General features: G+C 45.1%; 1 protein-coding gene across 5 annotated transcripts; it reads right to left on the bottom strand.

The window, feature by feature from the left end:
* Window positions 1–13,649: 13,649 nt before the first annotated feature.
* Window positions 13,650–69,536, bottom strand: Katnal1 (katanin catalytic subunit A1 like 1). Of its 5 annotated transcripts, none has more exons than XM_076923888.1 (11): window positions 69,404–69,536; window positions 61,177–61,352; window positions 59,375–59,535; window positions 44,259–44,421; window positions 32,961–33,088; window positions 32,300–32,405; window positions 31,202–31,360; window positions 30,332–30,458; window positions 27,646–27,780; window positions 17,891–18,017; window positions 13,650–15,819 (listed from the first exon to the last, which is right to left on the bottom strand). In XM_076923888.1, exons 2-11 carry the CDS (start codon window positions 61,336–61,338, stop codon window positions 15,621–15,623), a joined length of 1,467 nt encoding a protein of 488 aa, XP_076780003.1. In that variant the 5' UTR covers window positions 61,339–61,352; window positions 69,404–69,536; the 3' UTR covers window positions 13,650–15,620. The 5 variants fall into 5 exon arrangements, with proteins under 5 accessions (XP_076780003.1, XP_076780005.1, XP_076780002.1 ...); XM_076923890.1 differs by having other exon boundaries at window positions 69,353–69,465; XM_076923887.1 differs by having other exon boundaries at window positions 69,042–69,443.
* Between the last annotated feature and the right edge of the window lie 2,553 nt (window positions 69,537–72,089).

The raw sequence follows: 72,089 nt of genomic DNA, 5'->3' as shown, positions 1-72,089 counted from the left end.
GATGTCCTCCAATAACCAACAGCTGGCTCTGGCCTAGTCCACACCAGGACTAGCACAACATAGCCGCGGACTCTTATTAGAGGTCAGTGTGGCATCAGAGCTGACAGACTCCTGAGTGGCAGAGATATCAGACATGCATGGTTATGGGTATCTCTGTTTTTAGGTGAAATAAAAGGCAGAGAGAGGGTAAGCCACTTCCCCAAAGCCTCACAGCTTGGAAGCTGTGGAGCTGCTAGAATCCAGGTCTGGTTCCAGAGCTGAAGCACTCACAATGCCAGTGCCTCTCACGACCCGATGAGCAGCTTACAGGTGAGCAGGGGGGATGGCTCTTGGGCCAGGGAAGGCAGTCTGCAAAAGACCAAGCATCCATGGGTCCCTTCTGCTGTTCTCACCCAGTCACAGGATGCACCCCACACTCTTCCTTTGAAGACTCCCTTTCCTCTGTGTAGCCATCACCCCTCACATTTTTCTATTACTGAGGGTCTCTGTTGTCATCCTGTTCGTGATCAGCAATGGCCAGCAAGCAGCTATCTAAATGTTCCACACTTACATGAGAGTCCTGGTGACCTGGCACCTTCCTCAAAGGACAATCCCACAATATGGGGAAACATAGACATTAACACAAGGATCACTGATTGCTGACAGATTTCTGAAAAATGAAACAACCTTCATAATGGTATCTTCATGCCCCATCCAGATGTCAGGACTGTATGAGTCAGGAGAAATGAACCATCAATCAGAAATCAAACTTGTCTTTGGTCTAGGCTGGAGAGAGAGATGGCTCGGAGGTTAGGAGCACTTGATGCTTTTGCAGAAGATCCAGGTTTAACTCCAAGAACCCACATGGCAGCTCACAATCATCTGCGACTGCAGTGCTAGAGGATTTGACAACCTCTCCTGCCTTCTGTGGGCACCAGGCATGTGTACGCTGCACGCGTGCGCGCACACACACACACACACACACACACACACACACACACACACAGGTAAGCATCCATGCACACAAAAAATAGAACAACAAAAAGCTTGTCCAGGTCATCCAAGGACTACACTATACAGACCAATCGAAACCAAGAAACCAGTGACTGCACTGAAGAAGTAGAAATCTCCAGCATAAAGTGAATGAGGAGGAAACAGATGCCCAGGGTGTCACCTTGAGAATGAGAAGGCACTTAAAGGATAAATTTGTTCCTGACAACCAATCAGGAGCACCATGGGAGCATGCAGACAGGGGCATGAGTTTCTGCTACTCCCCAGCCCACTTCTAGAAAGGGCCACAGACGCACTGTGGGGCCAGGGGTGGGTGGGGTGGGGGTGCATGCAGGGGCCAGCTGGAGGGGACCTAGTCTCCTGCCTCAGATCTAGCAGTTCTACAGAAGGAATTCAATGGAGAACATTGCAGTGCCTCACACACAGAAAGGGTAGGGATTGGTTTTTATTAAACATTTGCTATATATAGCATAGCAAGTACATATGCATATACATACAGCATGGCAAGTACATATGCATATACACATAGCATGGCAAGTACATGTGCATATATGCATAGCATAGCAAGTACATATGCATATACACATAGCATGGCAAGTACATATACATATATGCATAGCATGGCAAGTACATGTGCATATACGCATAGCATGGCAAGTACATGTGCATATACATATAGCATGGCAAGTACATATTCATATACACATAGCATGGCAAGTACATGTGCATATATGCATAGCATAGCAAATACATATGCATATACACATAGCATGGCAAGTACATATGCATATACGCATAACATAGCAAGTACATATGCATATACACATAGCATGGCAAGTACATATGCATATACACATAGCATGGCAAGTACATATGCATATACACATAGCATGGCAAGTACATATGCATATACGCATAACATAGCAAGTACATATGCATATACACATAGCATGGCAAGTACATATGCATATACACATAGCATGGCAAGTACATATGCATATACGCATAGCATGGCAAGTACATATGCATATACGCATAGCATGGCAAGTACATATGCATATCCGTATAGCATGGCAAGTACATATGCATATACACATAGCATGGCAAGTACATATGCATATACGCATAGCATGGCAAGTACATATGCATATACACATAGCATGGCAAGTACATATGCATATACGCATAGCATGGCAAGTACATATGCATATCCGTATAGCATGGCAAGTACATATGCATATACGCATAGCATGGCAAGTACATATGCATATACGCATAGCATGGCAAGTACATATGCATATCCGTATAGCATGGCAAGTACATATGCATATACGCATAGCATGGCAAGTACATATGTATATACGCATAGCATGGCAAGTACATATGCATATCCGTATAGCATGGCAAGTACATATGCATATACACATAGCATAGCAAGTACATGTGCACATATGCATAGCATAGCAAGTACATATGCATATACGCATAGCATGGCAAGTACATATGCATATCCGTATAGCATGGCAAGTACATATGCATATACACATAGCATAGCAAGTACATGTGCACATATGCATAGCATAGCAAGCATAGTATGTATTCACACACAATGAAATGCTTATCTCAATTATGTCTAATTTAATTCTCTCTTAAAATGAGGGAACAATGATCATTTAAAAAAAGGAATCTGTCAGATGGAGACTGATGTGGAGAAATGCTCCCACTGTTACAGGGTTTTGTTGCCAAAAACATAGTCTCTTATTAAAACTCTTAATATGGCAACTTACGGTTGAAGCAATTTTCCTATTCGTTGAAAAAAAAAAAAAAAAAAAAAAAAAACCTTTAAAGGAAGAGGTTTGGTGGATTTTGCACTGTTAATACAAAACTTCGACCTTCCAATTAATGTGAAGTGGAACAGAGGAGCATCAAGGAAAACTTGAAAGTTAAACAAAAAATTCCTGCATAATTAGTGGGCATGGTTCACAATGAAGCTCATTAAAAAATTGATCTCACCCTGCAGCAAGGAATAAAACTGGCTTTCCAGAGTTGAGCAAAGATGCAGGGGCAGGGAGGCTGCAGAGAAGACGGCTGATGAGTAGGGCCCGGGGCTCACAGAACGCCCTAAAGCCCACAAGTACAACTCCAGGCAATAACAGGTGACGTCACTTCCCAGTGACTGGCAGAGAGGATTCCTAGTGTTCCTGGCCCAAAGAAATGCTTGAAAATGATGCTCAGGACTGAGAATTGCAGCCAGTGATTTCTGTCTGGACCTCGACACTTGTAAAGTTAACTCTGTGAGCAGTAACAATCACTGAGATTAAGTGTTGGAATAAACAACATCAGTGTCCCCAAATTGTTACCCACCCACCCCCCAAGCAAATGAAACACATTCAACCCCATGGCTTTTAGCACAAACTATTCACCATTTTTTGTAAAGGTTTTGTGCCAATAAGGTTTTCAGTGTTCACCAGTCTAATTGTTAACATGCCTGTGTTGTGTTCTTAGAAATGATATACAAATGCTGTCAGTTACAAAAGTCCTATAAGCCATCAATAGGTTAATGGGGGTGCGGGGAGGGGTAGATGTTTGTGTATGTTGGGGTGGTGCTGTGAGTCAAACCAGGGCCTCGCACACACAGAGGCATCTAGCGCTGGGCTGCACCTCTGGCTCCCTGCTCTTCCACGAGGTCTCACTGTGCAGTGTTGTCTTCTTTCCTGGGTCTCCCTAACTAGCCCGGACAGGCCTTGAACCCATGATTCTCTACCTGAGTGCTGACATTGGGAGGATATACCAGCACATACCTGGCTGCATTTCACTCACGTTATTCCTGGTTGGAAGCACTGTCAAAGCTGGAGCAGACTGTCCTAGGCTAGGGAAGAGGGCTGGCAAGCTCCAGCCCCATAGTCACGGGGAAGGGGATTGACAGCCAGGGCTGAGAGGAAGTAGTTTCTACAAATACTGCTCTCTGTACACCTTGAAATCTGTGTGTTTCTTTTGTAAAATTATCACCTAGGGAAGTACAAAGTAAGTAAAGTTGTTCTTGTTTTAATTTCAACCAAGTCTAAGGGCTAACTCTTAAATTAACCTCTCAGTATAGTCTCACTAAAACATTACGAGAGTCCTTTGTGGCACAAACCAGTGAGTCTCTGCGAAGCTGAGTTACTCTGAAAGGCACCCAAAAGATGTATCTGTTAAATAAGTCCTAGGAAAAAAGTAGCTATTAAAGGTAGGGGTGCCAAGGTGCATTCTGTGGTTGGTGGAAGCACACTTCTCTACCAGGAACTATTGGAAATGGCGCCATTCTCCGTTGTTCTGAGCGGTGTCTAGCTGCTCAAGCAAGCCCCTTTCTGTTGCTATGCTGCTGCAGCTCTTTCCCGAGTCCCTGTGGCTTATGACAGTCTGTCCAATTAGCTGTCGGCAGGCATGCTTCCTTTAACTCCACTGTAATGACCTTACTTATTCTAAGAAGACTTCATACCATTAACCGGTTTAGTCAGAGCTAAACAGAAAGCTGGTCTCAAAACCCCACTGCTAGGCAACTCGGAACCTGCTGAGCTAAATCTCTGGTGGAGAATATTTCTGAAATAGACACGTGGACAATTACTGTAACTTCACAATAAATTATTAATTTGGTTGAGAATAATATCTTGTAAAAAGTTTCAGGAAAAGTTGAGAACTGCAATCTGAAAACCACCAATCTAAAACTTTTGAGAACAGACATGATACTCTTTCCAGATTCTGGACCATTTTGGATTTCAGAGTTTTTGACTGGGTGTGCTCAATTGGTAAGATCTGTGCAAATACCCCCAAATACAAACAACTCCAAAGTCTGAATCACCTTTGGCCCTAAGCATTTTGGATAAGGGGATACACAACCTACACATGGAAAACTAAGTCAACCTGTCAGGATTCATTTCTCATTTCTTTAGAAGGCAGGGTCTCAGGCATCCTGGCCTCAAACTTGTTTGTAGCTCAGGGTGATCCTCCTGCCTCCTCTACCTTCTGTGCCCTGGGATTATAGGCCTGTTTTCTTATAGTACTACAGAATTAAATCAGAGCCTCACGGGTGCTAGGCAAGCGCTCTGCCAACTGTGCTGTCTCCAGCCCCTGCCTGCTGAATTTAAATGAGCGTCTTTTCTGGTATATCTGAATGCTGATGAAGAATGTAACTCCAGCATGCATGATGGGTAACTAGTTTAGTGTACGTGCTTGAACGGTTCCCCTCCACTGAGTGCGAGAGACAGCGAACGCTCTCCTTCAAAGGCACATTTTGCAAGTCCTTTGCTGGTATCTGCTTTTCAAAGCAGAGGGAATCAGTTCTCACCGTGACACCAGACTCATTTATTACCCTGGATCCGGAGCTAGCTTAGACTTCAAGCTCCGTTAGCTTAAACCGAGCTAAAATACTTATCCACATCTATCAAGGGAGAAAAAGTTAAGATTAGGGAAGAAAGCTTTTAAAGGCTAACAGACTTCATGAGAAGGGTTCTTACGACTTTGTAGAAAACAAACTGCTCTTAAAAAACAACTTTGATGAGTTAAGTGCAAAATGAATGAGAAACATATGGGTTGTATTTCCCTTAAGACGGGCGAGGGTTTAAACACTCGAGGGAATGTGTTTGCAAAGTGTGTCTGAGGAGTGTTACAAAACAGATTTCAAAATGCTTGAAAAATACCCCGCGGTAGCTAACCAACCTCAGCTGGGTCACGACAGTTCAGCCACCCTTAACTGCATAATAACTGCAAGCTCCGCCGTCCAAGATTTATGTTATGGAAGGGTAGTCATACTGTGGTTGGCTATTTGTTTAAAAAATTACTGAAGAAGTGCTAACTGAAAGACATCTGGAGTAGTCGGCGTGAAACTAGGCTGTGGAGTGGGGCTTCAATGGTACCCAGTAGCTGAGGACAAACATACACGCAGCCAGGAGAATGAGGCCCAGCCTCTGAGTGTGCAACTCCTGGAGAGCTGGGCCACTTATGGGAGGCTCTAAATGCATTTCTCTGAAGCTCTCCGGATGCTTAGTTTATCCCATCAAGCCTTGCGCTGAAAAATAAGACCCATGCACATGCCCTCCGGCGCAGCAGCAGCAGCAGCAGCGACAGACAGCCCAGGTTACATCTCATGACACTGGAGCACTTGATTCCCCATCCCCATCGCTAGGGTAAAAAGCAGCAGGGTGTGCTATGATGCTCTCTGAAAGCGTCCTGGTAAACATGCCCTGCCCAGAAGGGAAGGTGATTTGCTCAGAAGGCAGAGCAAATCCGGCAACAAACTTTTGTCTATGATTAGCTTTGCTTGGAGCAATCTGGGGTCTAACTGGAGCTAGGCTAGATTGTGATCCTGCATAAAAGCCAGGTCACTCTACAGCCTGTGCCCTCTCCTGCAGAAGGCCAAGTAGAAATCTAATAACAATAAATGTATCTCAAATATACTTGGCATTGCAAATGTTATCTTCATTTCTTCCAGGCTAGTGTCTTGTATTTCTTAACTACTGCCAACTTGAAATAATCAGCTCTGCACCCCCAAGCCAAGATGTTCTAGAATTGGAATTCTAGACAAGATACCGAAAGTGGAGACCACCACTTGCCTACTGACAGGGCACAGTCAAAATAAAGGTCTAGTAAACATACCATGTAAGATTACCTTCATTATAACACCTATAACAGACATACAAAACACAGAGTCTTAGTTTAAACTTTGGTCCCAGACTCAAGATATATACAAATATTCCCAAGTTCCAAAGTGGCCAGACTCTTAAGCACTTCTGGTGGCCAGCATGTTGAATAAGGAATACTCAAGCTGTGCATGTCACAAACATTTTGCTCTCTGACATGTGACCTGGCTTTCGCTTCCCAGTGAGAAATGCACACGTGTTGGTTCCTAGATTAGAAGATCATTGAAAATCGCCAGTCAACTCTTCACCTCAAAGAGAGATGTTTGGACCATCATTGGCTCCTGATTTCAGCTCTGGGTCATGGCGAGTTGGGAGAGGTAAGGTTAGAAAAGAGACTATAAAGGGGACAAAATTTGCTTCCTTTCCCACCTGTTTGCAGGGCAGACGGAGAACCAGCCAGGTGGGACAGGGAAACCCCGTCCCTCTGTTAGGAAGGAAGTAGAGGGTGCAGACAGAGGGATCCGGCAACGCTCACAGCGTTCTCGGTTTCTCGGGGGGAAACACCATAGCAATGAACTCTGCTCTGCCCCAATCCATCTCACAACTTCAAGCTGCACTGGTCCTGGGGCCCAGACAAAGGAGAAAGCACTAGTGGACAGAGTGGGACAACTCGGCCCTTCCTGGCCTCTTCTAGTTTGGTACCACTTACCCAAGTCTTTTCTCGTCTACACTTTGGAAAGGTAAAGCCACATTTGTGGTCACAGGAAGTGAGAACACTGGGGCCACTGTTTCCAGGCACCTTCCAAGCCGCAAATATGACCCAGTTGTGTGGCAATATAGCTATGTGCAAATCCCAACTTCACACTTTGGCACACCCAGAGTCCTTCTGGGATTTGCGTGTCTTTGTTTTTCTTGTGTGGTTTTGATAAGAAGACTCTGCCAAGAGCCACATAAGGGAGAATGGTTTATTCCGGCTTACAATTCCGCCCATCATGGTGGGACAGTCACAGTAGCAGAGGCTTCAAGCATCTGGTCACGTGGCTAACCACGTAGGATCCACAATCAGAAAGCAAGGAGGGACACATGCGTTCTAGTGCCCCATTCACTTTCTCTAGCACAGTCCAGCCCACAGTTAAGATACACTTTCCTACATCAATTGACATAAAGAAGATGACTTCTCAGACATTCTCAGACACTAATATTAATCTAGATACGTCCTCACAGGTGTGCCAGAAGCTTGTCTCCTAGGTGACAGGAGATCCGGTCAGAATGACGACTAACACTAACCATCAGGCAGAATCACAGAGAAACGGGAGAAATGACATACAATTTGCACACCCGGACCTCACCTCTCCCTGCCTCCAAACAGCTTGAACTCATTCTCCACGGATTCCCGCAGCCTAGCAATGGCTTCACCAGCTAGGTGACTGCAGACTGGAAAAGGAAGAAAGGCCATTAACGTCATACAGACTGTTAGGAATACTGAAAAACAAATGCCAACCAAGTAGTTGGTGTCCATAATTCTGCTCCACAAAGAAAAAGATAAATTAAACCTCCCACTTAAGAAGCCAGAGAAAGAGTGTGCTATGGCTAGGCTCTAGTCACAGCTCATTAGACATTAATGGGTAGGGGCTGAAGAGATGGCTTAGCAGGTAAGAGCCCTAGCTGTTCTTCCAGAGGACCCAGCTTTCAGTTCCCAGCACCCACATGGTAGCTCACAACCGTTTGTTGTAACTCTGTTTCCAGAGGACCCAAGACCCTTTTCTGGCCTCCTCAGGCACTGCATGCATGTAGTACACACACATAAATGCTGGCAAAATGCTTGTACACATGAAAGAAGTTTACAAATGAATGGACATATGGAAAGATGCCCAGCATCAGCTGTCATAAGGGACAAGCAAATTAAAACAGTAATTACACACTTACCAAAATGGTGAGAGCCACACATCGACCCCCACCAAACACTGGCAAGGGTTCAGAGCGAGGGGAACTCATAGTCCCTGCTAGTGCAAGTTCAAGGGGCCCTTGACCTTGTAGGAAGACAGCATTGTAGTTTCTTATAAACGTAAAACCAATCTTACCATGCTCCAGGGACCATAGGAAGAAAAGGAAGAAGCTGAAGAACTTAATGCACACCCAGAAACCGTGCAGGAATGTTGTAAATATGCAAGCATGGTTTACAGCCGTTGTATCATAACTGCTGAAGCTCAGAAGCAGCCGAGACGCCTTTCAGGAGGTAGTGAAGAAACAAAGTGTGGTGGTGTATCCATACAGTGGAATAGCATTTGATGAAGCCACAGAGAAATGTGAGAGGTGTCACTGTTTCGTGGATGACTCCCTGCAGTCTGAAAGGCTCTAACTATACTGGATACCTGGAAAAGGCGAAGCTACAGGGACAGAAGAGTATGGCAGGGGGCCCTGCGAGGTGGGGAGAGGGCCCGGGAAGTGTCGGGGAGGACCTGGGAGCTCCAGATGGTCCACAGGATTTTCAGGGCAGTGAAATGATTGTCCATGAAACAGTTCTGTTAGGTACATGCACTATGTTCTTGTTAAAATCTAGAACACTATCCAGACTGAGCCCCATGGCAAGCTATGGACTCTCATACAGGAGCACTTGTACCAAGTCAATGCAATACACTAATGCAGGCGAGGCGGGGGTTCTGGCGAGGGAGTGTGGGAACTGTAAGAACCACTTCTGTTTGTGTTTTCCTTAAAGTTTTCTAAAAAATAAAGTCCGATAATCCAAGAAATGACTTTTGGTAGTATCATAAAATAAGACTCAGGATATGGAAAATTCATCATATGGAATGTTCACTACGTAATAGTACCACATAAATATTTATTAAAATGGTTAATTGGAGAACCACACACATTTACCACTTCAACCTTAAAATTATTCCTAAGTTGCACAGAAAACAAAATTTCATGAGAAAAGTATGAAAAAGTTCATAGCGGCCAGTGAGGGGTCTGTTGTTCACCCTGGGCACAAGAAGCACGCACACATCACTATACACCAGAAGGCTCAAGCATGAAATGTGAGAGAAACACATTTAGCAGATATAACTTAGAAACACCTTTTATTTAAATTGGCTTCAGATACTGGATGGCAAACACTGGAAGTAAAATCTTAGAGGCACACCTACAAGCCATTCTGTCGTGTAAGGGTCCCACCGGACACGGTGTCCACAGAGTGGCCACCGAGGGAGGGTAGTACGTGTGAACACGAGTGTTTTCATGAAATGCCGAGGTTCTCAGGGGGTGGACAGAGGGACTGTTAGGGACCATACGTTTAATACCACCATGTTGGTTTGTATTTCCAGAACCCCGAGGAACCAGTAGACCGTGTGCTATACCGAGAACCTGCTCCTCAGGGTGAAATACATTCAAATAAAGGCTGGCCACACACTTCACAGAGGATCACACCCTTTAAGGCAAGCTGCTCTCTGTGACATCAGCCTGATTTACATATTTATGTCCACACTAGCCAGGGGCTACAAGTAAGACCCTGTCTCAAAATAATACTAATACTACTAATTTTAAAATTCCAGTTTAGAATTGTGAAGTTACCAGGAGGAGGTAAAAACAGCAGGGAGAACAGATCTGAGATCTGTTCTCTGTAGGGAAGAAATGCCTAAAACTACAAGGGACCCTCCTGAGGGCAAGGGTATGTGTGCCTGGGAGGGGGAAGCAGAGAGCAGGGAGAGTACAGTGCAGAGAGAACAGAGAGAAGAGAGAGGAGAGAGAGAGAGAGAGAGAGAGAGAGAGAGAGAGAGAGAGAGAGAGAGAGAGAAGAGGAGAGGAGAAGAGAAGAGAGAGAGAGAGAGAGAGAGAGAGAGAGAGAATAGCAGAGTGAGTTTGAGCGTGCATTCTTTTCCTTCTTCCATACAAGGCTCAAGTCCCTGCATCAACCCCCATACCAATCCCATACCACTACCACTAGTATTACCACTAATATTAAGCCAATATTCAGGTTTTAATTTTGTTTTTAGTTTTCTTAAGGTGCGGGAAAAGCAGAGCAGAAATGATTTCATAGAATCCTCTTAACATGTTTTTATTAACAAGGCACCTGAAATGAAAAATATCATCAAAGCTACAGTTTTCAGAGAGAAAAAAAAAAAAAAACTAGCAAAAATTCAAATTACTACTAAGTAAATACGTAAAAAATATATTACCATACAGACCTAATATTTTAAATACTCAGTTTCCACATTAAGAAACAATATCAAAAGCAAATGACCCAAAAATTAAATAAATCAAAAAAGCCTAAATTAAAAGCATAAATAAGTAAACTTGTAGTAATTACAACGAGGTAAATAAACTGCAGAGATCATCAGTGTGGATGCGCGTCCCAGTGAGGGTTAGTTTACCCTCCCCCACCCCCAGTGAGCGTCCCAGTGAGGGTTAGTTTGCCCCAATGCCTTCTTCAACTTGGACTTCTTTTCTTCAGTTGTGATGGACTCTTAAGATTCACATAAGTATTATGTGCATCACACATTTAAAACACTGTACATTCAAACTCTAAGCAACAAAACAAAGATATGAAAAAGTCAGAGTAGTCCTGATTCTTTCCTCGTTCGTCACAGTTAGATCTTTTCTTAGAAAAGGCCGAGTCCTACCTAACATTTTATCCCCAAGCACGAAGCATACCCTAGCTGTGATCTATATTTAATAAGAGAGCAGAGAAAATGTACTATTATGGGGGGAGGGAGACAAAAGACCACACTAGGGAGGCCAGAGCCACGCCCACTATGCAAATGACGGCCTAGCTCACACCTGCATCTCAAGTGCAGGAGGACATTAACTGGGCAGACTCCTGCGGGGTTGGGATTCTCAGTGTATCCAAGGAAGGAAACCTCATGAACTCAGATACCTAAGAACTAAGAAGATTAATGCTCCCCACAAAGTCACAATACACACAGGGATAAAGAGCGACAATTAATACTGTAAACTGGGCTCACACCTCCTGGGTGGCTGCTCCTTTAAGGACTCTGTGTACCTGCTTGCCTGCTTTTGGGTGCTGGTTTCTCTACTCCACCCCACTTTTTGAACTACCTGAAAGTTAAACAGCTATGTGACTGAACTGTGACCCAGGCTCTCCTGCAACACCCCCCACCCCCCGCAGGATGCTCCCACAATGTCTGGTATTTCTGATGACTATTGTCACTCTGCAGAATGATCAAACTGATTGAGTGAAAGACCTGTGATGTCACCTGTTTCGCAGCTGAATAACTAGGAGGCCACAGCTTCCCTTAAGGAGCCATTTGTCAGGGACATTTTACTAATATTATCTTTCTTTAAAAAAGAAATTATGGAAGTAAAACTTTTGCAGCAAACACATTAGCTGCCTATACACTTATCATAATTACTTGTGTAATTATGGCACAAAAATTATAAAGTGGGTGCATTAAAATAGATCTTTAATCGCTTTATTTTAAATTGTTTGTGTGTTTAAACAATCAATTGTTTAGACAACTGATTGTTTGATTGTTTAAACCAATTGTTTAATTGTTTAAAACTTTTCATTTTAAAGCCAATCAAAGGTTTGTTTATTTTTTTTTAAACAAGCATCTGGGGAAACCCTTTTTGTATATCCTCTTTCCCAAACACATAGATTGTCATCTCCCCATTTATGAGCTAAACTCATGCTTTAGTAGCAGAAGCCAGGAGTGACAGTTACTGGAGAAAATGTCCAGCCAGAGCTTCAGAGTTCAGCACAGCTTGGCAAATCACGCACCTCCATCCACCGTGTACACAGAAGGTGATCAGCACAGTGTGCCCATGACAGGACTATCCACGACGCTCCTGTCACACAACTACGCACACACAGTCCCTGCTGCACGCCAATGCTCCTGTTTCCCAAGGAAGTAGAGTCAACTACTTCTACTGTGATGACACATCTGCTTTACAACCCAGAGCAGCAAAGAAAACAATCCCTACTGTGGGCAAGGTAACACGCCTCTTGCCGCCATGACAGTGTACAGACAGCGCATCTTACAAGAGAGAGACATCTGAGTGGTCTCTTGCAGATCTGTACAGGGGTTTAAGACAAGCAAACTTTGCTGTCCACTGACAGCATATGAAGAGGGAGAAATGGAGGGAGCACATGTGACTTACTTAGTACAGACCACCACCTACCTTGGGATAGACCCAGGGCTGCACTGCGGGTGCATGAGGACTTCAGAAAGAATAGGTTTATGCAAGATAAGTAATGCCAAAGCCAGAAAAGGTCTACCAGCCAGCAGGGTTATAGAGAAGGTCTTTTTGTCTCTCTTCTCTTCTCTTCTCTTCTCTTCTCTTCTCTTCTCTTCTCTTCTCTTCTCTTCTCTTCTCTTCTCTTCTCTCTCTTCCCTTCCTTCCTTCCTTCCTTCCTTCCTTCCTTCCTTCCTTCCTTCCTTCCTTCCTTCCTTCCTTTCTCTTTCTTTTTTAAGCACAAGAGGATTTGAGTGGGGTTGTTTCTTTCTGTTTGACTTTTGAGACAGGGCCTTGCTATTCCATACAGGCTGGCTTCAGACTCTCTCTCTCTCTCTCTCTCTCTCTCTCTCTCTCTCTCTCTCTCTCTCTCTCTCTCTCTCTCTCTGTGTGTGTGTGTGTGTGTGTGTGCGCGTGCGTGTGTGATATTTTCATCATCCTTTCAGCAGTTGGAGGACATCTGGGCTGTTCCTGTTTCCTACTGCTCCTCCTGAATCAGCCTTCCACATTAAATGTTTATTTTAAACGTTTATAAATAAACGTTTGGTGTGGTGTGGTGCCTGGAGTCCCAGCTACTCTGGAAGCTGAAACAGCTGGGCCTAAGAGTTGAAGACCAGCATTGGCAACAAAGAAGACTCTTCCTCAAAATAAATAAATAAAAGCAAGTTTGTTCACGGAAGGAAAAGTCTCTCAGTCTAATTTTTCAAAATTAGTCCCATTACAATAAAATGATGTCTTTTGATTTGAAATTTTATAATCTGTGTGACGGGACCTGTGTTCTGTGGGATGCTCCCCTCTGAACTCCAGGATAGGCACAGACGACACCCAAACACCTACAGCCAAGCACAAGCCAAATGCAAAGAGAACCTTTATTAAGCAAGGCAGAGAGACAAGGTGGCTGAATCTGAATTACACAGAAACAACAGTAAATAGTTTTGTAAGTGTTAATTTTAAGAGGAAAAGGGGTAGTTCTGTCTTAGAATGAGCTATACTGTGCTGGTAAGATCTGATTGGGTGTTTTAGTTAGGTTAGCCAAAATAATGAAGTCTGGTTGCTGGACCTTGGTGTTCAGTCTCAGGAACGAGTCAGTGACCAAGTATGGGCCAGACCTTGATAAGGAGCTTCAGGACCGAGATCTAACAGCTGAGCAGGGGGAAAAGGGTGAAGGGCAAAACCTGTCAGTGCCATGTTTGCCATGCTCAGGCCTGTGTTGGTCATGGTCCAGCCTGCTAGACCCCTTCACTCTGTCTCAGAAGAAAGGGGGCAATTTATAGTAACCAGATGAATCCACGAGTTTAAAGAGTCAGGTTTATGTCTCCTGAAAAGAGCATGATGCATTTATAGGTTTTAGTAAGAAAAAGAGGTCAAATATCTTAAACAACATACTAGGAGTTTTTAAAAGTACCTCTAAGGTGTATATAGTATATGATTTAAAAATAAGCTTGAGAAACAGCCTATTATTAGACAAGCTTTTTTTGTTTGTTTGTTTTTTCAAGACAGGGTTTTTCTGTGTAGCCCTGGCTGTCCTGGCACTCACTCTGTAGATCAGGCTGGCCTGGAACTCAGAAATCCTTCTGCCTCTGCCTCCCAAGTGCTGGGATTAAAGGCGTGCGCCACCACTGCCTGGCTTAGACAAGCTTTTAAAGTCAATGAAAGCACTGCCTGATGATCCAGAAGGGGCAGGCATAAGTTAATTCCAGAGGAGGAACATCAGGGGACAGGGCGTGTGACCACACTCATGTGGCTCCCTTTCTGAGATCCTCCTTCCCGGCTAACTCCATGTCTAATGAGCATGGCAGATGTCTGCTCTAGTCCCACTGCGTGTACAAGTTCATAGATTCTGTGTGTGGGGTTGGAGGGTGACTCAGCCATTATACAGAGAACCTGGCTTTGGTTCCCAGCATCTACATGGTGGCTCACACAGCTATAATTCCAGAACCAGGGGATCCAATGTTCTCTTCTGGCCTCCTCAGGCACTGCAAGCATGTGGTATGCAGACATATGTGCTGGCAAAATACTCACATGTAGAAAAGTGGGAAACGGTTCTTTTGCATTAGCCTAGGAGACTAGTCTTGCTTAGAATCAGATTACTGATCTAAACACCAAAGTCAAACTCTACAAAGCATACAGTGTTAGAGGTGAGAAAAAGCAATAGCCATATTGATTTGGGCATACTGAGTGAAGTGAGAGCTTCAAGGGTGAAGGCTGCAGCTGAAAGTAAGGACTCTTCCCATCGTTCCAAAGGAAGCAAGCACGAGAGGCACCGGCACAATGACTGCAGGCCAGGGAAAAAACACTTGGCAAATGTCTAAGGAGCCATTGGCCACAGACTCTTCCCTGACGGACATAAGGCAGCAGCTAACAGAGGAACTGGTGAGCCAGGAGCAGTAAGTATACTAACTACAGATTAGTCTCTAACAGGAATTATTACATTCTACACATTTAAAGATCATCATTTCCTAAAGAATTCACGATCATTCCACTCAAAGTGACAATTCCAAACAAACAGTCAATGCAAGTGTGCGCAAGAAAACTTTGCCAATGCTTTGTAAACAAGGCCCTCCCTGCATAGAGCCGCTCCCTCAGCCCAAGCCATTGGCTTGCTTCTTCTGTACCACCAGTGTAAGGCTAGGTAACCCAAAGCCAGCAGACTCTATGAGTGTCTCTTGTTTCTCAACTACGTTTCTCTGTACCTTTAGGCATTTTTTGTTTTGTTTTGGCCTTTAAGTGAAGATTTCTCTGATTAAAAATTCCAGATTGTTTTTAATTTCAGAAATTTCTTCATATTTCATAAACAAAACTCCCAGAAATGGATGAGCTGACCAATCACGCAGACCCGAACTCAACCATCCACTTTTCGTACTTCTCCAGATCTGCCGCAGAGACAGACTTGGCGATTTTCTTAAGCGCCAACTCCAAGTCCCCTCTGGTGACAGGCATCTGCAGCTCCTCCTTGGACAGGGCCCGGATCTCTTCTGGACTCAAGCCATTGATGCGTCGCCTCATGGCCATCAAAGAAGCGTCCCTGGAATCACAGGCGGAGGAGTCAGCAGCCATTCCTGCACCTGCTCTCAGCAATGTTACCACAAACGTTGTATTACAATGTTACCACAAACATTCGGAGGACCGAGTTATATGTGCTTTCCTTATACTTCTTAGAAGACTCCAGTCACATCCTGAAGCTTCAGAAGAGATTCAAAACCAAAACCAAGCTGGGGAGATAGCTCAGTTAGAATCCTGCTGGCTATCTAAGCATGAAGACCAAGGGTTCAATTCCCACTCCACCCCCCCCCCCCAAATTCTGGGTATATTGGCACATGCTTGTCATTGTAGGCCTGGGAAGGTGAAAACAGAAATCCCTAGGGCCTGTTGGCCAGCTATCCTAGCCTACTTGACAATCCTAAGGCCACTGAGAGGCCTTGTCTCAAAATCCAGGGTGAGGCCAGGGATAGTGGTACACAGAGTTAGCCCAGTAACCAGAAGGTAGAAATAAGCAGACTTCTATGATTTTGGGTCTAACATTGTTTACATAGCCAGCTAGAGATACACAGTGAGACCCTGCAAAACCAAAAAGAAACCCACCCCTATTTATCATATAGATATCAAAATCAGATAGCCAGCACCTGAGAAACAACATCTAAGATTGATCTCTGATCTCCAAGTGCACACATGCGCACAGGCATCTGCACACATTCATACACCTGCAAAACACACACACACACACACACACACACACACACACAGAAACAGGATAGGAGTTGGGAAGTACACGTTATCACAGAGGCCTGGGGCGAGCTCAGCTAGTACCCAGTTTTCTTCTCTGTGCCTCAAAAACAGCCTAGAAGTTTAGGAAGAGGAAATCAATTTTGGAATACAGAATTGCAGACTTGGAATGAACATTTGGCTAATGTTAAAATGATTCAAGTCTACAGCCAATAAGTCAGTGTACAGCCTGGGCAAATGGAGTAAAGGCAGGGAAGTGAGCGACTCCATACACAGGTTGCCTTGGGGATGTCTGTGGGACGCTTCTCCTGATCAACTGTGTTCTCATCAAGACCTACCAGGGAGGACAAGACAGTCTCACCTTCAGGTCTGCCAGTGTTTTACTACAGAGACTGTGTTACTTATAGTGAGCATGAGGCCTGTAGACTCAAATGCACCCACAGAAAACACAGGAGAGGAGATGCTAAAGCTCTCAGGGAGAGCCAGGAGCCCAGGATGCAGACTTCTCCATGTAAGAGCTAAGTTCTCGGTTTCCAGTGATGTAGCTACAATCATGAAGTCCTTAATGTGGAAGGAAACTGAAAACTGTCTCTTCCATCAATGAAACCGGTCAACTTTGTTCATCCTCATGTGGTCCAAATTTGCCCAATAAAGCTACACGCTATTGCTTCCGTGGCTGGGCTCCACCCTAAAGCCGATTGGCTAGGGGCTGCTCAGCTACTGTTGCCAAGTAAGACACAGTATTTCTGTGGAGCACTTGACCAGCACTCGCAAAACCCTAGCAAAACCCTAAGAGAGTGTCCGTAATCTTAGCATTTCTGAGACAGAGGCAGGAGGAGCATGAATGTACAGACAGTCGGGGCAACAGAGGACCTGGTATCAAGAATTGAGCAAGAGAAAGCAAAAGCCATCATATTATGTATGTGTTTGTCAAACCATCAATCAAGGTGTAGATTACGGGGAAACATCTGTATTATATTACATGTGTATGTCTTTAGAGCTGACCATTTGTGCACTGCATGCAAGAAGACTGTCTCTCTGCTCTCAGCATTCCTTGGCTGTCTGCTTTTCTCTGTCTAGGACTCCTGAGCTTGGCGGCCTGGGTGTTAGCATGGCTGCTCCTGTTTACGTCTAGGCAGTCAGGTCGGCGAAAGGAAAGTGAAGGGAGAACAGTGTGGTAATTATATTATAATGTCAAAAAATAACCTTTTAAAAAGAAAGAAAGCTACTTGAAAAGAAAAAAAATAAGTGCAAGCCTCCAGGAAACAGGGTGCTACCTTCAGGTTTGAGGCTAATGCCACTGATGGTAAGACCAGCTATCCTGCACACATAAAACTGACGTGGGGGCTCAGCCACAGGTCACCGAGACACACCTGCAGATGTTAGTGATGTCAGCGCCCGAGTAGCCCTCAGTCTTGTCTGCGATGTCCTCCAGGCAGATGTCAGGATCCAGCTCCACCTCCCGAAGGCTGATCTTCAGGAGCTCTGCTCTTCCTTGTGCTGTTGGAAGATGAAATGTCTCGTGTAAACTTACGACTCCTGTTGCTGAGGGATCCCATTCTAACATCCAGGAAAGGAAAGCAGAGTAAAGAAGAGACCTAGCCAGCGAGGCCCCCAGCACTTCTCTTTGCCACACAATGCAGCCTCTACTTTCTGTATGTGGTCGCTGAAACCTGGTGGGACTTTATTCTCCTTATAGATGCCAGATGCCTACTGTGAGAACCACAGCTCTGATAAACACTGAAGATAAACACTGTCTTCAAGCACCAGAACCGCTTCTAAATAAAAACATCTGGGGGACGCAGCGGCAGCTCAGCAGTCAAGAACACTGGCTGCTCTTGCAGAGGTCCTGGATTCAATTTCGAGCACCCACAAGCGGCTCACACCATCTCCAGTTCCAGGGGATCTGACGCCCTCTTCTGGCCTCTGTAGGCATTGCAATGCATGTGGTTCTAATATGTGCTGGCTAAATACCTATACACAGAGAATTACTTTTAAAATAGAGAAACTATTTGGCTTAGTTTCTCAAAAGAGACAAAACGGAGTGTAACTTCTCAGAATAACCATGTTCAAATGTTAGAATGACAGATTTAAGAAGCTCTTGTCCATGGTTCAGAAAAGCTTCTAAGGCTTTGCAGTGAGCGCAAACAGCTCCAGGGTGAAGCTTCTACTTAGAGCACTAGTCCAGGGGTACTTGGTGTCAGCACGGTCTCCTTCCCATGCTGGCACAGACATTGTTCTATGCTGAGCCACTTGGTATTCCGTTGCTGTAGTTTGAGGTAGACCTGCTTGAACAAAACACTATGACAGGCCATGACAGGTTTACCTGGGTTTCTCTTTTCTAAGATACAAAATAAAGTTAATTTTCCTCAACTATTATTTTCAGAAATTTTAAATATACAGGAAAAAATTCTTTACATCTCTTCACAATTCACTGGGGACTAACAGTACCACTTGAATTCCTTATATCACACACACACACACACACACACACACACACACACGTGAATTGAGAGCTGGCTGCAGGTACCATTATACCCACTTGCTCATGAGCACACATTTCCTGAGAACAAAGACATATATGCATACTTTTCACTATTATCAGGACATACAACAGCAGGGCCTCGGTAAGTACCTGAAACACAATTCAAAGTGCAGTGTCCCTGTCTGCCCAGTTTCCTGGCATCTACCCCATTACATCCTAGGTTCACACCACACTTCAGAATTGCCTGTTAGAGTCCACCCCTACCTGTTTATCTTTATTAGTTTTATCTTTCATGACACTTACAATTCTTCCCCCAATTCCTAACATCAAAGCATTTCCACAAAATGTCTGAAGAGGCCTGTTTACAGAATGGTTAAGACCGAGACGCTCTGGAAGCGCAGCGCGGTGGGAAGAGTCACTGCTGTCCATTTGCATGACGGTCTGCAGAGCGACAGCATCCTGCCTGCCGTGAGACTCTCTGGAGACGAACAGATCAGTGGGACAAAAATGGGAGCAAGGCAGGTGCTAGGTTCCCAGTGATGGCAGTTGGGTTGGGCAATGAAGAAAAGCAAACCTATCCTCATGGAAAATGAGATCCGGTTTCCCCCATACTATACACAAAAGTCAGTGCCAATGCATTACAAGTAAAATAAATGTAAAATTCTACTATTTCAGGAAATAACTAGGAAGCCAGTTAATGAGCTCGGGGAGCACTCTCACGATACAGGCTTTTACAGAGGAATGCTGGGGCCGCAGAGACAGCTGCTCAGCAGATAAACCATTCACCATGAGAGCACGAGGACCCGAGTCTGGATGCCTAGCACCCACATCAAAGTCTGGGAGGGGCAGCATGAACCGTGGTCCCTGAGCTGCGAGGCAGACACGGGTCCTGAGGGCTCACTTGTCAGCTGGCCTAGTCAGTCAATGAGCTCCAAGCCAGTGAGAGACCCTGTCTCAAAAACTGAGGAGGGGGACAGAGGAAGACACCCAACACTGACCTCTGGCCTCCAGAGGCCTGTGCACAGCACTCATGCTCACGTGATCACACGCATGTGGCTATGCACACACACCACACACACACACACAATGGAAGCACAAGGGAAGCTACCGTGTAGAACACGCTTGAATTGGGGACTTCTATTATATGCCCCCAAATATTCTTATGCTGAAGTTCTAACTCCAAGTCCTTTGGAGTTTGACTGCACTTGGTGACAGGTTTTTTAAAAGACCTCAAAAGAGGTCATGTGACTGTGCCCTAACCCAATGTAACCGGTGTTCTTACAGAGACGTTAGAGCACAGACACACTCAGGAGGGAGGTCACATGTGGATACCAGAGGAAGATGGCATCTACTAAGAGAAGCGTCTTGGAGTGAAAGATGTCTACACAGCCTTGATCCTAAGGAAAGCTGAATAATCCTTTGCTTGCTCAGGTGACTAAACAGCAGTAATTGTGAGGGACATACGCTAGTCTACACTATTGGTGATTTCCCCCACAGCCTTGGAGAAGACCTGTACCACAGCATTACTGTAAACAGCAGCTTCAGCTCCTTTCCTTGAGCCTGGACAGCCACTTTAGAAGGAAACACGGTCTTCCCCTGGGTCTACAGATGTCCCACGACCAGGATAGGATGAGAAGGCCTGGCATCTGTCCCTTCATCCTATGTCTGTCCTCCTGGCTAGCTTATCCTCTGGGCAGATTCTACTCACCTTGCACGTAGACAGAGGCTAAGTACTAGAGAACTGTCTTGTCCTCTAATTCAGAATTAATCTGACAGAGATGTGCCTAGTCTCTCATTCCCCTTCACCGTAAAGTTCCCTACCAGCCACAATGACCACCAAAGGAATGAGGAGAGGTGGCGCCTGCAGGACCTCTGCCCAGGACTGCCACGTTCCTCCCTGGGTTCCTCTCTCCTTTGTCACTCCTCCCCTGCATGTAGAACCAGCTCTGTGGTAGAGAAGCTGGCTTTAAGCAGAGTTTCCTCTTCTCTATTATCCCATTGCTAAATAACAGGTTTTTTTTGTATCTCTGACACTCAACGTGTGAGAGAGATCTACCACGGCATGCACCCCACACCTTCCATGACACCTTTGTCTTGGACTTGTGACTTCGAGAACCGTGAACAAGTGGATTTCTGTTCTTTGATGTAACTATGCTATAGTACTTGCCATAGCACACTAAGAATGAACACAATAGAACAGCACACGGTTCCAGAACGGAACGACATCTGCATGTGGAAACGTGCTGAGCAAAAGCAGCAGACGAACTGAACTCGTGTAAAATTGCAAAAGAAATAAGACTGTTTGGAAATATATTATTAAGTGATACAATTACGAGAAAAAACAATAAATCATTTTTATAAAAGGAACGACGGTGGTTAGCAGCGGGCCTGGAAGGGAGTGTGCTTGGGAGGACACTCTGGGGACTGCTGAGTTCTGAGGATGTCCTGTCTCTTTCCTAGAAGTGGGGACAAGAGCATTTGACTTGCCAGTTACTGAATAAACAGAGAAAGCTAATAAACGATTCGGCCCCAAGTTCACGCACACACAGCCGAGAGAGACAAGCCAGCGTGAATCGTCACAGTGGGGAGATAACAGGCAAGCATTTTCCATTGCTTGGAAGAAGAAAAGAAAGGGCACAACTCGGAACTCTTTGCTCCCAGGTACTGGTTCTGGACATGGAAATGAGCCTGGGGGCCTTTGGGACAAACACGCTCAGGTCACTGGCACAGAGTTGTGACACAGTCAGACAGTCATGATGGCTGAATCTCTAAGTGAAGTCACTTCAGCTACTGCTCTAAGTAAGATCATCTCATAAGCTCAACCAGTAATTAAGCACTACTATAAGAAAAGGAAATGTGTTTAAGTAATAAGATTATCAAAAGTAGAAGAATAAAAGTGACAGTCGAGGCAAGTGACATATGGCAGGGCCTGTGAGATGAAATTCTACCAACTAATTACATCAGCCAGCCTGGAGGCCAAGTCACAGGAGAGATCAAATAATATGTTATAGAAGTACAGTTTCAAAATTCATAGGCAAGACTTCCCTTTCTACCCATGGAGAAACAACTGACAGGAGACCTGCCCTCCTATGGTGAACAACTATAAACTTAGGCGAAGTCACGGAGGCCTAGTGTTTTCATGTCTCAGGGTTCACCTGCTTGTATGGCTATGACCCTGTGTGTGCAATGCCTGCGGAGGCCAGAAGATAGCTTTGAATCCCCTGGGACTCCAGTTACAGATGGTTGTGAGCTAGCATGTTAGCGCTGGGAATCAAACCAGAGTTCTCTCAAAAAGCAGCCAGTGCTCTTAAAGCACTGGCCATCTTTCCAGCCCCAAGAATTTTAAGATGAGTTTTTTCTTAGTTTTGCCTCTGAGTGCCAGCAGGAACATCCTTTATAGGAAAGTAATACCCAGATGTGCTACAATATAACGTGTATGATATAAAACCCAGATGTGCTACAATATAACGCATATGATATAAATCACACAATGGATTAAGAAACAGAAAAATGCAAATGGATCAAGAAAACTATAAAACAGTGAATAGAAACAGGGTTGTCTAAAGGGCAGAATGGCTAACATAAAGTAGGAAGTGACAGTCTAGTTTTGAGTAAACGTTAAACTGAAGCAAAGAGGCCTGAAATAATGTATTAGTCTTACAGTTTCCGTGAATCAGGAATCTAGAAGCAGCTTATCTAGAATGTCTGGCTTAGGGTCCACAGTGGCTGGGACCAAGTGCCCAAAATGGAGATCAGTATTTAACTTGGTGACTTTGACGATAGCAAAGCACCTGCTCCACAGTGTGGCTGGCCCTCACCCCAGCTGAAGGCTTGGATAGTTAAAACATTGGCCTTGTCCAGAAAATGGGAGCCTGGAGGCAGACAGGCTTCTGGCTTAACTGCCCATGGCATCAGCTCTTCCCGTGGACTTGCCAGCCTCTGTGACTTCATGAGCCATACCCTGAATTATTCTATCCAACAATCTCTCTCTTCCTCTCTCCTCTCTCACTCCTTCCCACAACCCCACCAACAGCCAGACAGAGAAGCAGACAGACAGATACACTCTATTGGTCCTTTTTCTTTGTCTGACCTAGAGCATACCCTAGTTTCCTTCCATTGCTGTGATAAGATATTGGCTCCCATTTCCAGGTCACAGTCTATCACTGAGGGAAGTCACAGTAGGAACTTAAACAGGAGAGCAAAGGCTGGACCGCTCAGTACTCAATACAGTACTGAACATTACCTCCAACCAGGGAACTCACTCACAGCTGAGAGCTACAACAGAAACATGGAGGAAAAACCACTTGCTACCTGCTACCCACAGTAGACTGGTCCCACCTGCATCAACTAATAACCAAAACAACTCCCCACAGACATGTTCACAGCCCAGTCTGATGGAGCCAATCCATTGAGATTCCCTTCTCTAGGCTGTGTCAAATGGACAGCTAAAGCTAAGCAGGACAGAAAGTACTTGTGCGGTGGTACTACAGGCCTGGACTAGTCAGTCTAGAAGCAGCTCATTTCTGTGACTGGCAAGATGGTGGCTGTTAGTAGAAGTCTTCGGTTCCTATGTGGGCTTCCCCATGGCTGCCTGAGTAACCTCATGTCATGGCTGCCTGGTCCTCATGAGAAGGACGTCAGCAGAAACTATCCTTTCTCTGACCCAGATTCAGAAGTCCTTAGCATCACTTCTGTGGCCCTGATCTAATTCACAGGTCACATGAACAATGCAGGGAGAGAACTGCAGGAGTTAAAGGGAGGAGAGACATGTGGACGAGACCACAGGGAGGCAGGCATCCCGGCAAAGCCTCTAGTGGACGAGACAACAGGGAGGAGTCCCAGCAAAGCCATGAACTATTTAAAAACTGGAAATGTGAGGCCTAAAATGGATACTCACAGGACAGATATAAAGCAGCAAAGAGATGGCGGAGGAAAGGGTCAGTGGACAGAGATGGATGGAGCCTATGAGGAAAACAGGCTAGAGGAAATGGCCAGCACCCCAGTGACAGGGGCAGTAAGACCAAAACATCTAACACACATGCAGGATAAAGAAAAGAGAACGGCATGTACCGGTCAACTACTGCAATACGAAGGGCACTGTCTTAAAAACAGTAGAGAGGACAGTGACCAGCCGGCTGCTACAGCCAAACGTGCCGGAGACAGTAGCACATAGGCCACCAAACACCCAACTGTCAGTTCGTTCACAATGACCCTAAGCTAGAAAGACTCTAATATCAACCAACAGGGAATGGAGGGACAGTCTGTGACATGTTCACACAGTGAAACAACAAAAGCAGCAAATCAGCTCAGTGGGGAAGAAGGAAGGCGGACTGGGAAGGGCTCAGGATGCTTTTTCTGGAGAAAAGTGGCAGTGCTTCTTGGTGTGTAGTTTCATGGTGGCTGGCATACAGCTGCCATATCTCAGACTCTTAAGGGGATAAGTTTATTGTGTCTAAGCCAATTCTCAGTAAAACTGATTTTAAAACAAAGAATTAACCAGAGACAGAAAGACACACCTCAACACACAAGGGGACCATGACAGCTGACATCACATTAAAAACAGAGGCTGAGAGTGGCGACAGGACATCAAGTAAGAAACCCTAGCTGCGGTTCCTCTGATGATGGGGAGACAGTGGCTTAACCTCAGCATGGCTTGGAAGCCACATAACAGTTCCAGAAGTAGGCACACTCATTGCATGCACTGTGTGGAAATGGGTAAGAACAGCTGTTGACTACAGCAGTCAGTTCTGACCTGAGCTAACACAGCTCCTGGAGACCAGGAAGAAAGGCCAATTGTAGCTTCCCCGTGGAGGGAATGAGAAGAGGGACGTGTGCACCCCACATTCCAGCTTCCCAGAGCACTGCTGGCTCAGGCTGAACACTGAGGAGGAATCAGCACACTGTGGCCTGAGGGTCACTAACACCAGAACGCCCCGGGTGCTTCAGGAGCTTTGCCTACAGCATTTTGAAAAGAACTTGCACAGCTCCATGGGAGAGTGTCCAGGCTTTTCCCCTGATAGGAAAAAGAAGAGGGGAACTTATGTCTGACTGTGTCTACTATCTGGCATTCAGGACAACTGTCTCTGACTCGCTAGACTGTGGCACAGGTAGAGCTTTCTCTATGAGTTTAACTTCCTCATTTTCTCAAAGTAGAAAAGAGAGGACCAAGTTGAGGCCTGCCTTCTTTTTTAAGTGCAACTGTGAACAGCTGTGACTTTTCACCCACGATGACTTACATGGTCTACACTGCATGCATGTCCAGAGACATGCAATGGAGAAAATGTAGAGAAATTCTACTTTCACTCAGTTGACACAATCTAGTTAGTCTGTAAGATCTGTTGTGGTGACTCCTTATTTCTAACATTGGTAATTTATCTGCTGTTCTTGATTATTCCTCTAGAGATTTTAAAAAAAATTGCCTTGTTAATAATCTATTTTGTATTTCACATAACATTTTTATAATTTATTTTCCCAACATACTGAGCCTAATTTGTTTCACAATCTAAAATAATATCGACTCAAGCGTTCCTTTTTTTTAAAAGATGTATTTATTTTATTTATGAGTACACCGTAGCTGTCTTCAGACACACCAGAAGAGGGCATCAGATCCCATTACAGTTGGTTGTGGTTGCTGGGAACTGAACTCAAGATCTCTGGAAGAGCAGTCTTGAGTTCAATTAACTCTTAACTACTGAGCCATCTCTCCAGCCATCACGCCTTTCTTTTTAATGTACATGTCTATAGACCTTAAATTCACTATGTCACAGCACAATACCTAGTGTGATATATTTTCCTACTAAGATAAAAAATATTTTCTATTTTTCCAAGTTTCATAGGCCCTTTTGTTATTCAGAATTAACTTGTTTAGTAGTAAAATATTTGGGGAATCTAAATAGCTTACTGATTCTTAATTCAATTCCATTACTGTCAAGAATACATTCTGATATATGCCAGTTTTTAAGATTTTTATTAAACTGAGAAAATTCCTTTTAATGGTACTAGAACCAAATATACACATGAAAGAAATAAAAGCCAGCCTACGCATACAATTAACTCAAAGAGAGTCACAGAGCTAAGTATAGTTCCTAAAAGTCAACAGAAGAGGAAAACGTTGTAGCCTGGGGGTAAGCAAACATTTCCTAAAATACAGGAAGCCCTATTAATAAAAAAGAAAAGGAAAAAAAAAAAACCTTGGCAAAAGGTCTTTACCAAATTAAAGTATTCTGGTTATCAAGAAATAACTTTAAGAACATTGAGAAGCAGGGGCTGGAGAGATGGCTCAGTGGTTAAGAGCACTGACTGCTCTGCCAGAGGTCCTGAGTTCAATTCCCAGCAACCACATGGTGGCTCACAGCCATCTGTAACGGATCTGATGCCCTCTTCTGGTACGTCTGAAGAAAGTGACAGTGCACTGAGTACTCACACACAATAAATAGATAAATAAATACATCTTTTTTTAAAAAAAGAACATTATAAAGCAAACTATAAACTAGAAGAAAAAATTATAAAAACGAATGTAAAGAGAATTTATATAAAGTGTGAATAAAATATTAAAATTATAAACTGGGAGGAAACACTACATAAGCTTATGAAAAGGTGCTCAATATCTTAAGTCATCAGAGACACAGACATTTCACATGGACCAGAGCAAATCACAGAAACACTGGTGCCAGCCGCTGTAGGCCAGGCTGCCGCAGAGCTGGCCTTCCTGTTTATTGACGGTGATAATGACGGTGACAATATGACACAGCATGACCACTCAGGTTTGTGTGTTTCTCATAAAGGTAAGTACAGATGCCTTGTTCGAGGTGGGCACAGCATCAGTCTTATAAAGTTGAGCATATGCCTCCCCTCTGACTGACTAATCTATTCATACAATCCCAAAGACCTAAAAACAGGCATCCATAAAAATAATAATAATAGCCAGAAAGTAGAAGCAGCTCACGTGTCCATCAACAGGGGAACCAACACACGGCAGCAGCATCACACAGAGAGGAAACTGATGGCAGATATAGTCACACGTGCTGATCTCAAAGGCATTGTGCAGGACAAGCGTCCCCAGTGACTGTCTGCTGTCATGATGCTGTGTATACAAGGCTTAGCAAGAGAGAAGTGGTCTGTGGTGATGGAGGAGTAGAAATGGAGAGCTGGGTGAAGCCGGGCACACGGGCCTTCTGGGTAACAGAAAGCCCCACATCCTGTCTAGGGTGCGGATTCAACTTGACAACACAGTTCAAAGAACTCATCCAATCATCCACTTAGGATACACACCTTTCATTACATATACATTTATCTCAAGGGAAAAAGATAAAAACAGCTTAAGAAAACTTCAACATACAAGAGGAAATCAATTTTTTCAAAGTACCTAAGACAATTTTTTAAAAATATTTAAATAAGAGTTAGTGAAACCCAATTTGAAAAGTAAGAACTCAAGTGGTACCAAACTTATCAGCACAAACGCTGCAGTGGTTTCTCTGAGATGCGGAGGACGTCACGAGGCCTCTATTTCCATCACTCAGACTGGCCTTCTCACACCACAGAGGTCTTCAAACCAAGTGCCAGTGATGCAGAGATTTAAATAAATAGAAAAGGGTTAGCAGAAATGACGGAAACTTCCAAACCCAGTAAAGGAAGGCGCCGCACCTGTCGGGAGAGGGATGTGGATCCTCTTCTCCAGCCTCCTGCGCAAAGCTTCATCGATGTCCCACGGGAAGTTTGTAGCAGCCAGGACCATCACCATTTTGGATGGATCTTCGTTTTCTAAGGCTCCTCCAACTCCTGGGCACAGGGAGCAGGGAGAGGCTGTCAGTGTCGCCATGATGGCCACTGAAATCCTTTGCCTCAGCCAGCATCTCTAAGTGTTAGCCTCAGCTCTTGGTGAGGCCTCATGAGGCAGCTTCACCATCTCTGTGGCCTCGATAGGGCGGCAAAACCATGTGCCCACACAGAACAAAACTGAGGAGCCGGAGAATTCAACAACCTAGGGCAGGGCTCTTCCCAGTTTCTGTAAGAAAGTGGTGCATAGTGCTTCTGAAGACCTGGAGTCTGGGGTCTACTTAGTCCTTTCATGTTTTCCCTATAAACGGCCACTTTTCTGATTTATTTGGGGGAGGAGTTGGCTTTCTCAAGAAATGAGAACAGCTGAAACACTGCATAGTGTTTTATGACTAGAAGAAGCATTGTCTGCATCTTCACAATTCCAGTTTTAGGATTAAAACCTTTATCAGGGCATGGTAGTGCACATTTTTTAATCCCAGCAACTGGAAGGCAGAGGCAGATGAATCTATGTGAGTTCAAGGCCAGCCTGGTCTATGTAAAAAGTTCAAAGTCAGCAAGATCTACAAAATAGAGAGAATGTGTCTCAAAAACCAAAACAACAACAAAACAATAATAACAAAAACTTTAAGGGTACAGGTTCAGGGCAATGCACAGTGAAATATTATTTCATTCGTAAGCTCACAAATATGATTGTTTATCAAGCAACCCAGTTCAACATGCATAATAAGTAAATCATTACTGAATATCTTAAATCATTCTTATGAGGAATAAATTTCTCCAACTAACAAACAGCCATAAGTAATGTTGAATGAAATCCTGCTAGCTGAATGTGTATCCAGTTACACCCTGGCCCCAACTTTAAATATCTAGTGTTTCCTGTTATGCTTTCCTCCAAAATAAAACATATTACTTCCTTTCGTATATAAGCAGACACTAACATGGACTGACTGAGGGATGGGTATCCTGGCACACAATGTCATTGTTGGTCTCTAAGAGCCTGGCATTGTGTACCATGTGATGTTAAATACCCATCCTAAGTGTAGTGGTTTGAATGAAAATGGTTCCCATTGGTTCCAATGTTTAAGTGCCAGATCTAAAGTTTGTGGAACTATTTGGAAAGAATTAGGAGGTGTGGTCTTATTGGAGTGTGTCTTTGGGGATGGGCTTTGAGGTCTCAAAAGCCCAGACTAAGTTGCAAATGAGATGTAAGCTCTTAAGCCATTTCTCTAGCACTATGCCTGCCAGGCACTCCACCGTGATACTAATGACTAACCCACTGAAACTGTAAGCAAGACCCCAATTAAATGCTTTCTTCTATAAGTTGCCTTGGTCATGATATCTCTTCACAGAAACAGAATAGTAACCAAGACACTGGGTGTCCAAAGCTCACAGATGATCAGAAACAATACTTGCTGGATACTGTAGACACGTTTTCATCTTTTCTTGTGGACTGCTTAAATTGCCTGTTGTCTCTCACACCGCCATCAGAGTGAGCTGACTCCTAGAAGTGCTGTGCCCCTAACTCTCTTCCAAGGCTCCCCAAATGCTTTCCCTCTTTGTCTGGACAATTCTAGCCAGTGCATCCAAGCTCCTCTGCCTCTCAAGCTGCAGCCCCCCCACCCTGACCACTGTGACTCCTACACCCAGAGTTCCCTTCTGCCACAGAGAGGACCACTGTGTGACTTTCTAGGCAGCTGTTTGTCTCTGAAGTAGCAGCTGGTTAGTCTCAAATGTTTGGTCTCAGAACTTTGATGTTGTTAAAAATCTCTGGAACTCTAAAGAGCTATTTTATATGGAGTATGTCTATTAATATTTGCCATTAGAACCAAAATATAGGAAGGCTAGGTGTTTGCTCAGTGGTGCTTGCCTATCAGACACAAGTCTCCAAGTTCTAGCCCCAGCACCATAAGTAAGTAGATAGGTAAGTGGATGGATGGATAGATAGGTAGATAGATAAATAGATAGATAGACAGATGGACAGACTGTTCCAAGTATTAATTCATTGTGAAAAATAAGGCTCCATGACTCATTAATTTAAGATAAACAACATATCTTTTGAAAGACAAGCATAGTTTTCAAAACTTCCCAAGTCTTAGTTAGAAGACTTCAAATGGCTCAGTATCTGAGTAAATGGAAGACTAGCTGCTCTCTTCCTCTGTCTCCATGCTTTGGGACACGCTCAGGTTTTGTGAACCCCGGAATACTCTATTACATACTTGCTAGAGAATAAAAGCAAAGCCAGTAAATGCGCCTTGATGTTATTATTGGGACTAGGCAGCCCTGGAGAGCCCTCGATGGTCTGAAAGCCCAGCCACACCTTCAGAGCCTCAGTGGGCAGGTAGGCTCTGTAACCTAGAACCCAGATTGGTGCATGCTTCACTGTAGCTATCCAGGGAGTCCTTTAGGATGCATGAACAAGTGGGTGGTTGAGCAAATGATTAAAAGTGAGTCACAGCCGCCTCTGACCTGTTCACTGAGAACTTTCAAAGCATGAATCCAGACAAAGGTGAGAAGGAGGGATAGTTTGAGACATTCATTATGTGATAGTTACCATCCATCTGGATGAGGAGCTCGGACTTGACTCTGCGGCTTGCCTCATGTTCGTCAGATGTCCCTCTTCGACTGCAGATAGAATCTATTTCATCGATAAAGATCGTGGTGGGGGCATAGAACCTAGCCTTGGGGAGAATATGTTAAAGCGACCGTTCAGTGATTTCATAAAGCACTCGGTATTTTTAAGTACCTTTTGGTTTTCTTTTTAAAATCGTGACGAATGAAGGCTGCAATTTTTGTCTATTAAAAGTGCCACTACTACCTATTTATTTTAGAAAAAGCCAATCCAAAAATAAAACTTACATAGTTGGTGATGCTGGGTGAAAGATACATAGAGATTCGTTATATTAGTTTTGTACTGTTTATTTGTTAGTTATTATTTTGAGGCAGGTCTTCCTGTGCAGCTATGACTGGTCTGGAAGTGGTGATGTAGACTAGACTAGCCTCAAACCCAAACCTGCCTGCTGCCCAAGGCATATGCTGCCACACCTGGCAATTCTTTCTTGTTTTATGATGAGAAATTTCCATCATGAAAAAAAAATCTTCTTGGCAACAATTTTAAATAAATCAATAACTAGTGACAGATCTGCCTCTAGCTGACTTCTAAGGTCTTCTGTTTCATCAGTGTGCTAGATGCCCAAACTCCCAATCACCCTCACTGGGCCTTTTCCCATCTCATAGAGAAAGATGCACTGAAGACACACCAGGTATCCCACAAAATCCACTATGACTGATGTGTCTACAACTAGTACAAAAGACCACTTCTATTCTCAGAAGATCACAAGGTACACAGACCTGGATTATGAGGAATCGCATGCCCAGACAGACAAACAGCTTTGGAAATCTGAATATAGCATCAGTCACCTACCATTTCAAACAACAGACGGACCAACTTCTCAGATTCGCCTCTGTACTTAGACGTCAGGGTGGAAGAGGAAACGTTGAAAAAGGTTGTGCCACATTCGGTGGCAACAGCTTTAGCCAGCATAGTCTTACCAGTCCCTGGAGGGCCGACCATCAGCACACCCTGAAATTCAAGATGAGTTAAACAACACACTATATTTAAATGCTTTCCATAAACTACCATCATCTGATAATGCCAGTGTATGTGAGGATGCCCACTAAACCTAGACTCCCCTGTTGTCATGGTGAGATCAGTGCATTTAGCAAGTGTATCAAGAAAACGATGAATGCCAGGTGTGGTGGTGCACACCTTTAATCCCAGCACTCTGGAGGCAAAGGCAGGTGGCTCTCTGAGTTCGAGTCTTGATTGGTCTACAAAGTGAGTTCCAGGACAGCCAGGGCTACACAGAGAAACCTTGTCTCAAAAAACAAATAAGGAAACAAGAAAGTTCTTTCTCCAGGCATCTCCCTCAGGTCAGAGGCAGCCAGAGATAAGCTTGTAACTGATGGTCTGCGCAGGTGTGGTGCCTCACATCTATGATTCTGCGTGTGGGAAGTATGCCTAGCTGTTCTGGGCTGAGGACATGGCCCGGTGCTGAAGAGAATGTGTTACTCCTGCAGAGAAGCTGCGCTCAGTTCCCAGCTCCCACATAAGACTCACAAGCACCTGTATCTCCAGCTCTAGGGGATGCAACGCCCTCTTCTGGTCTGTGGAGCCACCTGCACCTTCATGTACACACACACACACACACACACACACACACACACACACACAAAGAGACACATAGTTTGATTTGTTTTATTTACAGAAAAAGATATCCAAAAGTTCTTAAAGATTAGCCTCTATCTCAGTACCTAAAACTCATGGCTTTCAAGACGGCAGCCTCTGTGCTCTAAGCCCACGTCTCTTGCTGTGTGGCCACAGCATATCTCAGCTACAAATTCCCAGCCAGGTGTGAAGGTGAATGTGAGTTGCCCAATGGACTGACTGATGGTGTCAGCACACAGGTCTACAGCAGTGTTGCCCAAGCATCCCCACTCCAAGGCTGCCAGATGTGCTCACCTTCCATGGCCTTCTAATCCCTTTGAAGAAGTCAGGCATCCACATGGGCAGGACAACAGCTTCCCGGAGCAACTTCTTAGCTTCCTCCAGATCTGCTATGTCATCCCTATGAAAGAACAGTTGCATGTTTATTCAAGCCACACCTCTGATTCATGGCCAAAAGGTTATTACTTTAAATTTGTTTACTTATAAAACTGTTCTTATATTAAGACTGTATTCTAATTCTTTTTTAAAAAGATTTATTTATTTGTTATTTAGATGAGTACACTGTTGCTGTCTTCAGACACGCCAGAAGAGGGCATCAGATCCCATTGTAGATGGTTATGAGCCACCATGTGGTTGCTGGGAATCGAACTCAGGACCTCTGGAAGAGCAGTCAGTGCTCTTAACCACTGAGCCATCTCTCCAGCCCTTCTAATTCTTACTATACAAAAATAATCAGTGACAACATCCTGACATTATTCATTAGGACACATTATGCAGCTAGCAAACTCTGTCAGCATGTCAACAGCAAATTAATATGTAAAGCGCCCTAGGTCAGATGCTGACAGGATGGTTATTACAGACAGAGGCATCATCGGGAGACTGGGGAGCAGAGGAGACTCGCACCAACCCACCCTTACGATGAGCTTTCTTCTCTGCTATAATTCAAGGCTCTCACCAGTGAATGCTAGGGTTCCTGGACACAATGTCCCTCTCCAAGGCTTCCACCAGATCCTTATCATACCCAGCGCCATCAAACTTGGGAATCTCACCATCGCTTGCGCCATCTTGCATATTTTTCCTTGCCTGGAGGTATGAGTAAAAGAAGTTATGGCCAGTGACAAGGTAACTCTAATTGATATCATTAAGCTTTTGATATTTAATGTGTCTGTGTGTCCATGTCTGTGTGCATGTGTCCACATGTCTATGGAGTATGTGCATGGCTCAGGAGTCAGAGGTAAAATTCAGAGCCTGTGTATGCTGGGCAAGCACCTCAGCACTGAGCTACATTCCTGCCCAGAGGAGGAATGTTCTCTTTAAAACGACCTTCTTATAATTTCAAATAGTATCTTCTGGTTGCCTAGATGCCATCCTAGCAGAAGTGTCTCGGCTGGTTAGACTTACATAATCCTCCTCACTGCTACATTCCTTGGCAGACTAGCCAAGGTAAGAGCTCGCTAGCCCTCACTGGACCCGACAGGAAGAAGCCTGCCTCTGACTCACTGGATGCAAAGCATTTGCACCTCTGCTAGAGAACAGGCTGCTGATGTGCACAAAGAGAAGATTAATTACTGAGCACTGGCCTTCTGACAGACCCTCTCACACGGTGCTCACTTAGTATAACAGCCCAACTGCGGCTGCTTTTCCTTTCTTCATGGGTAAGGTAACGAGCCTCGGGAAAGCCAGGTAACTAAGTGCTTCTCTGCTTTTTTGCAACAAAGCCCTGGCTGTACTAGACTCGCTTTGCACATCAGGCTGGCCTCGAACTCAGAGAGATCCTCCTGCTTCTGTCTCATGTGCCACCATGCCAGGTGCTTCTCGGCCTTTTGACTAAGATTAAATGTAAAAGCTAAGTCAGACTCCATTTACCAGTAAACACTGGGGCAGGAAATGTAGCTCAGGCCTTCCTGCCTTCTGTAAGCAGCCCCTTTCCTTGGTTGTCCAATCTCACAACTGACTGAGCTGCTCAACAAGTGCAGTGAACGGCTGAGCTGACAGATCCCCCCAGCAGCCAGTATAAAGACTACAGGCAAGATGGACCTTGGACTTTTCCTGCTCTTACAAGCTTTCCCCAGTTACTGAGTCACCACACAGGACTCAATGGTTCCCTTCAGTACAGCTCTTGGGGCCCCATCACAGAGTTACTCATCATGGCCCTGAGCAAACACTGTAGTAACATCCAACCCCTCCCTCAGTTCTCCAGACTCCTTCGGCTCAGGACCTTTCAGACTCACTGTCCAGAGGACCCTTTTCAACCACAGCATCAAGACCTAAAGAAAAGTTTAATCTATCCTAAATTCTTTTACTAATATTGTGTCTTTAAGAAAAAGAAAGGATTCTAGGCTCTAATTCTCTGAGCTCCAGGGCTCTGCGAGCTTCCTGCAGTGCTGAGGAGGTAAGTGTGAAGATACTCTGACTTCTCAGGGATTTCAACCACAAGAACAGCTTTAATGAGTAGAGCCACGCCCCCTCAAGAACATCAGCCCCTTCTTTATTTGATATAAAAACGAAGGGCAAAGGGTTCCAGTGAGGAGACAACAGAACATGATAGACTTCTCCAGTTCTACTTCTGAGGTAAACAGAGAAGCACAGCCAGTACCAACAGAGAACCAAATGGCTCATGTGGCAGATGTTCTGATCTTCTGAGCCACCGAGTAAACGGTCAGACAGTGTTCTGGTGACCTGATCTTGTGGATCTACTTATTTGGGCAGGCAGACCAGTGCTTGGGCTAGTTAAGTGCTTGGTAATATCCTCATAGCTAAAGCGGCACGAATTAAAACTGACTCTATTAAAACAAGCTTCTAGCATAATGACACAACAAACAATATCAACCAACTTAAAACCAGCTCTGTCTTGGAACACATTTTACAACATGGCTAAGCCATGGCTACAAGTCACACACAGGTCAGTCCCTGGGAAGGCTACAACCATCTTCCAGTATTCTAGAAACAAAGTAGTGAGAGCATCAACAGGAGGCAGCATTGTGATTTGAGACTTGCCACACGGAAAGTGAAGTAAAAATTTCACTTTTACACAAATGCCCACACAACAGCTCAACACACACCAAGAGGCAGGATCTCTTTCTCAAAGAAATGGGAATCATGAGACTGTCCGAAGGTGGCTGTGAGCAGGTATTACACAGCTCATCGGACTGTAAGCGCGGTTTCAAGGCAGGGTGAGGATGCACTGTGGCTCTCACTGAACATCTATCTAGTCCCGTGTGGGAAAGCCAAGCTGTCGATGTGACTGGGGGTAGGATAAAGAGATGGGCAGCACCCGATCTGACCTGCACTTCAGACATCCCTAGTGGCTACTGCAGGGAAGGATGATGGGAAGGAGGAGGAATCAGAGAAGTAAAAGCCTTGTGTCACAAACACGAATCAGGATGGGGAAAGCTGATCCACACGCCGTGTGCCTGAGCAGAAGCAGCCGACTAGCTGCGGCACTTTAATAAACAGACAGCTTCCAAGCAGTGAAGCTTACAGCGTCACCTGGGACACGGGGACTTACACAGAACACTAGACTGGAATGTCACAGAGTGACCTCAGAACTCTTTCCTTAGATTTGCGCACAAGTCATTAAGGTCAGAATTAGCAACCATCTGAGAGTGCGGAGGCTGACAGACAGTTTCCTTTTCACTAAAGCAAAATAGTTAGCTTCTTTGTACTAATTTCCAAATTATTCAAACCAAGACAACTTCTGTCAGGCTCTTTTGTGAGTCATGCCTCTCACTCTATCTGAAGAAAGGAGACTCTAAGTGACAAAGCAAATATTTATAGCTTGCAGTCAGTAACTGACACAGCCTGTCCCCAAATGCAAATAATATGTGCATTTTCCTTTGTAGCTTCTCACACTGTGGGACTGAGTGATTAAGACCCAGACAGCTACTGCTCTGCGCTGTGCATTTTACAGACACCTTGTTGAGTGAACTATACCACGGAACAATGACCGGCTGATAAATGGCTCACATGTCACCCCATGTGGAGGAGGAGTCCAGGAAATGTGGGCCATGGAAGCTGATGAGCTACTGCTGGAACCACCACCCACTGGCTGCTCTGTTACCGCAGAGGCCAATCTGATGCATGCATACCTTCCTTTCAGCATACCTGACTTTCTTGTCAGGCAGTGGACTACATACAGTCACCAGAATGGCTCGCTGAGCTACAGATGGCCTGCTGTTCTTTCTATAACGCTGTTGCTTCTCCCATGTCCAACTTACCCTCTGCTGCCTGGACTCGACAGCCGAAAACAAATGCAAAACTTCTTAGACATATCATTCTTTCTTTCCTTCTTTTTTTCTTTCTTTCCCCCTTCCCTCCCTTCTTCCCTTCTTTCCTCCCTCCCTTCCTTCCTTCCTTCCTTCTTCCCTCTCTCTCTCCTTCCCTCTTTTTCTTGATGCTGAACATCACATCCATGCCTGGGTAAGCACTCTTATCAAAGAACTACATTCTTAGCCTCAATATATCAATTATACATATTTGTTTGTGTTTTTAAGTGTGTGTGTGTGTGTGTGTGTGTGTGTGTGTGTGTGTGTGTGTGTATGTGTATAAAAGCCAGGGACGTCAGATCCCCCTGGAGCTGGGGTTACAGGATTATGAATCACCTGACCAAGCTCAGGTCCTCTAGGAGGAGTATGTACTCTTAACCATTGAGCCATCTCTCCGGGTCCAATATCTCATCTGTAAAATGCTAACTCTGTATAATCTTCCTCATGCCCCTGACTGTCTCCCACTGTCATGTTAGTCTAACAGCTGACATCCGTGCTGCTCACTGCGTTGGTGTCCTGGGAACCTAGCATGTGCGCATATTCATTCTAAAAGAAGCATGGAATGGACATTCTCATTCCCATCTCACAGATGAGAAAACTGGCAAACAAAGTCAGGAGCTTGTCTAAGCAGGAACAGCAGCCTAGGCACTCCAGCTGCAGGCCCGTGCTTGCAGCCAGTTTGTTCACAGGGCACACTGCTGTACACGGTGGCTGCTTCCACCCCACAGCAGAAGCAAACACAGGAAATGTTAGACCAGGACCCCAGCCTGCAGTCCACCAGAGCTCTACTGTCCCACAAAGTAACGCAGGCAGACAATGCAGAACGCACTTACTGACATGGGTGCAGCGCTCTGCACTGTCCAATCAGGACACGAGGAGTGTAAAAACAGGCCCACAGCAAGCTCTATGCTTACCAATATGCATGCTCTTTCCACAATATTTATGAACTGGTTTAGTGTGCCAGGCTGTGTTCTAGGCTCAGAGAATACAGCAATGAAGCAGACAGACAGAGACCTCTGCCCTTGTGAGGCTTAGGCTGAGGTCAGAGGACACAGGAACAGGTGCTCTAAGTGGCTGTGTCCTCCACAAGTTCCAAGAATAGTGTGCAGTGGTCTGGGGCACAGTCACAGAGATGATAGCAGTCAGGCCAGCCAGGGTTTATTATGGCTGGTGGAAGGACACTGCTGCAGTAGAAGGTTTGAGCAGAGAACGTGATGACATAATGTGAGCTGTGTCCCGAGCTGCTGAGGGGAAACAGAACGAGCACAATGGCTTCCCTTGTGTTCTGGCTTACACTTTCTATACTGTACAGAATGGCTGCACATGCAGTTAGCTGATTCTGAGAAAGGAGAAATAAATTCAACACAGTTACTAAGATTTCACATCTAATCTTCCCATTTATGAAATACCACATTTAAACAGAGCGCACAAACCCTTGGTAACTTGACAACCTTGAAACTGGGAAAAATTTAGCTTAACAAAAATATGCAAATTCTAAGATAAAGATCTAAAAAAATGCCCACTGAGCCAGGCTGAAATACAATGCAAGTCACCGAGAGGGAAACGCACAGGTGAGACACAACCTGCCATAACCCGAGAGCTCATAGCTCAGAAACCAAGATGATAATAAATGGAAAAAGAAAACCAATGTGGATTTTAAAAAGATAGTGCCAACCCCTACATATGTGCAATGCAGCCACAGTTCTAGAGATGAAAATGTTGTAAGATTATAAAATGAAAATCCACAGCACCACATATGACTGAAAATGGACAGATGGGTTAATGTGCGAAGACCAGAATAAGAGAGCCCTTAAAACACCTCAGTGATGAAACTATAGCCAGGAAGAAAAGTTTTCAGCCCCCTTGTAGGAAGCCGCAGTTACATCCGCCATTCCAAGATGGCGTGGACATCGTGTTCCCCCCACTAGTAAACAATTAACTGCCTCGCCAAAAGTCACTGCCCATCCCGGGGCGTATTATGGGTAATGAGTAAACAGCCAATCAGAAGTGAATACATCACTCTAGGGTGTATTTAAGCTGTGCCTCTTCCTGTCTTTCCGCTTCTGCTGTTACAAGTAAAGCCTCGTTTGTAGTAATACCCGATCACTGCCTCCGTGTCCTTTTTCGCGGGCGAAGGGGACACGAGAGGCGCGCGGAACACCTCCTAAGCAAGGAAGGATTCACACAATACACAGTAAATATACCGGTAAAACCATGACACCTTCAAGAGACCAGCGATGACGACAATGTTGAATGCTGGCAACAGTGTGGAGATCCAATCTGCCGATCACAGTGCAAACTGCCAACACCAGCTTGCAAAACTGTCTGACGTGACCTCCCAATGTCTAACTTACACATCTCCTAGAACCCCGCCAGCTGACTCCTGAAGTGGAAATTTCTGGTTTCTTCAGAGACTCAGTTGTGTCATGTGATATTTTTCTGGAAAATTGTTTTATGAGAGGATGTTTTTGCTGAAGCAGACACATGAGAAGATGTTTTGCTGCAAACAGACACATGATGCTTTTCTGGCCTCTGTCCTGTAAGAGGGCGTCTGATGTTTAGGAAGAGTATAAATGTAACCCCACAGACAATGAATGAGGCGCTTGCATTGGCTCGCCTTGCAATGCTTTGCTGGTCTTCGCTGATCTTCGCTTGTTATGACTTCATAGAGAGAAACATGCCACAGAACTTCTCATGGTATTCTAGCTACTTCTTGCTGCTAAAACTCGTGCCAAATCATTGGAGCCTCCTGGTTTCTTCTGGATCCAGCTGCTACTGGTTCATGTTTGATGTTTGCTGGTTGGACTGGACTGCCACTGCTGATTTGTGTTTGAAATCACCTCAAAGACCTGCTTCTACTCCTTGTCCTGTTAACCTTTCTCCCCTAACTTTGGTCCGTTGGCTAGAAGGGAGGTTGAAGCATTTAAGAACCCTTATTAAAGTAGGTGTTGAAAAATCCAAGCCTACACACCCCTAATGTGTACCTACTAAAAGTGGATGCATACGCACACCAAAGAAGGAAAAACTATCCAAATTGGCACCATTCAACAGTTCCAGAGTAAAGACAACCCAAAAATCTACTCACAAGGAAATATTTAATTGTACATAATTGGGTATAATTATGAGAATTAACTTACAGTATATGCAAAAGCATAGAGAAATCTTACAAACATAGTAAGCAGAGAAAGAATAAGAAAAGGTAAAAATCAAAAATCCAATTCCTAAAAACAGGTGCTACTAATCCCACAAAACAGACAAAAATAAATCCTCAAACAAGATGCCACTAACTCATCATAACACAGAGTGCTGGTCACTCTGGGAAAGAAGGAAGCCGGAGAGACCGGAGAGATTGGGACCACCACAGCTTCTGACTTCTGAAGGAGCCAATGATTTTTCTTGACCTGGGTTGGTCACATTTACGATAAGAAAGCTACAAGGATTACTACAGAAACTATCTTTTTGGTTTATAATAGACAATTATTACATTTTTTCAAGAATTTCATAAGCCAGTTGGGAAACACACTTAATACTTTTAAACCTCATCAACAGCTTAATACACACACACACACACACTTAAGGCAATACTTAAATACTTTCCAATTACCACCGTCTGTGCTCTAGAAGTTTCTTAAGTCTATGTCTGCATGGTGGAAACCCCACGAGTAGGGAATCACCCACCTCATACAGACAGGGTTGAGTGAGATGCTGACCCTGTCCAAGACTCAGCTCCACCACAGAAGCCGGCAGGTGCTCTAAGCCAGTGCTCATTTTGTTGCTGTTGACTGCTTAGACTGTTAAAAGTGAAGGTTAAAACATCAATGCAAAGTCAACCTGAAAGTATATCATTGGAGGCTGGAGGAATGGCTCAGAGGGTAAAACCCCCAGGGGAAAGCACGAAGACCTGAGTACAGATGCCCAGTGCCCAGGTGAAGGCTGGGTGTGGTCCCAGTGCCCGGTGGGAGGTATGGACAAGAGGACCCAGAGCTTGCTGGCCTTACCAACTACAGCTTAGGGTCAGCAAGAGACCCTGTCCCCAAAGATAAGTTGGAAAATGATAGGCACCTCATGTCAACCTAGACAAACACATGAATATGTGTACCATACACACACATGCACATAACACACTTGCAGTTTCTATTGTTTTTACAATATTAAAAAACCACTAAAAATGAATATTCTCCCAACATTTGAAAATGGTCCTGTTCATCAATGTTGCATGAGTCACGGAGAAATGAGCCAAATTCCAAGATCCTGTGCCTTTCACTGCTTCGCTACTATCTTACCAAAGAAAGCAAGTCACCAGCCAGCATCCACGGCTACACAGCATCCCGCCACCACTGCAGTCACAGGGAGACAGAGATGTGAGCAGGCCCAACCAGAGAAAGTGTTCTCTGAAGTCTATCAAGAGCACTGGACGTTTGTTTTTCTAAATTATGGACAAATTGCTGCCTATGCCTTATGTCAAGCATATCTGTCATGGACTCACATGTGAATGTTTATGTGCATGAATTATATATCAACATACTTTTTCCCAGAAAAGTAGTTCTTCAACACACATCAGCACCTCGCATAAGATGATAATTTATAAAATAACTCCATTGTGATTTATGCACTTTCTTAAGTCACTGTTCATGTGTGACAGTCCGTGTTCATCAACTAGCAGGTGTCAACAGAGCAGTCCGGTCTCATTTCCAGCATCCCTCCACGTCTGTGTCTTGATGCTAACCACAACAAGGACAGCATTCACCATGGCCATTTGCTATATAAGATGTAATGAGACAAAGCACTTTAGGCTGAATAACTGAGCAGTGAAGTCTAAGAGCACAACCGGCCCTCCTTTAATCTGAACTCCACTTGGAAGCTCATGTAATCGTGTCCAGGGATCTTCCAGGACACTGTTCATTAGATGCAAATTAGCCAAGGCGACATGGCTGGCATTTGAGGGTCTGAGCTTTCTAACATATTTCTTAAAGATAATATAAAAGTATTTCTTCTACTCCCTCATATTTACCTTTAGTATATCCTTTCTAAATTAAAAAAAAAAACATTTTTAATTTCTACACAAAACTCTGATTCTCAGAATTGTAAAAATATAACGTATTGTCTTAGTTCTTGGTGAAAATGGCCAGTGCTCCTCTATCTCATGACTAAGGATACACATCCTTTTAAATAGAATTCAGGTTAAAGTAGGGTGACTTACATTTCTCTGCATACTTCTATATTGACTCTAAGCTTAAATGACAAAACAGTAAACTTTTCCATGTGCTACAGTCTGAACATACAGGCTCCTCCAAACATCACGTCAAAACCTAGTCTTCAATCTGTTGCCATACGAGGTGGGGCCTAGAGATGCCTTCACCTGCCTGAGGTTCACCCATTTATAAATGATCTAGTGTTGGCATCCCAAACAGACCAAGACACCTGGGACATTCAAATAACACTAAGCACAGTTAGCTGTTCGTGCCACTCCTGTCGGCAATGAGAAGTGACCAGATGTCAGGCAGGAGTCCTCTTTTTGAGACAAAGTCTCACTATGTAGCCCAATGGCGCCAAGCTCATGACCATCCTGTATCAGCCTCCTGAGTGCTGGGGTGACAGCCAGGTACACTTTATTAGTTTATATCTGTTATATGACTAACACAAAGTACATAGCTAGTAAAACTGTGCTAATAAATTACGGTACACACTGGCTATGTAGACAATCCTGTGGTCCCCAGGATTAAAAAAAAAAAAAAAAAAAACCAGCCTCAACCACAAATCATTGTGCAAATGAGACTGTTGCTTACTTTACAAACAGCGCTTCATGCTAAGACCTATTCTGAAGCCTATCACAAGTTTAAAAAGAAGTGGAAAAAAAGATGTAACCTCTCACAAAATTTACCAGTATTTTTTTACCAGTGTTTTCTTTTGATAGAAAAATTAATAGAAAATTAAAGTCAATATAGAAGTATGCTGAGAAAGTTAAGTCACCCTACTTTAACATGAATTCTATTTTAAAAAAATAATTAAAATAAGATAAGAAACTTCCACACCGTGTCATATCGTGATCTAAAACTTGGGTGCACAGCCATACCTTCGCAGCCCAGGCCCACAGCACGGTCAGCTCTAAGCTGGAGGCAGGTTTCTAAGGAGGAGGATGGCTGGAGGGACCGAATAAACCAACAAAGACAGCTTCAAAAGTGTCAGGGCGACACCAAAGTGCGGGGCACCCAGGAAGCATGGCTCCCACTGCAACTGCTTGGCATTCCAGCGTGCAATCCCAAACACACAGTTAAAGGCAAATATGACAGGGGCCCTTGACAAGATGTGATTTATTATAAAGGCCTTTACCTGCTGAGCCATCTAATGGGCCCAAAATAAATTCATTTTATCCTCATTTTTTAGACCTATAAAGTAGCAGAAGCAGCTTTCAGAAGTCTATACACAAATTAATCTATTAGACTATGAGATTGCACAAGCGTATATAAAGGTTTTTTTACTTTTGTTTATTTTTCTGGCAGGGTATAAGTTACTATGTGGACCAGGTTGGCCTTGAACTCAGAACTTTGCCTGCCTGTCTTCCTGGGCACTGGGATTAAAGGTGTGCACACCACACTAAGCCTAAAAGTGGGATCTTAATAGGGGGAGAGAGGTAGGACTCAACACAGGGAACAACAATCAGATAAACTCAGGGACCTCTCCTAGGCACACCAGTGTGCTTTAACAGCACTGTCACTGAACCTGAGCAAAAGCCCCTACAACTAAATGTTTGTACACTTGCTGACCTAAACATTCTCAAGCTAATGCTATCTGTATTTTGGGCAATACAATCTGATTTTTCTGGACTAGTCCATTTCATCTTTTTGGTGCCACACACCAACCAAATGATTGAAAATGGACTCTATAATAGCCCCCAGGATCTTGCCTTCTTCATTTTATTTTTTTTTTTTTTTTTTGGTTTTTTGAGACAGGGTTTCTCTGTGTAGCCCTGGCTGTCCTGGAACTCACTCTGTAGACCAGGCTGGCCTCGAACTCAGAAATCCGCCTGCCTCTGCCTCCCAAATGCTGGGATTAAAGGCGTGCTACCACCGCCCGGCTGCCTTCTTCATTTTCAAAGCAGCCTCGGAATCTCTAGTCTCTGCTGTGATAATCAGATCAGAGACAACTACACCTTTCAAGCTTGCACGACACTTCCCTGTTTATTTTTTGAAAGTAGTTCCTTTTATTTCTGTGGTGACTCAGATCGTCTCTCCTACCTCCTCAACAATGCAGAAATAAGAGAGGCTGATTTTCTACTGATAGTCTGAGAACTCAGCTTGTCATTGACAGAGTAAGACAGACAATTATTCAGAAACATTGTACATGAGAAGCCATTTATAACCTCTGGAGGAACATGTGTGCCTCTGACAGCTGCTGCCGGTTTGATTTGTCCTCAGTTGAAGAGTCACATGTAAAAACTGAGATTGATTCAGTGGCAAATTTCTTTCCTCAAATCCAATCCAGACTTCAATGGTGGGTAAGGGAAGGGGAGGTCTTCACAGACTCCACCTCTCACTGGGAGAGGACTGGAGCACCCACCCTGCATTTTATTTCACTCTGAAAAGGGGACTAAGACTGTCTCATGAACAGTTCATAAGTGGTGCCCAGAGCCTTCCAGGAACCCAGGGCCAGCAACACTCCTGTTCTTCCTCTCTCTTGTGTAATCTACAAAAGGCCCACTTTACTAATACACTGGTACCTCTGTGTGTATGTGTGCATCTTCCTTAATTAAATATGCCTGCCTGTATCACTGTGTGAGTGTGTATGTGCATGCACTTTAATAAACACGTCTATAACTCTGTGTGTGTGTGCGCGTGCACGTGCATTGGCACACACGTGCATTTACTACATCTCTGAAATTATGTGCATTGCAATGCGGCCTTTGAAATATAAAAGAACACTAAGGAATCCTGAGAACCCCAACTACAGTATCCACAAAGCCCTGCTGTGAGTGAATGCATTGGTCTTGCCTTGTCGTCTCTCCCTCTTGCTCTATAGTCCTTGTCCCGACTTGCAGGTTTGTCGCTCTTCGATATCTGGTGTGCTCGGCCCACAAGTCCCCGGGCTCCTGCCCCCATGTCTTTCCGCAGAGGCCTCACTTCACGATTGGAACGCCTGATTTGAGGTGGTGCTCTGACAAAAGAAAGACAGTTAAATTAAATAACAATTCATCAAAGACAGGGAATGCAAAACCCTCTTACTCATGAGACTGTCACAATTTTCCCTGCCATATAGTGGTTGATAAAATTATTAAATATAGGTGACACATATGGATGCTTTGCCAAAGTAACTACTAATCACCAACAGAGGGCAACCTGCATCCACCCGTTAACCTCAGCAGCTGGCCTGTACTATCTTAAATCAGGAAGAGTTAGCTTAGAAACAACTAAAACCTTTTCAGTAAAGGATTGGACTTCCAACTATTTGCATAGTTCAAATGTCTTCTTTTTTACAACCAAGATAACTTTCTCCACTTATGCTGGAAAAGTCAGCATTTCACTATGCAAATTACAAATGGCAGGGCCCAGCATGGACATATTCTTATAGACAAAGCCATTTATGTGAAAAAATATATCCATGTTTTTGTGGATAGCCCAGGCCTTGTAATTTGCTGCTAATTCCACTGTCTTGGGAGGGGCTGCAGAGGAGGAGTGAGTCAGTACACAGGCGACTTCTCGTGAACCTTCTGCCCACCTTAACAAAGGCTAGAGCCAGTGACTGGGCAGTAGAAGAAGAGGTGGAGATATAAAGGTTGGTGGGAAGAGAGAGAGGACAACAGAGGAGGAAGATGACAGGAGCAAGAGGTGGAAGGACAATCGAGTGACCTGGAAAACCTGAAAGTTTATTATAAGGGATCTCATAGCTGGGGGATAGAGCACTGTAGTTGTGAGTCTGCCCAATCTAGGTGTGCAGCTTATATTCGTAATTATTGCGTTGTGTTTTGTTTGACTGGTCTTATTTGGGTTGGAGAGTTACCTCAACACATATCTAGTGGGTGTCAAAAATTATAGGCCTCCAGGTGTGATTAATAATTTCAATAACTCCAGACACGCAATCAGTGTGCTGATGGCAGCACATCTTGTTGGTACATCACAGCTTCCACTGTGCAAGGCTGAGCCTGAGAGGCTTCTCAGCACAGCACTTAGGCACAGCACCGTGGGTGGGTGGGGACTCTATCACATCATCGATTCCTTTCTCAAACCATCCATCCCTGTTCCCCTACCTCCCACTGCTGCCCCACATAGCCACAGTGACATGTGTGACCATTCAGATCCCTGTGTGCAACTACTTTTTCCTCTCAATAGCACACTGACTGTCCCATCTCTAGGCTCACAGGAAGTGTCTTTTAGCTCTCTCCCGTCTCCCGTTTTCATTAGCATTTATTAATTATACATACTAATGGATCCATTGTGACGTTGTCACACACATACACAATGTGCTTTGGTCACACTCACCCCTTATTAATCACCCTCTTGCTGGACACTAACCCCTGTGTTCTTTCAAACTAGCTCCTCTCTTCCCTCTCTTTCTCTCTCACCCCCGTGTGTGTGTGTGTGTGTGTGTGTGTGTGTGTGTCTGCTCCAATAGAAGAGTCTCCTTAGAGTTGGTCATAGAAGCATGTGCACCTGAGCAATGGCTACAGCACCGAAAAGTCCATTAACTGGGGAAGAGTGGGGTCCTGGGGTCCCTCCCCTTCCATGACAGGATGCTGGAAGATCTAGTGCATGTAATCCCAGCACAGGGGCACAGGAAGCCAGGTCCTGACTGGACGTCAGCATCCCACCATGCTCCCACCCTCCCTCCCAGCTCTTCCCACCACTTTGTCTGCAATGGACCCTGAAGGTTTGGGGTTTTAAGTCATCCCCAGGTTTCCTTCCTGGTATGACAGAAGGCAGCACAGTAATAGTGAATGTGACAAGACAGGAAATGGATGAAGAGCCACACACTCAAGGAGCAATGAAGCACTAAGACGCTGCAGCTCTGATGCAGTGCTAATGCTACCATTTAATGTAAAATGGCTCCCAAGGACTTATGGGTGTCACTTAATCTCTGGTTGGTGGCACAGCCATGGGAGGATGTGGAACCTTTAAGAAGCGAGGCCTGGCTGACGGAGGGTGTTGATTTGGGGAACATCTTTGGAGTGCAGCCCTGTGCCATCTCTGCATCTTGGCCAGTCAAATGAGCAACTGCCTCGCGCTTCTGCCTACCTGGACTCCCGAGGTCACACCTTAACTTTTATGATGAAGTGAAATCCCCAGATACCCGAGTCAAAATAAGTCATTTCTCATTAGGATTTTGTCACAGCCATGAGGAAAGTAACCATTACATAAAACAGACAAAAACAGAGCAAAAAAAACCCCACTGCTTATTCATATTGTTGGAATCTGCTAAAAATAAGAATGGCTGCTGAGAACCACACAGGTGTCCCTCAGGCGACAAACGCTGACACCCCCATCCTGAGTGCAGTCTAGTTCAACAGTTATTGAACAGCCATTTTTAGTATACAGCTAGTGATGCTGCTGGCCCCAGGAGAAGACAGAAATAAACAAACAGTGGTGTGAGAGGAATTGGGGAAGGGGTCACAGCAAAGTGACCAGAAGATGCTTTAGAAACTGAAGTTTTATTGCATTACTGCTTAGTCCCTTAAACAGTCTATCAATCAAGTAAACATGTGAGGAGGCAGCCGATGGTAACGCCGCACACCTTTAGTCCCAGCACTCAGGAGGCAGAGGCCGGCGGATTCTCTGAGTTCTGAGTCTGGTCTATGAAGTGAGTTCCAGGATAACCAGGGCTACCCAGAGAGACACTGTCTTAGAAAATCAAAACCCAAAGGGGAAAAAAGAACTGGAAGAGACTGGTAAAGAATGAGAACCATACAATAGATTGCTGTCTAGAACACTGCACATCTGGGGTCTGGCTCAGTAGAGCACCTGCTCAACACACACCAAGCCCTGGATCAACATCTAGCACAGAAAATAAAATAAAAGCCCTAAAATAAAAACCCAAGGCTTCTATTATCTCAATGCAACCTTGCTGTTGTTCTTTGGGAGAGGCCAGGCCTGTCTTTTTACCATTTTCTGTTTTGAGGAAGGGATAGAAAGTGGTTGGGTACAGTTCTGCTTTATATGTTTGTGTACTTTGTGTATGCAGAATTGCCTTTCCTGCATCAGCCAAGGGGCTCGGCAAAGACAATGAAAGGAATCTCTCTTTCCTCTCGGCACACATCACGTTCCTCCCATTGCTGGCAGCTGTGCACCCTACTTAGCGACTGTCATTGTGTCCAGCTTTTTAGACTCTGCTCCAGCATGAAGCCTCTGCTCACCTCTGCAGTTGCTCGGCTTGCCCGGGAGGCCTTGCCATGAATCCTGAGACAGTCCTGACTCTCGGCTTGCTACTTAGCAGCTGTTCAGAAGCCGCCCCCCCCCCCCCCCCGTCCTCTCTGTGTGCACATCTGGCTTGGTGAGCCATAAGACAAGGTTCCTTCCTAGCCTGTTCAGGAGCTGCCTGCCAAGGCTGCGGCAGAGCTTCACCTGCCACGCACTGTTCTGATGTGTTCATATTGGCCTGGATGAAGTGCTCAACCAGCTGTAGGCTGGCATCAGTGGCAAGCCCCACGCCTCGAGGGAAGTACGCGTGTGCTCTCTACACCTTCAGTTCCACCTCACTGCAGTTGGAGATTACATGTGTAACAGACCCTGTCTGTGTCCCAGAGGACACCTTGGTTCCACTCTATTTCTTTGGCCATTACCACATCACTGCATGATGTCATGCTTCACTGTGGGGACTCTGTGACAACTTCCAGGCGGTGTAAGCAACAAACTCATAAAGCTTCTTTAAAAGGAGATTTCGGTGGGGCTGCACAGTGCCAATGATCTCAGCCCTGACGGTCAAAAAGACCAATAGTGTACTAGCATGCAGCTTTTCAAAACCACAGAGCAACTAGCTAGTCATCACGGCACAGTGAATAAATACCAGCCTGGTAGTCTACACTGAACTATCATTGAAGAGTGACGGAAGAATCCGATATTCTAAAAATAAAAACTGATAGCTTATCACTAACAGACCATCACTGTGAGAACCACCAAATGCTTGTCAGCAGGGATGAAAGCGGAGCAGAAAGAGATGCCTAAGGAACAGAGACGTGGAAGCAGTTGTGTGCACATCCCTTCAGGAAAGGCTTCTGGAGTGCCTATCCTGCACCACACATTGTTCTTGGTGCTAGGGATGCAAGTCCCAGCTTGATCCAGTCCCAGAGGCATGACTGGGTGTGAGTGTGTGTGTGTGTGTGTCAGGGAGTGAACAATAAGCACACATGCAGTCCCTACAAAAGGATAGACAAAGCTGGACTTCTGGAATCATCTGAGCAAAGACAAAGTAAGGGTGTCTGTCAGTTGTTGGAGGGTCGGGGGAGCCGCACACCTGTCCTGCCCACCCTGCCGGGCCAGGCTGCTCTTCACACTCTCCATGTACTAAGCCACTTTACTCTCACAGCCTCCACATGGGGCGACTGCCACAATGATTTCCATTTACAGAGGGAATTTACAGAGGGAAAATGAAGCTGGCTGGCTTGTCTTCAGGGCCTCTGAGTGGCAAAGCTAAGAGGAGACACTGCTGCGCACAGAGCCCTGTGAGCTCCAGTGATGTCAAGCTGAACCGCATCAGGAACAACGTGAGGGCTGGGAACTGGACACACGGGGAGGACGTGAGAGAAGAGGCCACAGGCACAAAAGGAAGAGGAGGAACAGTGGAGCCACGTAAAGGCCACCAAAGCCAGAAGAGAGGAAAGGAGTTCCAACGAAGACAGCAAAAAGCAAGTGTCACAATGGTGAGGAGGAAACCCAGAGGCAGCGGAGGGCATTACTACACTAGTGAGTTCCTCAGTGGAGCCAAGGAAGGGTTCAGCCCAATGCTGCAGCGAGAGGGAATCCAGGATTCCTGTAACTAAGGAGAACGGCTCACAGGTCACACTCAGCAGCAGACGGCACCTGCCAGGAAAAGCATAGCAAGGCAGAGGTTTTTTTTTCAGTGCACATGTGGAAGTGAGCATGCTCCGGTCTCTCTCTGCCATTGCTTGCTGCTCTCACTCCTTTATTTGTCTCTAATTAAGTTAGAGTGCCTATTTTCAATTGTCTTTTCTAAAATTGAAATAGCAAAATTTAGGGGGCTAGAGAGACGGCTCAGTGGTTAAGAGCACCGCTGCTCTTGCAGAGGGCCCTGGTTCAGTTCCCAGCACACTCGTGTAAGCAGATGGCTTACAACCATCTGTAACTCCACTTCCAGAGGAGCTGATGCCTCTTCTGGTTTCTGGTGTATGGATACATAAAAAGGCAAAGCATTTACACACATAACATAAAAAAAAATTAACCTTAAAAAATATTTTATGCACTCACTGTAATAAATACCTAGATTTCCAAAATTCAAGTATTTTATAGCAGGAGACAGATGTTGCCTACAGAGAGCTTACATAAGAAAAACAATGAAACTTCAAAAATCAAGAACAAAGCACAAAAGGATGCCCTCCCCCTTCTGACACATGGACCCTCACCTTCCTGTGAAGCAGCAGCAGTACCTACACTAGGAGCTGGTTCTCTGCACTTGCCACCCTGCTCCAACTGAGCTTTCTGTCCACATCACTGCATCAGCACCACTGCATCAGCACCACTGCATCAGCACCACTGCATCAGCACCACTGCATCAGCACTGCCACATCAGCACCACCACATCAGCACCACTGCATCAGCACCTCTGCATCAGCACCACTGCATCAGCACCACCGCATCAGCACCACTGCATCAGCACCTCTGCATCAGCACCGCCGCATCAGCACTGCCGCATCAGCACCACCACATCAGCACCATTGCATCAGCACCTCTGCATCAGCACCTCTGCATCAGCACCACCACATCAGCACCACCACATCAGCACCTCTGCATCAGCACCACCGTATCAGCACTGTCACATCAACACCTCTGCATCAGCACCACCACATCAGCACCACTGCATCAGCACCGCCACATTAGCACCACATCAGCACCACCACATCAGCACCACCACATCAGCACCTCTGCATCAGCACTGCCGCATCAGCACCACCACATCAGCACCACTGCATTAGCACCTCTGCATCAGCACCACCACATCAGCACCTCTGCATCAGCATCGCCACATCAGCACCACCACATCAGCACCACCGCATCAGCACCACTGCATCAGTACCTCTGCATCAACACCACTGCATCAGCACTGAGACCTGAAGGGCACTGGCCTGTGGCCATGCTTCTCGCCCAAGCATCATTTTTCCACCATGGCAGCCAGCACAGCCCTCCTGGCAGCACAAGCATTTGGCTACTCTCTGTAAATAACTAATGGAGACACCTGGGCTTCCCCAACCACCTCGCCTCTCTGCTCCCCTTGTCAGTGGGACCAGCTGAACCAACTGTAGACGTCCTGAACCCAGTCTGTCACTCTCTGCCATTCCAGTCTAATTATACACAAAAGGTACAAGCTTGAAATCTCAGACTTGGGGAAACCGCCACAGGCAGAGCATGAGTTTGAGACCAGCCCAGGCTTTCACAGCAGAGCATGTCTCAAATATCCAAATAAAGATTTAGGATGTATCTTTCTGAAACTGTTCACTGACTTCAGGGACACTCATGCTGCTAGAGGCCAACTGACTCCCAGCCCTGTCCTGGAGTGGCTGTGCTTGTAGGAGGTTGTGAAGATTAAATTATAAACCATGTATAGAACTCAGTAAATGTCATTTATTACTGAGACAAATCACTCCTCTACCTACGTTCTCCTAACACTGAAATCAGAGGCCATCCCATATTCCAGAAGATAATATAACTCCAGAATGTTAGGGAATGGGTGTAACACCACAGGCACCGGTGTCAGTCCATAACCTACTGCATCATATAAACAACAACTTAAAATGTCTATCTTCTGAAGTAGAAACTTAAGGGTTCTTTGGAAAGTCCGTTGTGTTGGAAGGCACTCTGCTGGAGCAAACACGTGAAGGAAGGAACATTTAGCTGAAGCAGTCACAGGAAAGAAGATGTTCTGCTAAAGCAAGCACGTGAAAGGACACGTGATGAAGGACTCTTTGCTAATGGCACACACGTGTTATTGGTCTGCCTTACGTCACACAGTTTACCTACATTTGTCGGGGCTCCGTAGAGAGAATCTGCCAAAAAAACTTCTGGTGGTGTGCCACAATTTCTTGCTTCTTTCGTGAACTTGGGGTGATTGGCAGTGATGTCAGCTGAGGCAAGACCCATGGAGGACACGTGCTGTCTGCAGGGTATGAGTAGGACTCAACAGACAGTGAAGGAGGCTGTGCTGGGCTTGCCTATAGAGCTCTCTGGACAACGCTGGTGGATCTCGCATGTTTGCTGATCTTTGCTTCACCGAGAGAGGCGCAGGGGAGAACTTCTCCTGGCATTCCTACCTGGTCCATCCTGCTGACTCGAGCCAGGCTGAGACCGGGCTGTCTCTGCTAGGTCATGCCACCACTGCCGATTTCTGTTTGTTATTCTGACCCTACCAAACTAGACTGCTGGTGTATCTGTGAAGTGTTTGTGAGTGGATCGAGCTGCCGCTGCTGACCTGTGAACTGAACTGCCGATTTCCTGACAACACAGATGGGAGTTGCTCCAAAGAACCTTTCTAAACAGGTCCACTTCCTTCAGAACCTTTCTAAACAGGTCCACTTCCTTCATACTCTTTCTTTCCCACTACCTCTGGTGGGTGGTGGGCTACAAGGGAAGTTAAAAGTTGTGGGAAGCGGCTCCACTCTCGCCATTACAAGGTGGCGCTTGGCATAGGCATTGCTTGAGAGAAAAGACAACTCCATATATGGAGTTGTATGCGCTGAGAGGTGTGGTTACCCGATCACCCCACCTCGCATCATTGAGAGTGGCCAATCAGCAGTGACTTCGTGGCAGTTGCTGATAGGATCAAGGCAATGCTTATAAGGGGCTGCGGGAGCTGGGGAGGGAGACAAAAGAAGAGAAGGAGAGAGAGAGGAAGCGCTGTACAGGGATAGCTGAATAAACCGCTTGAAGAAGAACACGGTTGCCATTGGTCAGACGTGGGTAGCAACAAAAAGTGTTTAAGAACCATCATTAAAAATAGACGTTTGAAAATATTAAAGTTACGGTCTTCACCTCAGCTGGCACTGTTAAATAACTACCATTACCTCCTGTAGTCTGTTCCCCCTCTACTCCTGGCCACAGATGATTATCTAGCCCCGCCATTCTCTCGTTTTCACTATTAGTCACCAGGTTGAGTCCATTTTACCCAAAATGCTCTCACACCCACCTACAAGACCAAAGGCTGCCAGGGCAGGGGCCATCTCTGTTTGTGCATCCCGTCCAGTGTGCACAGAAGCTTGTACAGAGCTCTGTAGGTAACAGGTGCCAGCACTCCTCAGGCCAAGCTCTGTGGTTTTGTTACAGCTACTACATAGCCCGCAGGGCCATAGATAAGTAAGTGCCTGGCATACAGCAAATGTTTACAAAGCACACGGCAGACGCGTCCTGCAGTGGTCTCCTGGAGGTTGGATGCAGGGCTACAAAGCCACCTGTGATGCACACTCACACAGGGTAAGCATGGAGGTAACCTTGGTAACCCTGCGTGACCCTCCAAGCTCAGCAGCAGTACGCAGGGCCGCCTTGTCGCCCTCCTCATCCCTCTGCCCCATATGCCAGGAAACCTGAGTCAGAGTAGAGGTGACAGACTTACAGACGGGAAATGGCAGCTTCCGCTCTCTCAGTAATTGACTCCGGCCTTAACCAAACCTTTTTTATTATTGGCTGGTTTTTGCTTTGTTTTGAGTGTTGACAGTTGCTGAAGCTAGCAGGGTACTCAGAGACACATGTGGCAACAACCTTAACATCATAAAATCTGTATAAAATCCCACAGGGACTTAAGGAAAACCAATCTCCTTAAGTGTACATAGGGACACACTGTACCAACTCCCCAAGCATGCGCACACGCACACGCACACACATCTACAGAGGCCAGAGGTCAAGGGTCTTCCCCAGTGGCTCACTGAGCGTGGAGCTCACTGACTGAAGTAGGCCAGCTGGCCAGTAAACCCCAGAGACCTTCCTGTCTCTGCCTCCCAGCACTGGGACTGCAGGTACGCACGAACTTCTATGGCCAGATTTAATGGGTGCCAGGATCCAATCCCAGGTAATCATGTCTGCACAGGAAGCACTTCACACAATGGGCTCTCTCCCCAGCCCCTCCCTCCACGTCTTGATAAAATAGCATTAGAAGGCCTATTTGGGCTTTAGTCACAAAATAACCTATACAGAACAAAGTAAATGGCTAATTTCAGATTCACATATACAATCTCACTTGCCCCTCCCCCAAAAGGCATGATTGGTTGAAACCTACCACATAGGAATATATAACCTGTGTATCTATCATGAAGAACACCAATGGTGTCTCAAAAATTAAAAACAGGGACTGGGGAGAAAGATCAGCAGTTAAGAGCACTGGCTGCTATTGTAGAGGACCTGGGTTTGATTCCCAGCACCCATATGGTGGCACACAATTGTCTATAACTCCATTTCCAGAGGCTACAATGCCCTCTTTTGGCTTCTGCAGGCACTGCACATATGTAATCAAGAGGTACATAGACATACATGTAGGCAAAACACCCATACACATATAATAAAAATAAAGAAATATTTTAAAAATTAAAAACAGAACTACTATATGATTCAGTACCTCTTCTTGTGAATATATATCTAAATAAAGTTGATGGGGGTGCTGAAGAAGCATCTGCACCCGTCCCCTTTTCAACCCTATCCACATGACCAAGACATGGATGCAAGTAACTTAGATGAGAGCATGAAGAACGTGAGGTGAATATAAGACGGGCTATCACCCAGCTTTACAGAAGACAGTTCTATGGGTGAACCTGAGAAGTCTGGGTCTGAGGAGCCCGCACCAGCAAGGACATTCACTGGACAGGCTCCCATGCCTGAAGGTGGAGAGGAGCCACTTCCCTGTGAGGTGCATCATCTATATCACCTACACCACCATCACCACCTTCTCCATAAACAGCACTAGTCTGTCCTTGGGCCCCACACTCAGGACCCAATCCCTTCTTACAGACCCAGCCTCTCAATGCTGCTGCCCTAGGGAGTGAGTTGTCAACACAAGAGCTCTGGCAGACACTCAGACCACAACACAGGTTGAAGAACACCAATAGTGAATTTTACCTGTGTCACAGGTAAAGTTCCAGTTATACACACATTCATTCTGAACATCTAGCATACTTGAAGGTGACCACGGCTAACCATTTTTACTATATACTTGAATTTTTCTAAGGCAGATATTGTGTTCTCACTACAAAAAGAAAAAAAGGCAAATTCTTGAAGTGAGGTCAATTTAATTGTAGTCATTAATTCATAATCTAATCCAATCATTAGGTTGTACACCTTAAATTAAAAATGATAAGGCTGGAAAAAGATCTTCCATTATTTACTTTTTAAAATGAGCAGAGAATATTTTAGGGATAGAGTGGTGGCTCTCGGGGCAGCACTTGGGGTGCAGCAAGAGGACTTGCGTTTGGTCCACAAATTCCTGCAACTGCATGTGGGCTTCCAGCCCAGCTCCATTCAGTGAGAGACCTTGTCTCAAAGGAGTAAGGCAGAGGTCAAGAGCATCATCCTCTTCACACCCCCTACCTACACACACACACACACACACACACACACACATGCAGATACCATAAGAGGAAGGGGGGGGAGGAAAAAAGGGAGGGAGAAAGAGAGGGAGGGAGGGAGAAGAGGGGGAGGAGAGAGGGAGGAGAGAGGAAGGGAAGGAAGAAGAAAGTAGAAGGGACGGAGGAGGGAGGGAGGAGGGGGGGAGGAAGAGAATTCTGTTGACTACATGTTACATTAAGTACAGATACGGATACGGATACGGATACGGATACGGATACGGATACGGATACGGATACGGATACAGATACAGACAGCCTTAGGTTCAGCCTTGAAAGGACAGGTCACCTTGTTAAAGAGCTGGGCTTACTAAGCCCAGATGTAAAATGTTACTAACAAAGGCTGTGGTCAGAAGGCTCTGCCTCTTTGGGATTTAAGTCTGCTCTTTCCTGACCCCCATCCCTCCGCACAGCCCTCCTTTCACAGCTCAGTTCAGTCCCACTCAAGGCAGGGTGTCTACGCTATTGTGAGAGACTGCTTAACCTGATTGGCTGCTGGTTAAAACACGGCCATGAGGAAACTCAGCAGTTCCATGACACAGAAAGTCTAACTTCAAACCAGGGCAAAGCACCAGTGGAAGCCGCTGTGAGCACACGCCATGACACTCAGCTGGAAGATGGAGAGGAAGTTCTCGGGTGCAAGTCCATAAACTGAACCAGACAGAAGCACAAACCAGTCGGCCCAAATGGCCAAAGCCAAGGACATCAGCTGCACCCTGAAAGGCCTTGTAGCAGTAAAACACAGTTCCATATTGACTAAAGGCAGAATTTCAGTGTGGTGCTCCCACAGAGAAAGTTTTCATTACATTTAAATTATTAATATTTATTTCATTAAGATTTTCAATTTCTTTATTCTACCACATCTAGTAAGAATTTAACAAGTGGATATTAGGACACAGAATATATAACAAAATGTGTCTGCAAATGCCACTGGATATGTGTGCTGCACTCCCAGGACAGAGAGGACACACCGGAGGCCACCCGTGCTGACGAGTACTGACCAGTGCTGACCGAGTACTGACGAGTGCTGGATTCAGGTCCTCACTGCCTCCTTCCTGCTCAGGTGACTTTGGAAATAGCAAGTTTAGCTTCACTCTCATCGTCTGGACATCAGCATGCTAGAACAGTCCCTACTTAATGAGGTCATGGGATGAGTTAAACAAGTGACTGCGTAGAAAGAGCACATGACCGATGGTTGTGAATGGCCACCCTTGCCCTGAAAACCGACACTACCACCACATATCTTCAACACTGAAAACCCAGCACTCTCTCTTCGGAGTCTAGAAAACTAAGGGTTTGTGTAGAAATGTCAGAGAGAAAATACAACTACTTGAAGATTTTCTGAACGAGATAGTTGTTAATTAGGTCATTCTTTGATCTTTATCTGAAAGGATGCAATAGTTCTTTTTCTAGAACTGATCACTGATTTTAATTTATTACCTGCTGATCAACATCACTGAATTCTCTTATTTCATCCTGTGAGGTGGAGTCCCACCCCGCCATGCCCCCACGCACACGCATAGCACAGATCTTGAGATGTTCAGAGCACTTACAACACTAAGGCCCCAGAGCCCGTGCTTCTCAGAGACACAGCTCAGACCGAGAACCTGGCCTGATGGCCACTGTCTTTGTAAAGAACTTTCCAATTAGTCATTATCTCCAGGTGGAATTCTTTGCTTCATGACTTGAAAAGAAACAAATTTTGTAAAGGAGTCGAATAAACAGTGCTCAGTTATAGGTCCCCCAAGCCTTTAACTGGGGTGCACCATTAGCTGCTCAGGCTGTGTCGGAACATGTACCTTACACAAGTCACTACAGCATCCTCCACCGGTGGCAGGCCACTATTGCTTACAGAGTCTGTCCCTTAGGTCTTAAATTAGAACCCACTTTGCACAACCTCTTGAACCATGTTCTCTTGTGGTTGTTGGCATGTATGTCAAAGTCTGAACATGAAATGTCCCCAAAGGTTTATATGTTACATGCAGGTCCCGATCCCAGTGACAGTGCCATGTAGAACTGTTAGAGGTGGGCTTGCTGAAAGATGGCTGCCTGGAGCATGTACTAATCTTGCCCCAGGCTCCTTTCTCCCACTCCCTCTCCTCCTGTCTGCCATGTAGGAAGAGGCACTCCCCTACTGGGTGTGTCCCCACCAAGGTACCCTGCTCAAAGCAGGGCATCAGGCAAGCACAGACCTCATTCTGCAAAGCCTTGAACACTAAGTCTTCCTTTCATTGTTCTTCTCAGGTATTTGTCAGTGACACAAAAGTAACTAATGTGGATATGAGAGTCTCCTTTCCAGTCTTCTGTCCCTTTATATACTGTCTCTAATCCACAGAAAACACAGAAGCACCTGCTACATCCAAGAGCTATACATAGCCGTGGAGCGGGATTTAATACTAGCACTCAGGAGGCAGAGGCAGATGGATCTCTGAATTCAAGGCTAGCCTGGTCTACAGAGTGAGTTCTAGGACAACCAGGGCTACACAGAGAAACCCTGCCTCAAATTAAAAAAAAAAAAAAAAAAAAAAAGAGTATTAAGAATAAGTATAAGAAGGAGTGTGGTCTATGTTATAGGCACAGAAGAAAGAACACATGGCAGGAAGGGGGCTCGTAATGAAGGACAATCATCAATGGAAAAATGTTATCCACAATTTTTATCATTTGAGTCACAAATATTAGAGTTATCATCTGCAGGCACAGCCTTCCAAAGTAACGACGGTCACCTCACATTTCAGAACATGTACTCTAAAATGTAAGTTTATTGTTAGCTATTATCTCTAATTTCATAATCGATGACTTTCAGAAAAAGTGAGGCATTCCATTAAATACAGGGAAAATGTGGCGTTCCAACAGACCACAGTCTCATTATTTCTTTTTTCACTCCAATATTTACTCTGAGCTTCCAAGAGAACAACTCTGACTCCTGAACTGGTGCCTTCTGAGGGGTGGGAGCTACCTAGAAAAATATATATATACAAATAGATAGATAGATAGATAGATAGATAGATAGATAGATATAATTTTCCTTTAAATAGAGTTCTCACCAGGTGGTGGTGGCGCACGCCTTTAATCCCAGCACTTGGGAGGCAGAGGCAGGCGGATTTCTGAGTTCGAGGCCAGCCTGGTCTACAGAGTGAGTTCCAGGATAGCCAGGGCTACACAGAGAAACCCTGTCTCGAAAAACCAAAAAGAGTTCTCATCTAGTATCTGCTTTCACCAGGAAAATCGCAAACCACCTGTGACTTAGTGGAAGAAATTCTGAAAGAGCTAGATGGGTGTAGTGATGTGGAACCACAATCCTGAGGATCAGAGATAGAGGCCAGCCTGGGCTACAGCAAGTTCTAGGTTAGCCTGGGCTACACAGCAAGGTCCTGACTTAAAACAAAACAACAAAAAATTTTAAACATTTTCCACAATCCTTTCAAAGTTTTTGGAAAACCTTAAGAGAACAGTTAGCTGAACAGATGACCACAGCTACTAGCTAAGAGAAAATGTATCTTCTGAGACAACACTCTGCATAATGTATCACCTCATAATGCAGAAAGAGAAGAAAAGCCAGAAAGACCAGATTGCAGATCCTGGTCTAAGGGGACTCACACACCCAGGTCTCCAGGGCCTCAATCTCCTGTAAAATTAACGGTATTACTCACCCGGTGTTGAACTCCCGCTGTGGGCAAACCTCAGTGTCCACACTGAACATTTGCTGTTTGGTTTTTAAGTAAACAGAGTCATAGCCTTTGCCCTTACACAGCTTCTAAGGGATAAGAGTCAAGAGAATGCAACGTGACACCTGCAAGCCCGGGCAACAAGCAAAACGTTTCAGTCAGTCGATGGGCTTGAGTAAGAGGAACAGTTGGGAGGTGTGACCTGCTGGTGTTCCCTGGAGAAAGAAGACACTACAGACAGGACACAGGAAAGAGGAAGAAGAGAGCAGAGAAGCTGGGGAATAATAAAAAGCCTTCCATGCTGCCCTGAGGAGTCCAATTGTTGAACAAGTAACCACTGAAAATTACAAGCATCCTTCCCCACCAGGGCTGGCAGCGCAGCCAGAGGAGATACTCTCCTCACCATTTCACTTGAAGGAATCAGTCTCCTCTAGGAAAGGCCTGAGGCTGAAACTTCTCTGAACTGGTAAGTCATAGAGCACCTGTAACTGGGACAGCTGTAAGGAAACTGAACACAAGGGCATGACAAGGCACACGCAAGCCCTGCGCACCTGTATGGAATAAACATGAGAAGTATCCGAAGTTTATGAGCCTCCAAAATGGTTCTGAAAAACACTGCTCAAATAAAGCTTCGCATGGAGTATCGTTAGCTACAGGTGCCGATCCACCGAGTCTCACTCACCTGTGTTCCGCGGGAACTGGGGGCGGCCATACTGCTGGGTCCCTAAACGGTTCATCTCGACAAGACACAGGGAAGTCAGGGGGCTTGTCCATCTTAAAGCTTTCTAAAGTGCTGACGATACTCTTAACCTGTTCATATTCTTCCAAGAGTTCCTGCCGTACCTGAAGAAGGGAGCCGTTATGTTAGGGGCCGTTCAGAGCTCACACAAAGTGCACAAAGTTACAACAGAGTGTAACTTGTCCTTACTGTCAATCAACGGGTGCAAAATGAGTCACAGAAACACTGACAAGCAGCTCTTCCAAGAGGGACAGACAGACAGCAGGGAGGAGAGGGCGGCATTGCATGCCTCTTCACATAAGGAAAAGCCATGCATCTCATAAAAATGTGGTCATTATTAATATAACTTAAAACAAGCATTTCAACCAGTAAGAAGCTGTCCACCACAGACACGGAAGATACTATGCTACATCTTTCAATATCCTTAGAGGTTAAAATAAAATTGGTCAAAATCTCCACCCCATTTACCATCTCCACAGTCATGAGGCATGAAAGGCTTGTCCCCAGAGCCTGGCTCCTGCCGGCCAGCGCTGAGCACCACACATGGCCCACCCTCACCTATGGTCCCCTTCACTACAGCCTCTTTTGGCTTCAACTCTTTTGAGTCCTGGATAAGGTTTAAAATGTAACAGAGTACCTACAATGTGGAAAGGATTGTCTTCAAACTTGGTGCTCAGTGCAAGCCAGTTCGCAGAAGCAAACAATACCCGGGAAAGCTGGATGTTTAAACTCGATTTTAATAATTATAGTAACTTTCAAACCAGAAAGTATGTTTAACTCCAGGGCAGGGCAGAAGAAGTCGTCCCTGGAACACGACTGAAAAGAACACACAAGGAAGCTACAGACCAAAGACAGACCCGAGTGCAAGCCAACTGGCTGCATGTAGGACACATGAGACCCTGCACAGGGGATTACATGCCAGACCCAGTGGAAAGGATACACAGGAATATCAGTGGAGATGCTCCCCACCACAAATGCGAGCGCCCACCTGTGAGAGGCAGGAGAACTGAGAGCTCTAAGGGTTACAGCCCAAGTTACAGCAAGTGTGGTGTTCTTACTCAAGGGAATTGGGTAAGTCTTCTGATGGAAATGAGCCAAGTTTACCCTCAAGACTCATGAAGCACTAACTCCTGACTTGTAGGGAACTGAGGAGAGGTTTTGGAAAGGCACCAGAGGAAACGGAAACTTCAAAGTGCTCTCTTTGTACTTTTAAGTTTAAAAGGATCTTAAGTTACAACGATAATTGCAGGACTCATAATTCAAGTTTGCATTAACTAGACTATTATATAATCAAGTTGTACGTCAAAAAGACAAAAAAGATGTGAGTGCCTTTTATTAGATTACCAGCTCATTTGTGTTTGTAAGAAGACTTTCAAGGAAAGCGTTTATTAAATAGGTCAGAGCTACAAACAGAAATGAGAGGAGAGACAGACAGCGACAAGAAATACCTAACTTCAAAACTGTGTTGGCAAATACAATTGAGCATGAACGTTTGGAAAATTAAGAATTCATTCAACTACAATTAAGTATCCTCAAAGACTAATAAAATATATGATCAAAAATACAGAGACTAGTAAGTAGGTAGCATATCAGAACCACATGCAGAGTTAAATGTGGAATGTATTCAGTGTTCAGACAGATAAGAGCAACGTTCAGAAGCTCTCCCTAATTTCCCGACTCTGCTTCCTCAAGTTACAGAGCACATTCACCATGGTGCGTGGAGCCCTGACGGGCCATAGTCCTACCTGCTGCCACTTGGCTTTGGTGGCCGGGTCTCTCAGTGACTGGCAGTGTCTCTGGATCTGCTGTGTCACGCCCTGGTAATACACCATTGATGAGTCATAGTTACCCAGAAGCGCGTACTCCCGGCCTTTCTTTGCATTCTCACAAATCTCGGCCAAATTCATCTTCTTTCAGACACCTGCATGATAAAAACAAGGCTCTTTAAAAAAAAAAAAAAAAAAAAAAAAAAAAAAAAAGTTCTTGCACTGATTTTAAAACAATTATCAGTTTTGTAACATGTGCCTTGAGAGTCCGAACAGCCTTAACACTGAACTAAATTTCCAATTCTGTGTGCACAGAGGAAAGCACAGGACATCCAGGGAGATAACACGGAGAGCCTCTCGCTGGTGACAGGCAAGGCCGAGGACAGCCTTTGGACATCCATCATCATTTCCATGCCTTAACTGCATCACACAGCAGAGAAATGCACACTAAGAGAAATGCACACACTAAACAGAGATCTCTGCATCTCAGCTTGCCCTTCTCCTCCAGTATCTACTGACTTTTGTATAGGGAAAAGATGGTCAGATAACTTTCACGGCTGGCCCTCTCCTTCCCTTGCCTAGCCATCTCTCCAGCCTACCTGATAATATCCCATCTGATGCATCCATCTGATGCTAGGAATATCCTCTGAGCCTCTGGCTTCTAGGCCAGTCCTTCAGCTCAGCAAGTCTGGCCTTTCTCTAGACTTCCCTAAAGTCTCCTAGAGTCACCCAAGACTTCTCAGCAAAGACGCTTTCCTCCCAAGACCGTAAGCATAGACAGTCCTGAAATACAGAAAAGGGGAGGGAACCCAGGATGAGTACCAATTACCCTATCTTCTAGAACAACAAGCCAATTAAATGTCTACTAAAGAAAATAGAAGTACTTGAAGAAGGAGACTTGCTTTGCTAGAGAATTATTTTGGTTTGGGTAGCCTGACTCTCCCAAAATAGACAGTGGAATCAGTAGGTTCTGGGCTCACGTAAGAGACCCTACCTCACTATAGAAGGTGGACCAAGGAAGGAGAACCCCGCTGGCACCCTCTGACCCATGCTCTGTTCACACCCATGCCAGTGCACATACACACATTGACCCACAAGCATGCATACACACATGCATTCACACCACACACATACATTTTTAAAAAAAAAATATTGAAAAAGCTGCACCCAAAAGATCAGTCCATCTCTGGGTCTATCCAGGAGAATGCTTCCAGAGAAAACCACCCTTGGGAAGAAGGCCTTCCCAAATATGGGTGACAGCATTTCATGGGCTGGGGACCCACACCGAAAGAGATACTTGTTCTCTTGATGTCCTGAGTGCCACAGCCCTGCCCTGCATGACCTTCTGCTCTGAAGCACTGACTACCTTATAATGGACTGAAAGCACAAAACCATCTTGCCCTTCCCTGAAGCCCAAAGCCATGGGAGTTGAAACAGACCCTTCTTCTTTCAGGCAATACTCCTAACTCTTGCTTTATGACTAGCTAAACATCAACAAAGATTGCTGTGAACTGCATTCTTCTAAGGTTGCTGGCTGCCAATGCGTGCAGGTACACCATTATGTAGGAATTTTTTTTTTTTTTTTTTTTTGATAGAACAAAAGGACTGGCATCCTTTTTGTAAAGGTTCAGACAAGGATTTAAGTTCTAAGAACTAACAATCTAACTAACTTGGTTAGTTATAGCAGACTGTAGCCCCAGCACGGCCGCTGTTCAGAGAGTAAACAATGGATTCCGCAGATTTTTCAGGACCAGTTAAAGACCAGGCTGAAAGGAACTTACTTCAACAGCAGTAGGTGGATATCTAACGTGGAAATGTGCATCAAAGTCTGGAAAACGACACTGAAACCAGCCTCAGCTCAGAGGAATACTGACGGCCATGCCGAGGAGGAACACAGACATCGCTTGTCATTTGTTTTACCTTCTGACCATACGGGAAGCTGAGCAACCCTGATGGTGTGTAAAAACACTAATTGGCACTGCAATAATTTTACGGTGGTATTTTGATATAAGCACCTGTTCTGTCTTGGAATGAGTAAGGTGGATTCATACTGCATTTGTAGTGAAGGTTGACAGCTAGAGCCACCTTGGTGTTCAGTGAGAGTGGCTGACAATGAGTGGCTAAGTCTCATTCTGGTGACTTCCTGCTTCTACCCCACACTCAGAACCTGAATAAGGCAAGGGAGGGTGCTGCTTTTACTCTTGACACAGAACTGTGGAACTGACAACAGCTAATTCCATCAAGGCCAAAATTAACCCTGTATGGACCCTGACCTTGGGATAGATGTACTATTATCTGCAAAACACCGAAGAATTAATGTCAGATAACTAATTTGAGTTTCATCTGATTCCTATTTTCATAGCACCATAACCACGTCCACCTGAGCTCACTCCGTTCTCCACTCATGCTTACAACCATCTTTCTGAGGTATCTTCTCAGATTCAAGTTGTATGGAACTGGTGTTTCAATGCCTCGAAAACACTGTACATGTGTCCTCGCCACCCTCAACACACAACCATTTGTTAAAACTCTCTTTTCAAAAACTCCGGGCTCAGCGTTGACTTCTCCAGTAAACAACTGAGCAGTATTGCTGACATCTGCCATCTCATCAAGAGCCAAGGAAAAGCACTCAAAATCATTTGCTTTGGTTTTTAATTGATTAATGGTGCCCTCAATGCTTTGAGCCACCGTTCGTGCCAAAAGGCTAATAATTTTAAACAAATTTATTTTCTCCAGACACAATTCTGAGCCTGCTGCAATCCAGCTCCCCCGCTGGTCAATGGTTTCCCTGCTTGGCTAACAAACAAGCCATTTGGAAACTGACCGCATTTCCATTTTTCAGTTCTGTGAAGAGAAATCTGGAGGAAGGTAGCCTGATAAAGTCTGCTGATTCTTCTGGCCTTTGCTTTCTTATACAGCTTGGGTATGGGATGTTGGGTGCTTCCTCTGGTGACGGAGGTGTGTACAGGTCTTCGGCACAGCCCTGTGTACTGTGCAAGCACATTGCTTTGTCCTCTGACCCACTCTGCTCCCTAGTTAAATTTCCTAATGCATTTCTCCACCTTTTCTTGTTTTGACATGAGTATGCACTGATAAAAAAATACTAATTTAGGTGTCAAAAAACGGCACTGAGACTCGGATGACAGTGTTATCAAGCACTGCATAAAGCCTGTGCAAATGTCACTCCATCTCTGACACACCTACTCGACTCTGCCTTTCCAGAGGAAGGCAGCTACAAGCAGTACATAGACAGCTGGGTGTGGCTGCATCCCAATACATCTCATGTATAGTCACTTAAGTCAGAATTTCCTTTCATTTTTATGAGTTTTCAAGTATCCTTTTTCTTCAACTGTTAGAAGAAAGCAAGTTATCCCTAGGTCATAGGTCATTCAGGAATAGCCTGCTGGGTTGCAGTTTTCTGGTGCCTTCTTGGACCTCCCATTTGAGGGCCGGAGGGATTAAACCCCAGAGGCAGAAAGGAAAAACATAATTGTAGCCAGACTTCTCCATCCCTTCTCTTCCACTCTTTCAACCCCCTAACACTACATAGGAGAGAAAAAAGAAGAGAGGGGGAAGGGGAGGGGTTACCATTAGACTACTTCCTGGTGATGAGAATGTTGAGTTCCTTGATGCAAGCTTGATCTTCGACATCAGGATATCTACGGTGGTCTTGTTTCTTCCTTGCTCATGACTACTTAACCTACTGCAACCAACCAACAACCAATGACAACCCCACCTCTCAGGGCCCTACCATTTATATGCCATGTCTTAATTAGGATTTCCATTGCTGTGAAGAGACACCGTGACCAAGGCAACTCTTATAAAGAACAACATTTAACTGGGACTGGCTCACAGGTTCTGAGTTCAGTCCATTGTCATCATGGGGGGAAGCATGGCAGTGTGCAGGCAGGCATGGCGCTGGAGGAACTGAGAGTTCTACATCTTGTTCTGAAGGTAACCAGAGACTGTTTCATGGGCAGCTATGAAGAAGGTCTCTTCTGCACTGGATATAGCCTGAGCATAGGACCTACACAGTGACACACTTCCTCCAAAATGCCGTACCTCCTCATAGTGTCATTCCCCATGGGACAAACTTATTCAAACCACTACAGCCTCTGAAGAGTCTCGAGAATTCCAAATGTCACATAACTGCAAAACTCATAAAAGCCGACCTGCTTCTACCTTCTGGTTTCTGAACTAACTGTGTGTACCACCATTCCTTGCCTCACCCTGGTTTTTGAGACAAGGTCTCTCAGTGGCCTTAGGTTTGCCTAGTAGGCTAGGATAGCTGGCCAGCAGGACCCCCTAGGGATTTCTGTTTTCACCTCCCCAGAGCTAAGATGACAAGCATGTGCCAATATACCTAGCATTGGTGGGGGGGGGCGGGGGTTGGAAATTGAACCCTTGGTCTTCGGGCTTCCATAGCCAGCACCATTCCAAATGAACTATCTCTCCAGCTCCTGCACAGGTTTTGAATCTCTTCTGAAGCTTCCGGATGTGACTAAAGTGGACACTTCTAAGTGGTATCAGGACAGCACATATAACATAGTCCTCTGAATGTCTATAGTAACTCTGTAGTAGTCAAAGTGTTAAGGGCAGATATGACTGCTGACTGCTCTGCCTGTGTCTCCAGAGACACAGAACGAGACGTCGCATCAACGGCTTAACACCAGAAGGTGTCCAAGGAGGAGCTACAGATAGATGCCTGTCACCAGAGGGGACTTGGAGTTGGTGCTTAAGAAAATTGCCAAGTCTGTCTCTGTGGCAGATCTGGAGAAATATGAAAAGTGGATGGTTGAGTTCAGGTCTGTGCGATTGGTCAGCTCTTCCATTTCTGGGAGTTTTGTTTATGAAATATGAAGAAATTTCTGAAATTAAAAAATATCTGAAATTTTTAATGAGAGAAAACTTCACTTAAAGGCCAAAACAAAACAAACAAAAAAAAATGCCTAGTTGAGAAACAAGAGACACTCATAGAGTCTCCTGGCTTCACTAGCAAACCTCATACTCATGCTACAGAATAAGCAAGCCAGTGGCCCGGGATTGAAACGCCTTCAGCAAGACTACTTCCTGGTGGTTTGGGATATCAAGTTCCTTGGGGCAAGTTCAATCCTTGTCATCAGGAAATCTAACATCTTCATGTTGTTTCTTTGCATAGGTACAACTACTTAATGAATGGTGATCAACAGCCAACACCACTTCTTAGAGCCCTTAGCATTATATACCTTCTGAGAAGTCCCCAGAATTCCAAACCTCACACAGCCACAGAAACTAACCGCCTGTTGGCAAAAATCACATCCCTGGTAGAGCACGAGGCAAATCATAGTTACCAGGCAAATTATAGTCAATCCCTGTGGACAATCTGAAACAGCCCTATATCCCATACATGGTATTAAAACGAAAACAATTCTGACAATATTTCTATGTAAATTCCATGTTAGAAAAATGTCAGCAGCCATAATGAGACAAGCTAATAACTAGCAGGTGATCATCCTGAAAAGGCCTGCCTTGGATTATTATAGAATCTGCAACAGGTGCACCCTTATCCAGCAAGGCTGTAAGGGACTAATTTTTAGGAAAGATTCCTGCTATTAATATGCTTTTCCTATTATTATTAAACATATATACAATCACTAAGCAATAGCACACCCCTTTGGAGCAGATCTCTGCAGATCCACGAAAATGTACTGTCTTGTAGTAATGCTTAAGTCTTAATGATGATCCTATTAGAATTCCTAAAATTATATCAATGATTATTAAGCTCTTTTATAATGAGTCTGAATTAGGTCCCTTTCGGATAGTTAAAACTGCAATGAGAACTCTGCCAGTCTCCCAAGTGTCATCAGTCAGTTGCTCTTAGATAGTAACCAGACTTTCTCCTACCCAGAGCACATTCCAAGAGGTTGTAAACAATTAACCAAAGGTCATAAAAAGGAACTAATGATTTATTATAGGTGCTGGGACAGGAGATAAAATATTGACTGGGTTTATCTATACAAAACTTCACTAATTTCTTAGTTATAGTTTTAAACCTTCAGTGAACCTGTGGAGCTAGACAGGTGATGGATGTTTAGCCAGATAATTACTCCTAATGGATATGTATGTAAACATTCTCTGTTGTAAACTTCTATTATGATTTGATTTTTCATGTGAACTTGTGATGAACTTTGTAACATGTGATCATGTATTCTGAAAGATGTGTAAGTACTGAGGACAAAGAGATGAGAGGAAGACAGAATAGAGAGATAGAATTTTTTCCTTTTCCCCAGATAGAGCAGAATTTACCCCTTTCCCAGTTAGGATCTTTCCACTTTTCCCCTTAGACAGCTTTCATAGTAAACTTTTTAACAACTTAGTAATAAACGCTAAAACCACATCTCTAAGTGTCTTTTCTTCCTGAGACTTCTGACTGGCAGGTTGATAGTCAGAGCCCAGCAGTTCCTGCTGAGATAATACAAAGGCTATTTACTTAATCATTTGCTGCTTTTAGGATGAGGTGCTAAGTGCCAGAAACTGCAGCTTCTGGTCTCAGAGGATCACAGAAGGCAGGTCAGCTAGCTGCATAGGAGCTTGGATAAGTTAACTTTTATTATACAGCAACCCTAAATATCTCGTAAGACAAAGTCTCACACAACCCCCGCCCCAGAATCTCGTAAGACCAAGTCTTACCCCCACCAACGCTCTTCCCCCTCCGCTGTCTTCCCCCTCCGATGCTGCCTCAAGAACTGACAAGAAGAAAGAAGATCATGCCCCCAAGCTGGGGCTGCCCCACCCCACACACACAGAAAAACCCAAAATTTTCACTACACATAATAAAGAAAGGAAATCCTCCTGAGCCATGCCTATCCCAGCATACTGAGACAGACAGGTGGATCTCTTGAGTTCTAGGAGAGCCTGATCTACATAGTGAGTTCTAGCTAGCGTAAACTACACAGAAAAGCCTTGTCTTTAAAACAGAATAAAATGTGAATAAATCAATCAAATTTAAAAAAAAATAGAAAAAGAATACAAAACACTTCAATGTGGTCAAAGGAGATTCTTCAGAAAGTTCAATCAAATAATAAATCTCTAGTAAAGCTGGCTAGGAAAAAAAGAGAAACATTACCAAAAGGAGAGCTAGCAATAGAAACGTCAAAAAGAGTGAAAGATCAAACAAAGCTTAATGAACTAGCCAAAGCGTGTGATATCACAGAATATCAAAACCCACTGAGAAATCTCATCAGTCAATGAAACCGAGTTTGTTATTTAAGACCTCTCCAAAATACTCCAGACCTATCAGTTTTACATGTGAGTTCTGGCAAGAGCTTGGGGACGAAAGAAAGAAATACTAAAGACACTCTGCAGAAAAGGGCAAAAATTAACTAGCCATTTAAAGTTTAACTGGTCTTCAAAGTAGAATCAAAATATGTGTGGGCAACATTCAGGCTGATATAAGTGGAGAGTGGAGACGGAAGGGGTGGGTGTTACTCTATGACATTGAACCTTAACAGCTAAAATGCAAAATTATATATATCAGACACCACCAAGTAACAGTAATATCTTTCATCAGCTTTCACACTTGTCCTTTTAAATATTATTGTCCTCTGAACACACGCTAATGAATGGGTTTAATATGCCAACAGCTCCGAGGTACTTGAAAAATAAACAGAAATACCTAGAAATTCACGGGGAAAGGCAAAGGCCTTTTAATGACGGCTTTGTCGGGTCTCGCATAGACCTTGCGCCATACATACGGTTCTGCACCGAGAGGCAGCACCCTAGGAGGCCCAGGCCCCGCGCGGTGGCGATGGGGCGGGGCCGCGTGTGGAGCCGCTGCCCCGCCGGAGCGCAGCACTGAGGCTCACCTGCGCTACCCCCGCCCGACGCACACAGCCCAATCCAGCGACCACCCCGGAGTCCCCTGCAGACAAAGAGCCACTTAAACACCATCGGAGCAGCTCGGAATAAATCAGTCTGTCGCCGCACTCCGGACCCCTGGGCTTTGTAGTTCTCGGCCCGAATCACCCAGCCAAGGCGGCGAGCCTGAGGAGCCACCGAACTACAAGATCCATGATACCCTGCGACCGGTGCTACTGTCTGCCCGGCTCTCCCGCTTCTCCTCCGGGGGAGCGGCCTGGTGTCAGCGGCCAAGGGCTTGCGGACTAGGACTGCCCACCTGGGCTCCGCACCCAGGCTCTCCCGGTCACGCCCGGCCCCTCGGGCTCACCACTTAGATCCTGCCGGTCAAGGCTGTAAAGGAGAGGGGAGAGGAGGCGGGGCGCCGCTAGCCGCCGTCCAGAGTCCGTTAGTTCGCGGCCTGCGCGGAGAGACGGTGGCTCACGGTTGCCATGGCAGCTGCGGCAGCACTGCGGGGAGGGCGTGGGGCTGAGTCAGCGCTGGGTAGCGGGACTGTGGGGAAGGATGCGCAGGGGCTAGTGGTGCGAACATTGAGCCCTCACCCCACAGGATGGGGAACCCGAGACCCTAGGTGGGGCGTGCTGCACCTGCCGCATCCGGGCGGGACGTGTGCGGCGGCAGAGCGCTGCTCCTAAGGCGTTCTTGCTGAGCTAGCTCCGTAGATTGGAGGCCGCTCGCAGCCCCCTCCTGCTATCCTCCAGGGAGTGGAGTGAGAACGAGCCGTTTCAGAAGATGGCGTGTGCACACAGCTTACAAGTGGATTCGGGACTCTTTAGAACTCATAAATGGCACCGATCCCCACCCACTGAGTTCGAAGCTACACGGTGTCTTAGGTACACATTGGGTGCTCTCCGGGATCGTCAAGTGTAGCGTGGGCCGGGATTAACAACCTGGGCTTCTCACACAGCTTCCTGGCTAAACTGGTCGGTAGCCGATGATTCAAAGCACCTTACCAACCTGCTCTGACGTTTTAGTCTGCAAAATGGATCTATCCCTGTGTTCCTGAGAGAAACTTTTATAATGATGAAACAGTATAAAAGGCTGGCACCTCACACAATAGCTTTCAGATACTAGTTAATCCAATCGGGATAAAAGTCAAAATATTTGGCTAGAAGGTGTGTTGGCCGAGGGGAAAGTTGTCCTGTACCGATTAAAAAGTGCTATATTTTCGTAAAGGTTTAGGTCAGGGAAGTGTCTGTAGCTATCAAAACTCATAGAATAGAACCAGTATGATATGTACATTTTATTGTATATAAATTTACCTCAACAGGAATGTACTGCCTTAGGAAATTAAGAAATTAATAAAAAAAAAAAAAAGAGAGAGAGAGAGAGAAAGTGAATTACTGTCCTTAATATTTTCTCATAATGCCTCTTAAGAAATTAGGTCAGGCGGGCACGGTGTCACTGCCTTTAGTCCCTGCAACTGGGAGGCAGAGGCCAGCCCAGTCTACAAATTGAGTTCAGGTCAGCCAGTGACTGTTACACAAAGAAACCCTGTTTTGAAAACAAGCAAACAAAACAAAAATTTAAAAAAAAAAAAAAAAACTAAATTAGAGCTGAGGGTGTAACTTGTTTGTTGGAGAGTGTACCTGGCATGCACCATATAAACTGAGAGTGGCGGCTCACCTCTATAACCCAGCATTCAGGAGAATGCAAGCAGGAGGATTAAGTGTTCAGGACCAACCTCGGCTACATAAAGAATTAAAGGCCAGCTTGGGATGTATGAGAATCTGTGGAAGAAACGAAGAGATAAATTATGATGGAGCAGGGGTCGGGGGTAGTGGCTCACACCTCTAATCTCAGACCATGGGAGGCTCAGTAAGTCAGGACACTTACCTCAAATTGGAGGTCAACCAGGGTTACAAGGTAAGATAGTCTCAAATGGTGGGGCAGAGAAAAAAGTTGAAAAAGCAAGCTACTGCATCACCAGAGTCACCATATCACAGAGATCTTCCAATTGGTTCCAGCCTTTTGCCCACCTCTGTGGGGTAGCCTAATCCTCTCTAAGACTGTACTGTCTATGGGGGACACAGAATCAGGGTCACTTCTAGCTCAGAGTCCTTTCTCTGAGCACTCAAGACTTACATCGTACCTGCAACTCTGCTTCCTCCCCTCCACCTCTGAAATCAACCCCCTTTGCTTGTTTGCAAAACACCTTTTTTCTGGAGGTCTGGAGTAAGTTAGTTGTTTTTTTTTTTTTTAATTATAAAATGCTCACTCGCACATACCCCTAAAATTAGAAATTTTTCCTCTTAAAAGTCCTTTGCCCCACCCCGTGGCATTTCACCCACCAACTCCCATTCCTCCAGCAGAAGCTACAGTTCAGCCCTGCCCAGCATTCTACAGTGCTGTCTCCCATCTTCTTCCTCTCTTTACACAGTATTTCCCATCTCCCAGCCCCCCCCCCCTTCTCTTTACTATTGCTAACCTGGTTACCAGGGTGCTTTCCTACATAGACAAAATGCCTTCCCCAAAGGAACTCTAGGGCCAGCCTTTACGATAGTCACACACACACACACACACACACACACACACACACACACACACACACACACACACCAGGGGCCATGGAGATGGCACAGTCCTTAAAACGATTCCTTTGAAAACACAGCAAGGTCTTGAGTTCAGTGCCCAGAAGCAGGGTGAAAAAGCTAGGTGTGGCAGCTCAATTGTATAATCCCTGGGGAGGGGGGGGACTACGTGGAGGGCCACACCTAGCCTATTTGATGAGTTCCAGGCCAGTTAGTACACCTGAACAGCATTTAAGGCTCCTCTGGCTGCCATTATGCATGCAGATGTTCGCACGCACACGCACACTCACACACACAAACCCGATATTTTCACACCATAGTGTATATCCCCATATTGTTTGATTTAGTCCCTGTGCACATGAGCTGTCAGTCTACCTTCACAGTGACTTCAGTAATTAACACTCTTACCACATATATCACTGAGAGTGGGGTTATCTAATAGACGTGGGAAAGCAGATGAAAACA

This window comes from Arvicanthis niloticus, chromosome 24 (assembly GCF_011762505.2).
Source record: "Arvicanthis niloticus isolate mArvNil1 chromosome 24, mArvNil1.pat.X, whole genome shotgun sequence".
NCBI classification, from domain to species: Eukaryota; Metazoa; Chordata; class Mammalia; order Rodentia; family Muridae; genus Arvicanthis; species Arvicanthis niloticus.
This window is presented reverse-complemented; position numbering and strand designations above follow the sequence as displayed.

Bases quoted from the DNA above. Each gene is read 5' to 3' on its own strand.
- Katnal1 (XM_076923888.1), bottom strand. From the start codon at position 61,338: ATGAATTTGGCCGAGATTTGTGAGAATGCAAAGAAAGGCCGGGAGTAC. The intron at 44,422-59,374 runs GTGAGTGAGACT...TTCTTTTGTCAG, and splicing joins CCAGTTCCCGCGGAACACAG to AGCACCACCTCAAATCAGGC. The intron at 27,781-30,331 runs GTAACTATCACA...CCCTGTGCCCAG, and splicing joins GCTCCTCATCCAGATGGATG to GAGTTGGAGGAGCCTTAGAA.